At 44.7% G+C, this 69,996-nt stretch overlaps 4 protein-coding genes and 1 pseudogene across 12 annotated transcripts in view; 3 read left to right on the top strand and 2 right to left on the bottom strand.

Annotated features, from left to right (window-relative positions):
• Positions 1-3,648: 3,648 nt before the first annotated feature.
• Positions 3,649-19,114, bottom strand: LOC110501047 (annotated as a pseudogene).
• A 7,363-nt stretch (positions 19,115-26,477) lies between these two features.
• Positions 26,478-51,384, top strand: LOC110501048 (inositol 1,4,5-triphosphate receptor associated 2). 6 transcript variants are annotated; one of them, XM_036957540.1, is made up of 37 exons: positions 26,478-26,697; positions 27,275-27,973; positions 28,269-28,376; positions 28,868-29,048; positions 29,422-29,480; positions 31,504-31,579; positions 31,681-31,839; positions 32,016-32,133; positions 34,191-34,241; positions 34,874-34,951; positions 35,366-35,422; positions 35,765-35,824; positions 36,071-36,135; positions 36,368-36,461; positions 36,668-36,802; positions 37,122-37,223; positions 38,187-38,338; positions 39,130-39,241; positions 39,926-40,226; positions 40,963-41,015; positions 42,057-42,156; positions 42,349-42,523; positions 42,886-42,964; positions 45,720-45,766; positions 46,024-46,112; positions 46,198-46,358; positions 46,808-46,892; positions 47,128-47,176; positions 47,322-47,355; positions 47,443-47,583; positions 47,758-47,892; positions 48,074-48,230; positions 48,304-48,347; positions 48,441-48,577; positions 48,797-48,901; positions 49,279-49,398; positions 50,344-51,384. In XM_036957540.1, the coding sequence occupies exons 2-37, from the start codon at positions 27,322-27,324 to the stop codon at positions 50,606-50,608; spliced, it is 4,536 nt and encodes a 1,511-aa protein (XP_036813435.1). In that variant the 5' UTR covers positions 26,478-26,697; positions 27,275-27,321; the 3' UTR covers positions 50,609-51,384. The 6 variants fall into 6 exon arrangements, with proteins under 6 accessions (XP_036813435.1, XP_036813434.1, XP_036813437.1 ...); XM_036957539.1 differs by having other exon boundaries at positions 27,291-27,973; XM_036957541.1 differs by having other exon boundaries at positions 26,479-26,697; positions 27,291-27,973; positions 47,322-47,349.
• Positions 51,385-56,882: 5,498 nt separating this feature from the next.
• On the top strand, positions 56,883-58,308 carry LOC110500183 (electron transfer flavoprotein regulatory factor 1). 4 transcript variants are annotated; one of them, XM_021577388.2, is made up of 3 exons: positions 56,883-57,238; positions 57,595-57,669; positions 57,836-58,308. In XM_021577388.2, exons 2-3 carry the CDS (start codon positions 57,625-57,627, stop codon positions 58,079-58,081), a joined length of 291 nt encoding a protein of 96 aa, XP_021433063.1. In that variant the 5' UTR covers positions 56,883-57,238; positions 57,595-57,624; the 3' UTR covers positions 58,082-58,308. The 4 variants fall into 4 exon arrangements, with proteins under 4 accessions (XP_021433063.1, XP_021433064.1, XP_021433066.1 ...); XM_021577389.2 differs by having other exon boundaries at positions 56,932-57,437; XM_021577391.2 differs by having other exon boundaries at positions 56,932-57,437; positions 57,598-57,669.
• A 1,481-nt stretch (positions 58,309-59,789) lies between these two features.
• Positions 59,790-66,874, bottom strand: LOC110501049 (sodium-coupled monocarboxylate transporter 1-like). The gene is made up of 15 exons (XM_036957545.1): positions 66,256-66,874; positions 65,623-65,688; positions 65,451-65,502; positions 65,260-65,327; positions 64,931-65,085; positions 64,602-64,742; positions 62,848-62,977; positions 62,286-62,374; positions 61,892-62,001; positions 61,653-61,720; positions 61,472-61,558; positions 61,142-61,356; positions 60,856-60,959; positions 60,669-60,757; positions 59,790-60,574 (listed from the first exon to the last, which is right to left on the bottom strand). Exons 1-15 carry the CDS (start codon positions 66,604-66,606, stop codon positions 60,452-60,454), a joined length of 1,848 nt encoding a protein of 615 aa, XP_036813440.1. The 5' UTR covers positions 66,607-66,874; the 3' UTR covers positions 59,790-60,451.
• Positions 66,875-67,410: 536 nt separating this feature from the next.
• Positions 67,411-69,996, top strand: part of utp20 (UTP20 small subunit processome component) — a 24,095-nt gene continuing 21,509 nt past the window's right edge. Inside the window, exons 1-9 of the mRNA XM_036957546.1 lie at positions 67,411-67,610; positions 67,904-67,984; positions 68,093-68,159; positions 68,301-68,433; positions 68,685-68,873; positions 69,023-69,104; positions 69,186-69,323; positions 69,478-69,633; positions 69,806-69,961. Of these exons, the coding sequence (XP_036813441.1) occupies positions 67,560-67,610; positions 67,904-67,984; positions 68,093-68,159; positions 68,301-68,433; positions 68,685-68,873; positions 69,023-69,104; positions 69,186-69,323; positions 69,478-69,633; positions 69,806-69,961 (1,053 nt within the window). The 5' untranslated portion in view covers positions 67,411-67,559. The remainder of the gene's footprint in view (positions 67,611-67,903; positions 67,985-68,092; positions 68,160-68,300; positions 68,434-68,684; positions 68,874-69,022; positions 69,105-69,185; positions 69,324-69,477; positions 69,634-69,805; positions 69,962-69,996) is intronic.

Consider the following 69,996-nt stretch of genomic DNA (forward strand, 5'->3'; position numbering starts at 1 on the left):
AAAACACTACAGTAAATACTACAGTAATGTCTGCAAAAACACTACAGTAAATACTACAGTATACAACAGTCCACAAAAACACTACAGTAAATACTACAGTAATGTCTGCAAAAACACTACAGTAAATACTACAGTATACAACAGTCCACAAAAACACTACAGTAAATACTTCAGTCCACAAAAACACTACAGTAAATACTTCAGTCCACAAAAACACTACAGTAAATACTACAGTATACTACAATCCACAAAAACACTACAGTAAATACTACAGTAATGTCTGCAAAAACACTACAGTAAATACTACAGTATACAACAGTCCACAAAAACACTACAGTAAATACTACAGTAATGTCTGCAAAAACACTACAGTAAATACTACAGTATACAACAGTCCACAAAAACACTACAGTAAATACTACAGTATACAACAGTCCACAAAAACACTACAGTAAATACTTCAGTCCACAAAAACACTACAGTAAATACTACAGTATACAACAGTCCACAAAAACACTACAGTAAATACTACAGTATACAACAGTCCACAAAAACACTACAGTAAATACTTCAGTCCACAAAAACACTACAGTAAATACTTCAGTCCACAAAAACACTACAGTAAATACTACAGTATACTACAATCCACAAAAACACAAGACAGGCACATGTATAGCTTGACAAGGCTTGACAAGGAAAATTGGAGGACTTGGCTAAAGCACAGGCAGATCTGGAGACTGAGATACCACATTGAGGTGTAAGTGAGACAGACAGAGAGGGATGTCTTTATTCTTTTGAAACTTTTGTGAGTGTTATGTTTACTGTTCATTTTGTATTGTTTATTTCACTTCTGTTCTATTTCTCTTGCTTTGGCAATGTTAACATATGTTTCCCATGCCAATACAGCCCTTAAATTGAAAATTGAATGAATAGAGGGGGAGAGAGAGAGAGAGAGAGAGAGAGAGAGAGAAAGAGAGAGAGAGAAAGAGAGAGAGGGGGGGGGGGCAGGGTGGGTGGGTGGGTGTAAGCTCCCCGCTCCAAGGCACTCTGCAGGGAAGCAAAGAAAACAGAAGAAGAGTGACAATAAATAGGGGAAGGAGAGAAAATACAGAGATGATGGAGAGGACTAAGAGAGAGAAGAGAGAGAGAATAGAGGGAGATTAGATGTATGCTCTGAGTCAAGAGAAGAGGGAGAAGAGAGAATAGAGGGAGATGAGATGTATGCTCTGAGTCAAGAGAAGAGGGAGAAGAGAGAATAGAGGGAGATGAGATGTATGCTCTGAGTCAAGAGAAGAGGGAGAAGAGAGAATAGAGGGAGATGAGATGTATGCTCTGAGTCAAGAGAAGAGGGAGAAAAGAGAGAGAATAGAGGGAGATGAGATGTATGCTCTGAGTCAAGAGAAGAGGGAGAAGAGAGAGAGAATAGAGGGAGATGAGATGTATGCTCTGAGTCAAGAGAACAGGGAGAAGAGAGAGAGAATAGAGGGAGATGAGATGTATGCTCTGAGTCAAGAGAAGAGGGAGAAGAGAGAGAGAATAGAGGGAGATGAGATGTATGCTCTGAGTCAAGAGAAGAGGGAGAAGAGAGAGAGAATAGAGGGAGATGAGATGTATGCTCTGAGTCAAGAGAAGAGGGAGAAGAGAGAGAGAATAGAGGGAGATGAGATGTATGCTCTGAGTCAAGAGAAGAGGGAGAAGAGAGAGATAATAGAGGGAGATGAAATGTATGCTCTGAGTCAAGAGAAGAGGGAGAAGAGAGAGAGAATAGAGGGATATGAGATGTATGCTCTGAGTCAAGAGAAGAGGGAGAAGAGAGAGAGAATAGAGGGAGATGAGATGTATGCTCTGAGTCAAGAGAAGAGGGAGAAGAGAGAGAGAATAGAGGGAGATGAGATGTATGCTCTGAGTCAAGAGAAGAGGGAGAAGAGGGAGAAGGAGATAGGATGGAAAGGAGAAGTATGCTCTGAGTCAAGAGAAGATGGAGAAGAGGGAGAAGGAGATAGGATGGAAAGGTGAAGTATGCTCTGAGTCAAGAGAAGAGGGAGAAGAGGGAGAAGGAAATAGGATGGAAAGGAGAAGTATGCTCCTGCAAGCCACCACACGTTAGAGAATTTCTTTACAGTTTCCTGTCCTGCATGTGATCAACAACCAGTTAAAAAGGACTCCAGTGCAAGGGGTAAAGTACTGTATCTAAGGCCTTGGGAGCTGAGAGCTGTACCAGGGGGTTAGTTGGTAAGATGTGTGTGCTGGGCTCTATACCAGCCTGCCGCAGGGCACAGGGCTGGAACCAGCACCAAACAGCCCTATTTTCACTGGGAGGCAGCTCAGCCAGGAACCATGGGCCCTGCCCTGGGGAACCACACACACAAGGGTACACACTCACAAACACACACGCACTGTACTGAACATAATGCAGTAGACTCAGTAGACACAAATGTTTTGGTGCATATTTATTATTTGGATCAACAGAACAGGCAATATTGTCTCACTCGACGCATTGCATCGAGGACATAAATATATCTCTTCCATCAAAGTATATATAGAAACAGATCTTCCCTTTCTAGGTACAGAGATATCTGTCAATCATGGCAATACAGGTCTACAGTAAATGACAGACATTGGTCCAAGATAGTACATCACCACACAAATGACCAGTATTATGTTTGATTAGATATCACTATCAACAGATTGTAGATATAACATACATTTTGACATGAAACACCACACACTTGTTCGTGCACAGCAACTGGCGTGGAATGATATGACTACTTGCAATGCTACTTCGACTTGTGCTTTCTTCGATACCAGCGGTTGGTGTATCATTCTACCACTCTAGGTTCCAAGCTTCAGACGTCAGGGATCTCTCTCACTCTGATATATCAGGGCTTATTTCCAGTGTCATTCATCATTCTCTTGTAGCAGTACTAAAAGTGCTATCCTTGAGAAACTTGGGCCGCCATTTAAGCTCACTTTAAAACGGTTATATTTGTTCAAAATACAAATCTAAAATGCTCTATTCAAAATAGAAATACCATACTCAAAGAGAAGGTTTTCGCATGGCACGGGTTCAAACACACACTTGCATGTAACGGTACTGAAATACATAACCTCTGCCTATGTCACATGACCCCTTTAAAGGTCTATTGAGTCAAAGTGGTGTAACATTAATTGCTGGTCATTGCTAACGTTACTCCTCTAAATCTTCTGCTGGTAATATTTTAGAGTTCACACTTTAGCAGGGCTGCCACACCAGGGCAGACTATTGAGATGTGCAGGGCAGGGTGTGTGAACGTGGAGGTCGTGCACATTTTGAGCAGAGTTAGAGTGGAATAATATTGCTACTGACCCTATGGGATTTCAAACTGAACATCCAGTATACTGCAATCTGAGTAAGATTATTGCACATTTAAAAGAGTTTACCCACACACAAGATTTTACTGATATAGATGTTACCCTGACGGCTGGTTATTTGGTGTGTGTGTGTGTGTGTGTGTGTGTGTGTGTGTGTGTGTGTGTGTGTGTGTGTGTGTGTGTGTGTGTGTGTGTGTGTGCTTGCGTGCATGTGTGTGTGCATGTATGTTGGCGTATACTGTATGCATATACAGTTTGTGTGTGCTTGTCTCAGATACCCACACCGCTGTGTCTTGGTTACACGAGGACAGACCAGTCACTCTGGGTCGGGCCGTACTGTGACCAATGAGAGAAAAGATCATCAGAAGGTCAAAGGTTAAACTGGGGTCAAACAGGCATAAAACAACAGGCCAACAATTACAGTAGCAGTAACAAACTGTTTTAACTCCTTGCCTACAACACAGTGAATGGCGCATCCGAAAACACAAAACAGAAAAGAACAAATATCCCAAGAAATCTTGCGAACTCAGCCACACACAAAACAACGACCAAATCAAAACAGAATGTTCCTGAACTGCGACAACCGCGGAGACAAATCCAATTATTTACGTCTCATGTTGCAAATTAGTTGTAATGGACAGAGTCGTGAAAATAAATAAGCACCCGCGAAGAGAAACAAAATAAATGCAATTTCTAATTAACATGAAAGAGAAACGGAGGGCCGTGTTAGTAAACCCATCTTTCATCCCTCTTCTCATCCCTCGCTCCCCTCGTCTTAGACAACGCGTTTGTTTGTGCCCAATGTCTTCTTCTTGGGGAGGCGGACACCATTCTGTTTCTCATCCAAATTAAATGTCAACAGATTTAACATCAGACTGGAGTTTTTTCTGCATTATGTCGATGTTATTGTTCATTTAGGCTCCTCCGTCTCTCCCTCTCCCTCTCCCCTCCCCGCCTCTCTCTCTCTCTCTCTCTCTCTCTCTCTCTCTCTCTCTCTCTCTCTCTCTCTCTCTCTCTCTCTCTCTCTCTCTCTCTCTCTCTCTCTCTCTCTCTCTCTCTCTCTCTCTCTCTCTCTCTCTCTCTCTCTCTCTCTCTCTCTCTCTCTCGGTCAAGCAGCGTCATTTGCGGCATCTTGGCTTTGATCACAAAGGCTGAGACAATAATTAGGTTTGTGTAATTACAGCAGGCATCTTAATGAGAGCTTTCAGGACTGTGTGTCTGCTCTATCTCCCATCCCTGCCCAGCCATTACTACATGAACCTCCTCCTATCTCCTCTGTCTGGCTGTGTGTCGGCGCCACAATGAGCTACAGGGGGAGAGAAGCTATCGCTAGGGCCACACATACACTCAGATAAGGCAGGCACGCACACACACAGATCCACACACACACACAGCTACACACACAGCACTAGTGGTTTGGCAGAGGAGACACACACAAGCTCTCACACAAAGCCGTGGCGATGAGGAGATTTAGAGGGAAAACGATAATCACCTGACCTAGCCCTGACAGGGTGAAATGATATGAGGCAGAGAGGAACACAAACTCACAGACGTAACAGAGAGACGGCCAGACAGACAGAGAGAGATACTGAGAAAGATCTAGACTGAATGAATGACCCACTAAATTTAACACCCCCACTAGCAAAGGTATTCTGGTAGGCAGGCAGGGGGAGTGGGATGGTATCCATTTACAGCTCTTAGGCGATGGAGAGTAGAACATACAGATAGTATGTGGCAAGCTACAGGGCAGAATACACACTACACTTTACTAATACAAAATGGCCCTGATACACTAACACAGAGGAGACAGAATCGAGATGAATCTAGTATGTATCTCTATGGAATAGTCTGTGTGCTGAGGATGACATCAGTCTAGGTCAGACAGTTGGCAGGCCCTGACGTCCATCCAGCTGTTACCATTACTGTGGGAGAGGCCACATCTGCTGTGAGTGTCTGCATACATACGTACCTGTTTGGTTGATTGCGTGACAGAGGACATTGTGCTTGCCTAACAGTATAGCTTCCTTCACTGTCCCTGTCCACTTGCTGGGCTCAAACGAGTGATCCACTGCTTCGCAAACACACGTGACCGCCGACTCGACAACGTCTTCTTAGCCAGCTGCGCCTCCGAAAAGGATCCAAATTGATAGCGCGAGTGGAGGTTACAATACAATCGACCTCTGTCAAACGTGTCTCACCGGGCACACTCTGGTTGAATTAAATGACGTTGAACCAACGTGGAATAGACATTGAATTAATGTCTGTGACCACCTTACCTGTACATCATTGAGCTCCTTCATCAGTCTAGAGGCCAGCTGGGGGAAATCCTCCTGGCAGGGGATATGTAGGTTCTAGAGAGAGACACACACAATTTAAATATACTACTTTCTGGAGTAGCTGTTCAGCGGTTTATGACAAAGTGTTAAACGTGAAAGTGCTTGATTCTAATGTTTTGATCGCTTGCTTGATTGCATCATTCATCCATTCATTCAGTCATCCATCCATTCATCCATCCATTCATTCATCCATATGTTGTAAGGGTAGTGAGTTGTGGTTGTGTACCTCTCCCTGGTAGAGTATGCGTCCCACAGGACTGACCACACATGCAGTAACAGAGCCAAACATCTCCTTAACACGGCCCTCTTTCAGAGCACAGCACAGGTCTGCCATGGTCAGGTACCGCTCACACACCTTAAACTCCCCCTAGAAGAGGAGAGAGGGAGGTGGAGGAGGAGAGAGGGACAACCCCAGTTGTAACTAACCTGATTCAGCTCATCAACCAGCTATTCAAATAAGGTGCGCTAGATTAGGGTTGGAGTGAAAGCTTACAGGATGGTAGCTCTCCAAGAACAGGGCTGGAGAACAGGGCTCATCTTAGTTGCCAGATCTGCCTGTGCTTTAGCCAAGTCCTCCAAGATTCCTTGTCATGCTATACATGTATCTGATCTGGCAACCAGACTACTAGTTTAATGGCCAGTGATAGCCGCTGGTATAGTGCCTGTGCCCCTGTAGCAGATGGAAGCACCCCTGGTGGTATGTCCATGCGAGTGTCAAGTCCATCTTTCCCTTAATTAAACCCCGAGTGCCATGGCAAGTTCAACCCTCTATCTTTCTGTTGCCCCCTAGCTTGTGCCCTGTGTTGTTGTTGAACTATCTTATGTCTTACCCTTAGAGAACACATTGTCCTTGCCCCCCTCTTACCCTCTCTATATACAGTACCAGTCAAAAGTTTGGACACACCTACTCATTCCAGGTTTTTTTTTATTTTTACTGTTTTCTACATTGTAGAATAATAGTGAAGACATCAACACTATGAAATAACACATATGGAATCATGTAGTAACCAAAAAAGTGTTAAACAAATCAAAACATATTTTAGATTTGAGATTCTTCAAAGTAGCCACCTTCGCCTTGATGACAGCTTTGCACACTCTTGGCATTCTCTCAACCAGCTTCATGAGATAATCACCTGGAATGCATTTCAATTAACAGGTGTGCCTTGTTAAAAGTTAATTTGTGGAATTGTTTTCCTTCTTAATGCATTTGAGCCAATCAGTTGTGCTGTGACAAGGTAGGGGTGGTATACAGAAGATAGCCCTAATTTGCAAAAAAAATCAAAAAACCTGTTTTTGCTTTGTCATTATGGGGTACTGTGTGTAGATTAACGAGGGAAAAAACTATTTAATCCATTTTTGAATAAGGTTATAACATAACAAAATATGGTCAAGGGGTCTGAATACATGCCGAATGTACTGTATATAATTCTCTCTCTCATACCCATTTCCTGGTGAGTTCCAGGATGCTCTGCCGCGTGATCCCAGGTAGGATTATTCCATCCAGAGGGGGCGTTGCCAGCTCCTCCTCTGGAGAGAAAAACATTGGATGAACAAATGAATTTAACAGATCTTTTAGTGTCAATGGAATATCCAATCTGACCCAGTTTACAAAGATGAGGTGAAGAGGTGAAGAACAGCACTGGCTATGTAAGACTGCAGCTGCGGTGATATACACTCTAACCACTAGATGTCGCTGTTGTACAATCAGACACAAAGATCCGTTTCCTGTTCAGTAACATTATGTCCATATCAACAGATCTAGAAGAGGATGGTCGTGTTCCCCTGCTCAGACATTGCTGACGCATGCCAGATCTTTCAATGCCTGGATAGGTATTTTAAGTATCAGCTAACCACGTCATATGTTCTAGAAATTGTGTGGCATGCAACCATTGGTTGATGCATGGAATGTCTGAACATGGGAACGCAACCCATATTTCCTTTGGCCTTGTCCAATTGCAAAAGCCCGATTAAAGCAAAGGTATTATCTCTAATCTCATTGGCCATGACACTGAAAGGGATCATGATTACCTCCTTTCTCATTATTCCAGAAGAGGAACATGTTCATGGTTCCGACCTCTGTGATTTGATGGTCGTCTCCGTACAGCCAGAGGACCTGCTGGCACCCATAATCCACTGCTTCATGCTGGGCGTAGATAGATGCTCCATAGTTCCTGTAAACAAACCACCATGTTCATGTTCATTTTAATCCACAAACGAGAGTTGTCCGTTTACATTTAAATTCCATGTGTCGTAATCCAAAATGATTTGACACTGTTCCGTTCGTTAGAGTAACCAAGCGCGTGATCTTATTGTGTACTGTACATAAATCGTGCCACAATGAAATCCAAATCTCTTTAGAGTTGAATCTGGTGTAAAGCTGTATTAGTAGTGTTGGCAGGGTAGGGATATTAGGGTCAGGACAAATTAGTAGAACATGTTGCAAATCAAGCATTTTTACTGCATCTCAAAAGAATACTACCATGTCTGTTCTTCCTTTACTCAAAGGGTACAGTAACCAATTCCAATCCTAACTTGTGATATGTTGGATATTTTACAGTCTCCAGTCCCTCCTCTAACCCTCCCATCTTACAGTCTCCAGTCCCTCCTCTAACCCTCCCATCTTACAGTCTCCAGTCCCTCCTCTAACCCTCCCATCTTTCAGTCTCCAGTCCCTCCTCTAACCCTCCCATCTTACAGTCTCCAGTCCCTCCTCTAACCCTCCCATCTTACAGTCTCCCGTCCCTCCTCTAACCCTCCCATCTTACAGTCTCCAGTCCCTCCTCTACCCTCCCATCTTACAGTCTCCAGTCCCTCCTCTAACCCTCCCATCTTACAGTCTCCAGTCCCTCCTCTAACCCTCCCATCTTACAGTCTCCAGTCCCTCCTCTAACCCTCCCATCTTTCAGTCTCCAGTCCCTCCTCTAACCCTCCCATCTTTCAGTCTCCAGTCCCTCCTCTAACCCTCCCATCTTACAGTCTCCAGTCCCTCCTCTACCCTCCCATCTTACAGTCTCCAGTCCCTCCTCTACCCTCCCATCTTACAGTCTCCAGTCCCTCCTCTAACCCTCCCATCTTACAGTCTCCAGTCCCTCCTCTAACCCTCCCATCTTACAGTCTCCAGTCCCTCCTCTAACCCTCCCATCTTTCAGTCTCCAGTCCCTCCTCTAACCCTCCCATCTTTCAGTCTCCAGTCCCTCCTCTAACCCTCCCATCTTACAGTCTCCAGTCCCTCCTCTACCCTCCCATCTTACAGTCTCCAGTCCCTCCTCTAACCCTCCCATCTTACAGTCTCCCGTCCCTCCTCTAACCCTCCCATCTTACAGTCTCCAGTCCCTCCTCTACCCTCCCATCTTACAGTCTCCAGTCCCTCCTCTTACCCTCCCATCTTACAGTCTCCAGTCCCTCCTCTCCAGGCTCTGATGTATTTTGGAGTCGGCCCAGAGAGAGACAGGTTTAGCTCCTGTACTGAAGAAGGGACCAACAGGACTCAGGATCACATAAAGTAGAGCACGGGATGGCTTCTTCACTCCTAGAGACCGCTAGGAAGGGACACAAGCCACACACACACACACGTACACACATGTCAATAGTTGACATACTCTTGAACTATTCACAAATAAATTATTGCTACTTCACCAACAAGTACAGGGGAAGCTAAATAGAGGGAGAGCCCTGTTACAACATATGAGAGTGAATGAGACAGGCCCTCACAGAAGGAGACAGAGAGTGGTTGGTTGGTCATCTCCTCACCTCAGTACCCAGGGAGTTGGGTCGGATGTAGAGACTGGCAGAGTCTGACTGGGGTAGCCACTCCAGATACACCTGTACCAGCCTCCTGATACACTCTACCAACTCTGCCCTGTCAAACGCTTGGAGGAGAGAGGGGGGAGATGACCAATGAAAGATTGAGCCAGGAAAGGAGAAATGGGACAAAAATATGAACAAACATAACCTTCAGTGACTGCAGCAGACTCTCTTATCCAGAGTGACTTAAAGTTAGTGCATTCATCTTAAGATAGCTTAGTGAGACAGCCACATATCGCAGTTGTCGTAAGTACATTTTTCTCAATTAAAAAGTTATCTGCAAAGTCAGTGCTAGTAGGAAAACAATTATGTTGATGTTCTGGGGAACATTGTTCCAGTCTTGTACTGTACTGTACATGACACACTTTAGATACTAGACACTGTATCTACACCGAACACAAACATAAACGCAACATGCAAAAATGTCAAAGATTTTACTGAGTCACAGTTCATATAAGGAAATCAGTCATTTGAAAAACAAATCATTGGGCCCCATTCTGTGGATTTCACATGACCGGGAATACAGATATGCATCTGTTGGTCACAGATACCTTAAAGAAAAGGTAGGGGGCGTGGATCAGAAAACTTGTCAGTATCTGGTGTGACCACCATTTGCCTCATGCAGCGCATATCAGGCTGTTGATTGTGGCCTGTGGAATGTGGAATGTTGTCCCCCTCCTCTTCAATGGCTGTGTGAAGTTGCTGGATATTGGTGGACACTGGATCACATTGTCGTACACATCAATCCATAGCATCCCAAACATGCTCAATGGGTGACATGTCTGGTGAGTATGCGGGCCATGGAAGAACTGGAACATTTTCAGCTTCCAGGAATTGTGTACAGATCCTTGCGACATGGGGCTGTGTATTATCATGCTGAAACATGAGGTGTTTGCGGCAGATGAATGGCACGACAATGGGCCTCAGGTTCTCATCACGGTATCTCTGTGTATTCAAATTGCCATCGATAAAATGCCATTGTGTTCGTTGTCCATAGTTTACAGTATGCCTGCCCAAACCATAAACCCACCGCAACCATGGGGCCCTCTGTTCACAATGTTGACGTCAGCAAACCGCTCGCCCACATGACACCATACACGTGGTCTGCGGTTGTGAGTGAGGTTGGACGTACTGCCAAATTCTCTAAAACAACATTGGAGGCGGCTTATGGTAGAAAAAATTTACATTAAATGATCTGGCAACAGCTCCAATTACACACTCCGTCAAAATCTGATACATATGTGGTAATGTGAGTGGGCTTGTATTGTCCCCAGCACAAGGTGCACCTGCGTAATGATCATGTTGTTTAATCAGCTTCTTGATATGCTACACCTGTCAGATGGATGGATTACCTTGGCAAGGGAGAAATACTCACTAACAGGGATGTTTGTTCAGTACCACAGCCTGTATGTGTTCTTACCGGCAGGCAGGCCCTCTGCAGACTTCGCCATATGGTTCATGTTAAGCATGGGTCTGAAGAGACGGACTTTGTCATCAGCACCTCGGTATGCCTTCATACCCTCAAACAACTGACCAGAGATCAGAGGAGAGGAAAGAGACAGGGGTTAAGACTGGCAGACAGGAGAGAACCACTGACGTCTAGTCATTCTCTGAACAGAGTGAATATACAAAAATGTAAATGTAAACATAATGAATGAGGTCCAGAATGGGAAATTTGCTTCCTGAACCTATGTGTGTGTGTGTGTGTGTGTGTGTAGGTTTCAGTACAAATGAGTGTACATGTGTTGGCCATTTATGTCCAACCCACTGTCCTTCAACTATCCTAGCTGTGCCTATTCTTGTCCTAGCTACAATTAAAGTGTAGTACATTCATCTTAAGCTCTCAACACAAACTCTCAGCATCTCAGCAGCACAGTCTGTTTCCTGATTGAAAACACTGAAATTGGGTCTGTAAGATGTGACAACCATGGGGAAGGTCCTATACATACCTGTAGTGTAGATGCTGACCTGTACATTTTCACCAGTGTTGGAATTGCTCATTGGTAGACTGGTGCCAAGTATGTTACATTAGCTACACGTGCCTGTTTAAGCCTTGCATTTGGGAAGTTTTCAGACCTTTTCAGACCTTTTGACGGTTGTTTCTCACGTTTTGTTAATATTTCTGCCATCATTCATTTTCGAACACTAGAATTTAAAGAACCGGCACCTGATTTTGCACCTTTAACTTTGTCTCCTGCTGCTTTGTCATATCCTTGAATGAATTGATGTTATTAAACATATTTAATGTACTTATAGATTGCCTAAGTTATTTTAGTACAAAATAAATATTTTTTTTAAATTAAATGTATGTAATAAATCTACCAACATATTTCCACTGTTAGTCTTCATTACTATCAGCAAGAATGGACAGCATGAGCGTGAGATACATTAACTTTCTAACAAGGCCTAACAAGGTGGTGTTTCCTACCTGCACAGCGTAGAGCATGGCTGAGCGGGCCGGGTGGAGAGACAGGTTACCAAAGGGCTTGATGTGAGGTTTCTGCCAGCCTCCAGCGTTGGTCCACTCTATGGTCAACATGTGGTCAGAGAACACAGTTCCAAACACCAGATTGGTCAGGTCAGGTTTGGCCTTGTGGGTCTGGGACAGCTCAATGACCAGGTCAGCTGCCTGGGGGGGAGGATATAGAGGACATGGTTTAGATGTAAACTCATTCACACTGCTTTAGGTGTAATATACTGTATGTCATTGTCCACAAACACTGTTGTAAAATGTATAGGTATGTACCAAAACACTTCTGCAGCATTGAAGGTCCCGAAGAACACAGCCTCCATCATTCTTAAAGGGAAGAAGTTTGGAACCATTGATACTTTTCCTAGAGCTGGCCCCCTGGCCAAACTGAGCAATTTGGGGAGAAGGGCGTTGGTCAGGGAGGTGACCAAGAACCTGAATGTCACTCTGACAGCGCTCCAAAGTTCCTCTGTGGAGATGGGAGAACCTTCCAGAAGGACAACCATCTTTGCAGTCCTCCACCAATCAGGCCTTTATGGTAGCGTGGCCAGATGGAAGTCACTCCTCAGTAAAAGGCACATGACAGCCCGCTTGGAGTTTGCCAAAAGGCACCTAAAACAAGATTCTCTGGTCTGATGAACTCTTTTGCCTGAATGCCAAGTGTCATGTCTGGAGGAAACCAGGCACCATCCCTACGGTGAAGCATGGTGGTGACAGTATCATGCTGTGGGGATGTTTTTCAGCGGCAGGTACTGGAAGACAAGTCAGGATCGAGGGAAAGATGAATGGAGCAAAGTCCATAGAGATCCTTGATGAAAACCTGCCTCAGAGCACTCAGGATCTCAGACCGGTGTTGAAGGTTCACCTTCCAATAGGACAACGACCCTAAGCACACAGCCAAGACAACGCAGGAGTGGCTTCAGGACAAGTCTCTGAATGTCCTTGAGTGGCCTAGCCAGAGCCTGGACTTGAACCTGATCTAACATCTCTGGAGAGACCTGAAAATAGCTGTGCAGCGCCGCTCCACATCGAACCTGACAGAGCTTGAGAGGATCTGCAGAGAAGAATGGGAGTAACTCCCCAAATCAAATCAAATTTTGTTGGTCACATACACATTTTAAGCAGATGTTTTTGCAGGTGTAGCAAAATGCTTGTGTTCTTAGCTCCAACAGTGCAGTAGTATCTAACAATTGACAACAGTACACACACATCTCAAAGTAAAATAATGGAATTAAGAAACATATAAGTATTAGGATGAGCAATGTCTGAGTGGCATGGACTAAAATACAGTAGAGTACAGTACATACATATGAAATGAGTAAAACAATATGTAAACATGTTTAAAAGTGACCAGTGATTCCATGTCTATGTTCATAGGGAAGCAGCCTCTAGGTTGCAGGGTTGAGTAACCGGGTGGTAGCCGGCTAGTAATGGCTATTTAACAGTCCGATGGCCTTGAGATAGAAGCTGTTTTTCAGTCTCTCGGTCCCTGCTTTGATGCACCTGTACTGACCTCACCTTCTGGATGATAGCAGAGTGAACAGGCCGTGGCTCGGGTGGTTGATGTCCTTGATGATCTTTTTGTCCTTCCTGTGACATCGGGTGCTGTAGGTTTCCTGGAGGGCAGGTAGTGTGCCCCGGTGATGCGTTGGGCAGACTGCACCACCCTCTGGAGAGCCCTGCGGTTAAGGGCATTGTACAGTTGCCGTACCAGGCAGTGATACAGCCTGACAGGATGCTCTCAATTGTATATCTGTAAAAGTTTGTGAGGTTCTTAGGGGCCAAGATGAATTTAGCTGTTGAGCCTTCTTTACTACACTGTCTGTGTGGGTGGACCATTTCATTTTATCAGTGATGTGTACGCCGAGGAGCTTGAAGCTTTTCACCTTGTGAAAAGGTGTGTTCTCTCTCTGTTGATCAGTTCTTTCATTTTGTTAACGTTGAGGTTATTTTCCAAACTTGATGATTTAGTTGGAGGCGTGCGTGGCCATGCAGTAAAGGTTAAACATGGTGTACAGGAGGGGGCTGAGCACGCACCCTTGTGGGGCCCCTGTGTTGAGGATCAGTGTAATAGAGGTGTTGTTTCCTACCTTCACCACCTGGGGGGCGGCCCGTCAGGAAGTCCAGGACCCAGTTGCAAAGGGCGGGGTTTACACCCAGGGCCCCAAGCTTAATGAATAGCTTGGAGGGTACTATGGTGTTGAAGGCTGAGCTATAATCAATGAACAGCATTCTTACATAGGTATTCCTCTTCTCCAGATGAGATAGGGCAGTGTGCAGTGCAATGGCGATTACATCATATGTGGATCTATTAGGGTGGTATGTAAATATATAGTGGGTCTAGGAAGTCAGGTAAGGTGGAGGTGAAATTATCCTTAACTAAGCCTCTCAAAGCACTTCATGATGACAGAAGTGAGTGCTATGGGGCGATGTTCATTTAGTTCAGTTACCTTTGCTTTCTTGGACACAGGAGCAGTGGTGGACATCTTGAAGCAAGTGGGGACAGCAGACTGGGACAGGGATAAATGGAATATGTCCGTAAACACTCCAGCCAGCTGGTCTGCACATGCTCTGAGGACGTGGCTAGGATACTGTCTGGTCTGGCAGAATTGCGAGGGTAAATGTCTTACTCACGTCGGCCACTGAGAACGAGAACCCACAGTCCTTGGGAGCAGTTCACCTTCAGGATATGTGGTTTCGAGTTTGCAGAAAGTCCAGTGTAGTTCCTTGAGGGCCTTCGTGGTATCGGCTTGAGCGGGAATATACACGACTGACTATAACCGAAGAGAATTCTCTTGGGAGGTAATACGGACTGCATTTGATTTGTGAGGTATTCTAGATCAGGTGAACAAAAGGACTTGAGTTCCTGTACGTTATCACAATCACAGCATGAGTAGTTAATCATGAAACATACAACACCGCCTTTCTTTCTCCCAGAGAGTTCTGTATTCCTGTCTGCGCGATGTACTGAGCATCCAGCTGGCTGTATGGACGGGGACAGTATATCCGGACAGAGCCAGGTGTGCCAAGCTTGTAGCGTCATACCCAAGAAGACTCAAGGCTGTAATCGCTGCCAAAGGTGCTTCAACAAATTACTGAGTAAAGGGTCTGATTACTTATGTAAATGTGAGACACATTTCAGTTGAAGGCATTCAGTTGTACAACTGACTAGGTATGGGGGATACCTTGTCAGTTGTACAACTGAATGCCTTCAACTGATGCCTTTTCCCTTTCCCTATTTCAGTTTTGTATTTTTTTTATAAATTAGCAAAAATGTCTAAAAACCTGTTTTTATTTTGTCATTATGGGGTATTGTGTGTGAATTGATGAGGGGGAAAAACTATTTAATTGATTTTAGAATAGAGCTGTAACGTTACAAAATGTGGAAAAAGTCAAGGGGTCTGAATACTTTCCAAATGCACTGTGTCTCATCAGGTGCTTCAGAGTTCTGCAATTCTCCTGCTGGCCAGTAGAGGACACTCCAGGCTTTTAACTTCTAGGAACTTCTCAGTGCCTGTCTGGATTAGGCCTGTCTCAGATCTACCCTTCCTGGGCTGCATTTATTTACACAGGCAGCCCAATTCTGATTTTTTTCTCTCACTAATTGGTCTTATATATAGAATAGAGGACAAAAGATTAGAATTGGGCTGCCCGCGTAAATGCAGACCTGTTGCAGCATTGTGTAATCTCAGATTACAGAGGGGTAGTGCTGGCCAACAGTCTGAGAGAGCACTGTCAGATTACTCTCTCTCTTTCTCACAGTCACACGTCACTGACTACAGCTTTGGTTACCAATGTTTGGCCTAATATCGCCATTTACTTACCCAGCCATGAATCTGATACATTGATATTTTAAAACTTCAGTGTGATAAAATTGGATAAAATAAGGTACATTTTCTAGTGACTATATCTTCTCATTAGTTCAGAATTCACACATCTTTTAAGAAGTGCATTGCATGACAAATCACTTCTGACCTGCTGTGAAGAATCTGAGATAGGCACATTTACAGAGATCCTGATAACTCTGTTAACTAATGTAATAGCACAAGAGAGCACGACTGTTACGCTTGTCGATGGAAGGAACAGACCAAGGTGCAGCATGGTAGGCGTACATCTTACTTTATTCAATGAACACTGAAAAAACAACAAATACAAACTAAATGTAAAGTTTAGTAGGGCTAAACAGCACAGTACCAAAACAAGATCCCACAAACTACAGGTGGGAAAAAGCTGCCTAAGTATGATCCCCAAATAGAGACAACGATAGACAGCTGCCTCTGATTGGGAACCATACCCGGCCAATAAAGAAATAGAAAACATAGATTGCCCACCCTAGTTACACCCTGACCTAACCCCCCCCCCCCCCCCAAAGGTGCGGACTCCGGCCACAAACCTGAACCTATAGGGGAGGGTCTGGGTGGGCATCTACCCTTGGTGGCGGCTCCGGTGCGGGACGCAGACCCCGCTCCGCTCATGGCTCCGCCAACTTCAGTGGCGCCTCTGGTGTGGGGATCGTTGCCGGAAGCTCCGGGCCGTGAATCATCGGCGGAGGAATCGAACCGTGGATCATTGCCGGGGACTCCGGACCGTAGGTCGGCGCCGGGGACTCCGGACCGTAGATCATCGTTGGAGGCTCCGGACTGGGAACTGTCGCTGAAGGCTCCGGACTTGGAACCCTCGCTGGAGGCTCCGGACTGGGAACCCTCGCTGGAGGCTCCGGACTGGGAACTGTCGCTGAAGGCTCCGGACTTGGAACCGTCGCTGGAGGCTCCGGACTGGGAACCCTCGCTGGAGGCTCCGGACTGGGCACCCTCCCTGGAGGCTCTGGACTGGGCACCCTCCCTGGAGACTCCGGACTGGGCACCCTCGCTGGAGACTCCGTGCCATGGATCATCACTGGAAGCTCTGGGCCATGGATCATCACTGGAGGCTCTGGGCCATAGATCATCACTGGAGGCTCCGGGCCATGGATCATCACTGGAGGCTATGTGCGTGGAGCTGGCACAGGACGTACCAGGCTGGAGAAACGCACTGGAGGCGGGTGCATGGAGCTGGCACAGGATGTACTGGACCGTGGAGGAGCATTGGAGGTCTGGAGTGTAGAGCTGGCACAACACAACACGCTGTCCTGAACAAATTACCACCCTCGCATGGCAAGTGCAGGGAGCTAGCACAGGATGCACTGGGCTGTGAAGGAGCACTGGAGACACAGTACGTATGGCCGGCGGAGGATATCCTGGACCGAGGAGGAACACTGGAGACCAGGCGCGCTGAGCCGGCACCACCTGTCCTGGACAGATGTCCACTTTCGCACAACAAGTGCGGGGAGCTGGCTCAGAACGCACCGGGCTGTGGATGCACCACTGGAGACACAGTGCGTATCGGTGAGTACGGGGAGTTGACTCTGGTTCAAACCCTGGCTCCGCCAACCACCTCCGCCAAACCCTGGCTGCCTCTCGGGCTTCCGTCGTGGTCGCGAACCCCGGTGTCGTCGTTGTTCCTCCCTCGCTGCCTCCGTCTGCTCCCATGGAAGGCGATCCTTTCCGGCCAGGATCTGCTCCCACTTCCAGGATCCCTTACCGTCCAAGATATCCTCCCATGTCCAAGATGTCTGCTCCTCCTGGCCACGCTGCTTGGTCTGTTTGTGGTGGGATCTTCTGTTTTTGTGTAGCTGCCTGTGAGCAGCCCAGAATGTCACGTATGGTTTCCTTCTGTATTGTTTTTGGTGAGGTGCATATTTATTAAACATGTAGAACTCTAAGGACGCTGCGCCTTGGTCCATTCATTCAGACGAGCTTGACAACGACTTAGATGTGTAAGGTGAATGAGTTTCAAGTAATCCATGTTCAGCGTAACATCACACGCTCCATTGGTCAGGGATTACCAAACTATAAATACTCTACATCCAGCTCAGGTGGGTCACAAAACAGGAGTCAGATTCCTACACGTGTGTACAGTAACAACACAGGGGTCTATAGCGTACACAAGCTAGGCTCAGATACAGTACTACAGAGGTGCTTGTCGTTCAAGACTACAGACCTGATGCAATTATGAGGATGTAGCATCCATGAGGCCATTTTCTCAGACATTGATGAATTAATAACAGGCTTAATCCAGCTGTGAATGTCTTCATCTTAAAACGGTCCTGCACAGCCCATGACAACTCTCTCTCTTTCTCGTTCTCATTCTCGTTCTCGCTCTCACCCCTGTCTCTCCCCCTCTCTTTCTCCTAATCACCAAATCACCACCTGCGACTGCCGCCTGCCTGGCTGTCTCCTCCTTGTGCAACGTTAGAGAGCAGAGTAAATCAGAGCTAAAAGCCTGCGGCAGATCACAGGTCACAGCCTGATTGACAGGTGGTGCTTAGCTTTATCTGGGAAAGTGGATTCTCTACGGAGACGACACAGGACCTCCTAGATAGACCAGGGCCCTCATCCTTCTCTTTCTCTATACCTCTCTGAGGGCCACAAAGGGCCACAACATTGAGTATGTGGTTAGCACAGGGGTCTGGGGAGCACAAGCCAAACGAGGGGCCCCAGAAGGAGTTAACCCCCATGGATCTATAAGACGAACATCTCAGGATCTCAGGTGGATTTCTTTGACTCTGTTTTGCTGAGGCGGACGTATTGTTGTTTTTGTAGGGGGATGTGTTTTTGTTGTTGTTGATCTAACGGACTGAGAGGCATTAGGAGAGCCATGTTTGTGGGGGCAGGTGACCATGCTGTTGGTGTGACCTGGACCTTTTGATTGACAACCAGAGGAGGTTTTATGAATATCAGAATCATATCCAGGAAACATCAAGATGGTGCAGCTGGGCTCCTCGCTGAAGGCAAGTGATTCATCTGATTCCCCACACTGAAATGGGCAGTTGGAGGGAATGGCGTCTCCAGTTAGCCATACACTGACAAGCTTCAAATGTCTTGTGATTGCAGTTTTACATGCAATATAAATTCACTAATGTAGCAGTGTACTATGCAATATGTGCAATATCTGAACTGTTCCACATTAAAATACCATTGCTGTACCACATGCCTTTGCACACACTTGAAATGAACAAGGAATAATGCTCATAGAATGTTACCTTGAAGCTGTGGATGCTGTCTTCCATGCCACTACTGGTGGATACATCTTTACCGGAGCCCTGGGAGGACATTGTAAACAACTTTATATAGATGACAACTTTACATGGGATGTAATCAACTACATATAAGCCTAAGCTTATTAAAACATTCACACTCGGGTAGTGTATTCAGACAATGAGAGAGTAACAGGGTTAGTTATTTAAAAATTATAATTGGTAACATAATGGGATGGGGAGCAGGGAGAGATGGGGTTGTTGGAAAGAACATTGAGATTTGCTAACGTAAATTGAATGAGGATAGGAATAGGTATTGTCTGTGAGGGTGGAATTCCCTGCTCTGCTCAGCAACAGCACAGGAGCTCATTTTACCTGCAGCAAGACGGTAGTCTGTCGCTAGGTGAACTGAAGGCTTGCATTTATATTAGGCTACCAATTACTCCACAAGCAAAGGCCCAATCATATAATAATAACAGGCATAATAATCATAACAATAATGGTGGTCGATGAGATTATATAATACAAGCTATTTTAACATGTGATCATGCAGTAAATACTGTGAAATAACGTCATTGATTAACCTTTGTAGTTATTATGAGCCATTGGTAGGCAGCCAATAAATAGACAGGCTGGTTATAAGAGCGACATGCGAATAACAGAACATCCCGTCGGCGTGATGCAGTTATATAAAATGTGTCATCTTATGCTACAGCTGCCATCTCAAAACACATAAGGCTAAGCAATATAGATATGTTCAATCATTTTTATCATCTCAGTCTCTGGACTTTGACCCCATTGAAAACCTGTGGTTTGAATTGAATGGAGTGGTCCATAAGCGCAAACAAAGGATACTGGGAAATATCCTGTATGTAGGAACAGTCTAATATCCCTCCCAATGTGTTCTCCAATCTCATAAAATATTTTAGAAAAATCTAAACACATGTAAAGTGTTGGTCCCATGTTTCAAGAGCTTAAATAAAAAATCCCATACATTTTCCATACAGACAAAAAAACATTTTTCTCGCAAATTTAGTGTACAAATTTGTTTATATTTATGTTAGTGAGCATTTCTCCTTTGCCAAAGTAATCCATCCACCTGAAAGGCGTGGCATATCAAGACGCTGATTAAAGAGCCTGATCATTACACAAGTGCACCTTGCGCTGGGGACAATAAAACACCACTCTCAAATGTGCAGTTTGGTCACACAAGTTTTGAGGGTGCGTGCATTTGGCATGCTGACTGCAAGAATGTCCACCAGAGCTGTTGCCAGAGAATTGAATGTTAATTTCTCTACAATAAGCTGCTTCCCATTTGAATGCACAGAGATACCGTGATGAGATCCACCGCCATCACCTCATGTTTCAGCATGATAATGCATGGCCCCATGTTGCACGGATCTCTACACAATTCCTGGAAGCTGAAAATGTCCCAGTTCTTCCATGACCTGCATACTCACCAGACATGTCACCCATTGAGCATGTTTGGGATGCTCTGAAGCGACCTGTACGACAGCGTGTTCCAGTTCCCCCCAATATACAGCAAATCCGAACAGCCTTGAAGAGGAGTGGGACAACATTCCACAGGCCACAATCAACAGACTGATCAACTCTATGCCAAGGAGATGTGTCGCGCCACATGACGCTAATGGTGGTCACACCAGATACTGACTGGTTTTCTGATCCACACCCCTACCCTTTGCTTTAAAGGTATCTGTGACCAACAGATGCATATCTGTAAGGCCTACTGAATTTATTTAAATTGACTGATTTTTTTATATGAACTGTAACTCATTCATATCTTTGAAATTGTTGCATGTTGCGTTTATATTTGTGTTCAGTATATAATATGCATTGTAATATACAACAAACAGGTTTTCCTCCCTGGATTATCCCTGCTGTTTATGGCTTTTCACTTACTATTCTTCTCTCAGTTATATATTAAATGTACAGTTGAAGTCAGAAGTTTACATACACTTAGGTTGGAGTAATTAAAACTAGTTTTTCAACCACTCCACAAATTTCTTGTTGATAAACTGTAGTTTTGGCAAGTCGGTTAGGACATCTACTTTGTGCATGACACAAGTAATTTTGCCAACAATTGTTTAAAGAAAGATTATTTCTATAACGGTCTTCTTCCTCCTCTGATGAGGAGTAGTGGGAAGGATCGGAGGACCAATGCGCAGGGTGGTAAGTGTTCATGATACTTTTAATAGAACACAGAAAAATACAAAATAACAACGTGAAATAACAAAAAAACGAAACAGTTCCGTGTGGAACACAGAGACACAGAAAATAATTACCCACAAATCAAGGGTGAAAATAGGATGCCTAAGTATGGTTCTCAATCAGGGACAATGATTGACAGCTGCCTCTGATTGAGAACCATACCAGGTCAAACACAGAAATACCAACTCATAGAAAAACAAACATCGACAACCCACCCAACTCACGCCTTGACCATTCTAAAACAAAGACATAACAAAAGAACTAAGGTCAGAACGTGACAATTTCACTTATAACTCACTGTATCACAATTCCAGTGGGTCAGAATTTTATATAAACTAAGTTGGCTGTGCCTTTAAACAGCTTGGAAAATTCCAGAAAATTATGTCATGGCTTTAGAAGCTTCTGATAGGCTAATTGACTTAATTTGAGTCAATTGGAGGTGTACCTGTGGATGTATTTCAAGGCCTACCTTCAAACTCAGTGCCTCTTTGCTTGACATCATGGGAAAATCAAAAGAAATCAGCCAAGACCTCAGAAAATAAATTGTAGACCTCCACAAGCCTGGTTCATCCTTGGGCGCAATTTCCAAACGCCCGAAGGTATCACGTTCATCTGTACAAACCTCACACAAATTATCAATGAACCTACCAGGTACCTCCCCAAAGCCTTAAACACGGGCACCCTCATAGATATCATCCTAACCAACTTGCCCTCTAAATACACCTCTGCTGTTTTCAACCAAGATCTCAGCGATCACTGCCTCATTGCCTGCATCCGTAATGGGTCAGCGGTCAAACGACCTCCACTCATCACTGTAAAACGCTCCCTGAAACACTTCAGCGAGCAGGCCTTTCTAATCGACCTGGCCGGGGTATCCTGGAAGGATATTGATCTCATCCCGTCAGTAGAGGATGCCTGGATATTTTTTTTAAATGCCTTCCTAACCATCTTAAATAAACATGCCCCATTCAAGAAATGTAGAACCAGGAACAGATATAGCCCTTGGTTCTCCCCAGACCTGACTGCCCTTAACCAACACAAAAACATCCTATGGCGTTCTGCATTAGCATCGAACAGCCCCCGTGATATGCAGCTGTTCAGGGAAGCTAGAAACCATTATACACAGGCAGTTAGAAAAGCCAAGGCTAGCTTTTTCAAGCAGAAATTTGCTTCCTGCAACACTAACTCAAAAAAGTTCTGGGACACTGTAAAGTCCATGGAGAATAAGAATACCTCCTCCCAGTTGCCCACTGCACTGAAGATAGGAAACACTGTCACCACTGATAAATCCACCATAATTGAGAATTTCAATAAGCATTTTTCTACGGCTGGCCATGCTTTCCAGAAGAAATCAACTGTGGGAGCAAATATTAGGAAATGGAAGACATACAAGACCACTGATAATCTCCCTCGATCTGGGGCTCCACGCAAGATCTCACCCCGTGGGGTCAAAATGATCACAAGAACGGTGAGCAAAAATCCCAGAACCACACGGGGGGACCTAGTGAATGACCTGCAGAGAGCTGGGACCAAAGTAACAAAGCCTACCATCAGTAACACACTACGCCGCCAGGGACTCAAATCCTGCAGTGCCAGACATGTCCCCTACTTAAGCCAGTACATGTCCAGGCCCGTATGAAGTTTGCTAGAGAGCATTTGGATGATCCAGAAGAAGATTGGGAGAATGTCATATGGTCAGATGAAACCAAAATATAACTTTTTGGTAAAAACTCAACTCGTCGTGTTTGGAGGACAAACAATGCTGAGTTGCATCCAAAGAACACCATACCTACTGTGAAGCATTGGGGTGGAAACATCATGCTTTGGGGCTGTTTTTCTGCAAAGGGACCAGGACGACTGATCTGTGTAAAGGAAAGAATGAATGGGGCCATGAATCGTGAGATTTTGAGTGAAAACCTCCTTCCATCAGCAAGGGCATTGAAGATGAAACGTGGCTGGGTCTTTCAGCATGACAATGATCCCAAACACACCACCCGGGCAATGAAAGAGTGGCTTCGTAAGAAGCATTTCAAGGTCCTGGAGTGGCCTAGCCAGTCTCCAGATCTCAACCCCATAGAAAATCTTTGGAGGGAGTTGAAAGTCAGTGTTGCCCAGCAACAGCCCCAAAACATCACTGCTCTAGAGGAGATCTGCATGGAGGAATGGGCCAAAATACCAGCAACAGTGTGTGAAAACCTTGTGAAGACTTACAGAAAACGTTTGACCTCTGTCATTGCCAACAAAGGGTATATAACAAAGTATTGAGATAAACTTTTGTTATTGACCAAATACTTATTTTCCACCATAATTTGCAAATAAATTCATTAAAAATCCTACAATGTGATTTTCTGGATTTTTTTCTCATTTTGTCTGTCATAGTTGAAGTGTACCTATGATGATAATTACAGGCCTCTCATCTTTTTAAGTGGGAGAACTTGCACAATTGGTGGCTGACTAAATACTTTTTTGCCCCACTGTAGGAACATTATATGGATATATTGAAGCAACATCTCAAGACATCAGTCAGGAAGTTCAAGCTTGGTCGCAAATGGGTCTTCCAAATGGACAATGACCCCAAGCATACTTCCGAAGTTGTGGCAAAATGGCTTAAGGACAACAAAGTCAAGGTATTGGAGTGGCAATCACAAAGCCCTGACCTCAATCCTATAGAAAATTTGTGGGCAGAACTGAAAAAGTGTGTGCGAGCAAGGAAGCCTACAAACCTGACTCAGTTACACCAGCTCTGTCAGGAGGGGCCAACATTCACCCAACTTATTGTGGGAAGCTTGTGGAAACATTTGCCCCAAGTTAAACAATTTAAAGGCAATGCTACCAAATACTAATTGAGTGTATGTAAACTTCTGACCCACTGGGAATGTGATGAAAGAAATAAAAGCTGAAATAAATAATTCTCTCTACCATTATTCTGACATTTCACATTCTTAAAATAAAGTGGTGATCCTAACTGATCTAAGACAGGGAATTTTTACTAGGATTAATGTCAGGACTTGTGAAAAACTGAGATTAAATGTGTTTGGCTAACGTGTATGTAAACTTCCGACGTCAACTGTATATTGTCTTCCATGCATGTACTACCCTAAGTTTATCAAAGCCTACTACAATAAAGCATACCATCGTTGATGCTAAAAGATACAGAGATGTCTCAAAAGACACAAACAGGAAGAGAGAGAGAGAGAGAGAATGTGGACAGAACATTCAACACAAAATATGCTGTGAAAAGTGTTAAACAGGGTTTCATTCTTCAGCGTACATGATATACGTAATACAGTGTGTTTAACTATTATTATTGTACTTTAGTTGGTATGATACCATATTATGTTCTCTGTGTGTGTTCTTTACCGGCAGGCAGGCTCTCTCTGCAGACTTGGACATACTGTTCATGTTAATAATCTTCTTCAGGATTGGTGGGTCCCCTGCAGGACGGTTGAGCTAACGTAGGCTAATGCGATTAGCATGAGGTTGTAAGTAGCAAGACCATTTCCCAGGACATAGACATATCTGATATTGGCAGAAAGCTTAAATTCTTGTTAATCTAACTGCACTGTCCAATTTACAGTAGCTATACCATATAGCATAGTAGCTATACCATGCTAATACCATGCTATTGTTTGAGGAGAGTGCACATTTTTGAACATGAAAAGTTATTAATAAACAAGTTAGGCATATTTTGATAGTCTTGATACAACATTTTGAACAGAAATGCAATGGTTGCTTGAATCAGTCTAAAACTTTGCACATACACTACTGCCATTTAGTGGCCTAAATAAATTTCACCTGGGCTGGAACAATACAATATGGCCTTTCTCTTGCATTTCAAAGATGATGGTACAAAACATTTTTTTTTTTTTTTAAATGTTCTTTGTATTGTGTTATATTCATTTGACGTTTCTACAAACCTCAAAGTGTTTCCGTTTAAATGGTACCAAGAATATTCATATCCTTGCTTCAGGGCCTGAGCTACAGGCAGTTAGATTTGAGTATGTCATTTTAGGCGAAAATTGAAAAAAAGGGGCCAATCCTTAGCATGGGTCTGAAGAGACGCACTTTGTCAGAGAGAGTGAGAGATTTGAATTTGTATTGTACCAAACATATTCCAACCAGTTCACGGGCCTTTGGTGTAGATCGTCACTGGCCTCTATGCTCTCTCTGAGGAAATGACGTGACCTAACCTGTTCTTTACCCTTAGAACCCATTTCTCCATGCATAACCCTGGTAATGATTGATTGTACTATCGCACAGACATCAGAACCATGTTTGTTTTGATATAAACAGTAACACTTTGAAAGTTATCCGTTAGCTTACATTGAAGTGTGATGTTTACATTGGATCACAGCATGTCTACTGCAAAATAGTTACATGGATTTGGCATTAGTTGGCACGATATTCTATTCTTCAGAGTTATCTCAGCTCTATTCTATTCTAATCAAAAGACAGGGGGCAGTCTCTTTATTAGCTAAAGATACAAAGCAACGCAGGGCAGCAGTAGTGGAAAAAGTACCCAATTCTCATACATTGAGTAAAAGTAAAGATACCTTAATAGGAAATTACTCAAGTAAAAGTGAACGTCACCCAGTAAAATACTACTTGAGTAAAAGTCTAGAAGTATTTGGTTTTAAATATACTTAAGTATCAAAAGTATATGTAGTTGCTAAAACATACATAAGTATCAAAAGTAAAAGTAATGTTTTGATTTATTTTTTACAGATAGCCATGCTCACACCAACACACCATAACTTACAAACAAAGCATTTGTGTTTAGTGAGTTCACCAGATCAGAGGCAGTAGGGATGACCAGGGATGTTCTCTTGATAAGTGTGTGAATTGGATAACATTCCGTCCTGCTAAGCATTCAAAATGCAACGAGTACTTTTGGGTGTCAGGGAAAATGTATGGCGTAAAAAGTACATTATTATTTTTAGGAATATAGTGAAGTAAAAGTAAAAGTTACAAAATTTTCAATAGTACAATACAGATACCCCCAAAAACGACTTAAGTAGTGCTTTAAAGTATTTTTACTTAAGTACTTTACACCACAGCAGGGCACTGTAATCAACTTCATAGACAACCCCCGTGGCCGGTGGTACAGCGTATTTGTTGGTTTTTACCACTTTCTCCAATCACACATCTCCGATTGTGAATTTTTACACTGCAAAATAACTGACTTTCGACTGGTGAGTCTGTAGGTCTGTGATCAAATGGGGATGCAACAATATTATTGGCCACATAGGGTCAGTGTTGGCTTGGTTTTAGATGAGGGATCTACCTCGTCCCTTTCAAATTGCATTCACGTCGCTCAAGCGCTTTGATTGATTTCCCGAGTGTGGTTTGACTTTGAAGGCTTTATCAAGCGAATTGAGACTTCAACGAGGACTATTTACGTTTACAAAAGATAGGCTACACGGTAAAGAGAGGTTAGTAGCCTACATCAAAATCCAAGTATAAACTACGACAGTCTGTCGTTCATATTTATTGAAAAAAATGAAAAGAAAATTGGCGTCAATTATTCATGGTAGTCGTTGTCATGCTATTTTGCATAACACAAGGCAACAACATTTTTGTCTTGTCAACAAAATATATATTAGGGTAACAATCACTCTTGTTAGTTTCATGTTTTTAGAAACATTTGTTAGTTTACAGAATATTTGATTTAATAAGTGTCCTTTCAGTTAGTGGCTCAAGTAAGCTCGTTATTTTTTATCCAGGTAGACCGCTGGTGTGCTGTTCTCTGTTGCTCCCATTTAAAAACTATAACCCTATAGTATACACACAAGAAACACAAGAAAGATAGACTACAACAACCTCAATCAACAACTGTAGTCTATTTGGGATGTCTGAAATGTGATGAACTTGAAGTATGTGGTGTGATGGACTATCAGTATAATTCCTCTCCTTTCACTATGCCTGTCTCCTTTTTAATGATTTATTTTACCAGGCAGGTCAATTAAGCACAAATTAATATTTACAATGATGGTCGGTCTCCAATGACAGCCTCTCCCCTCTCTAGATCTTGTCCTGTTGTCAACCCCTGCTCCAGCATGGACCTTGGAGTGACCCATCGTCAACGCCACAACCCCGTTGACAGCATCTGTCGTAAACTGCAGACCATCCAGCGGCACGACCTTGAGGTTAACCCCTCCTCGCCCTTCCAGATCCCAAAATTCACTTCCAGCAGTTATGACAGCCCCCAGTCCGGCCTGCACCGCAACCTGGAAGTTATCATGAAGAAGCGCGAGAGGGAGGGGATGTTAACCCCCAAGGGTTCACCCCAGCTTCCCAGGAGCTCCCACTGTCCCAACTCCACCCCTGTCAACCCCACCATGAACCCCCCAACCCCAGTCAATTCTACTTTCACAATCACCAGTAATCCCGGGGAGTGGAGGGGGGTAGGGGTGGGGTTAGGAGGGCAAGGGAGAGGATGGCAGAGGATCTGCTCCACCCCAGCTGTCCAGACTGGAGACACGGTTTTTAGCTTCTCTCATGGTCCCCAGTTTACTCAGCCTGAGGAGGGGACAGGGTCTGACGGCAGTGAGAGGCACAGGACCCCATCTCTGTCCCAAACTCACACACCTGCACATAGCCTGCTGTCCTATAACCTCAACTTCTGCTCTTCGGACGCCACTGCCAACCTGCTGCAGAGTGAGCTGCCTTACCCAGCCCTGGTTGTCAAAAGACTGTCCATGGGAGATGGTAAGGGGAATACACACACTCACTGTGGGATTATGAACGCACTGCTCAGTTCTCAGTGGACAATGATATCAATGGTGGATTATTGATCACAGCATTCCTCAGGCCTCTCACACACTCCTTTCCATTTGCCATCTCTTCATATGTCACACACATTATGTACATTTTATTATCTTGCCTCAAGGAAAGTTATGCAGCTGACAGAGCAATCATGTTTCTTGGCCGCTAATGTCTGTTGATGGATTGGCGATTGGCCAGTGTAGTTACAGAACGTGTGTGTGTGTGTGTGTGTGTGTAGGAGCCATGTCCCCTGAGAACCGGAAGGAGATGATGGCTGAGGTCAGTCTGATCTGCGAAGAGGATTTACTAGACACCATTTTCCACGCTTGTGACACCCAGCGCAGAGGTACGCACTCACTCACATACAGTACTGAACTCTTAAAGTATCAAATATATATTGAACACAGAAGTACACTGGGATTATCAAATCTAGCACATTGTGAAGTACACACTCTTCTATCCAGACTCACAGTATCGAACACACACAGTAGGAGGCACAATCTCACACACACACTCACTGTGATAATGTTTTGTAAAAGAAAAAGGCAGTCAATAATTTGCTCCACTGGGGTGTAGCCAAGTCTGCTTTCTTTTCTTTGTTTCTGAAGCAGTCAATGACGTGGTACAAGTGCTCTAGATTCCCTGTGGGTGGTTCTCTTTACAGTCCTGTTTTGTTTACTGAAAGCTGTTACTGAAGAACCTCAGGCGGTGGAAGGAGATTGCTATGATGCCCGGGCCTTGGGAGGTCCCTTACCATGCTAGTCAACAGACTGACCACAGTAACCCAGTAAATGACTATGGTAAAGACAGTAACCTGACCCCCTCCTGCTCCTTCAGGTAAGGTGTACGTGTCTTGTATCGTGGACTACCTGCGCCACACCACCAGCCGTGGTTCTGAGGACAGTGGGCTGGAGGACCTGTGTAATATGCTGGACCCGGAGCACAAAGACGTCTCCATAGACCTGGACACCTACCACGCCATCATGAAGGAGTGGATAGATGACTGCAGAAAGAATGAGTACTGGAGCGGTTTTCTGTGTCCCCCAAATGGCACTCTTCCCTTTTTTTATAGTGCGCTACTTTTAACCAGGGCTCTGGTCAAACGTAGTGCACTACATAGCAGTGCCTGTCATCTTGTCCCACGTTTTCCTGTAGAGGGCGCTGTGTTCTAATTCATGTGTTCTGTTGCAAGGGCAAATGGATACCAATTTTTGCAGCTGAATATTCTTATCAGAGCTTGTCTATTAGATAAGCTTTTCTCACTTTTCGTGTGGTAACCGATACATTAACCTCTACATTCCTGGCTGTGTGTGTAAGTAAGCCTGGGATATTGTGACTGTGTAATGTCATGTTTCTGGGTGTCTGTCTCCTTGTCTTCACCACAACTACAGGGACGACACACCAGAGGACCTGACTCAAGAGTCCGTCAGACTCCGAGACAACCTGTCAGGTGAGTTGACACAGACATATAGTCTGTCAGACTCCGTGTCAACCTGTCGGGTGAGTTGACACAGACGTATAGTCTGTCAGACTCCGAGACAACCTGACAGGTGAGTGTTGACAGAGACATATACAGTTGAAGTCGGAAGTTTACATACACTTAGGTTGGAGTCATTTTTCAACCACGCCACAAATTTCTTGTTAACAAACTTTAGTTTTGGCAAGTCGGTTAGGACATCTACTTTGTGCATGACACAAGTCATTTTTCCAATAATTATTTACAGACATATTATTTCACTTATAATTAAGTGTATCATAATTCCAGTGGGTCAGAAGTTTACATACGCTAAGTTGACTGTGCCTTTAAACAGCTTGGATGGAAAATTCCAGAAAATGTCATGGCTTTAGAAGCTTCTGATAGGCTTATTGACTTAATTTGAGTCATTTGGAGATGTATTTCAAGGCCTACCTTCAAACTCAGTGACTCTTTGCTTAACATCATGGGAAATCAAAAAAAATCAGCCAAGACCTCAGCAAAAATATTGTAGACCTCCACAAGTCTGGTTCATCCTTGGGAGCAATTTCCAAATGCAAGAAGGTACCACGTTCATCTGTACAAACAATAGTACGCAAGTATTAACACCATGGGACCACGCAGCCGTCATACCGCTCAGGAAGGAGACACGTTCTGTCTCCTAGAGATGAACGTACTTTGATACCAAAAGTGCAAATCAATCCCAGAACAACAGCAAATGACCATGTGAAGATGCTGGAGGAAACAGGTACAAAAGTATCTATATCCACAGTAAAACGAGTCCTATATCGACGTAACCTGAAAGGCTGCTCAGCAAGGAAGAAGCCACTGCTCTGCAAGCTGAAGAACACCCTCCCAACCGTGAAGCACAGTGGTGGCAGCATCATGTTGTGTGGGTGCCTTGCTGCAGGAGGGACTGGTGCACTTCCCAAAATAGATGGCGTCATGAGGATGGACAATTAAGTGGATATATTGAAGCAACATCTCAAGACATCAGTCAGGAAGTTAAAGCTTGGTCGCAAATGGGTCTTCCAAATGGACAATGACCATACTTCCAAAGTTGTGGCAAAATGGCTTAAGGACACCAAAGTCAAGGTATTTGAGTGGCCATCACAAAGCCCTGACCTCAATCCTATAGAAAATTTGGGCAGAACTGAAAAAGCATGTACGAGCAAGGAGGCTTACAAACCTGACTCAGTTACACCAGCTCTGTCAGGAGGAATCGGCCAAAATTCAACAAATTATTGTGGGAAGCTTGTGGAAGGCTACCTGAAATGTTTGACCCAAGTTAGACAATTTAAAGGCAATGCTACCAAATACTAATTGAGTGTATGTAAACTTCTGACCCACTGGGAATGTGATGAAAGAAATACAGTGGGGCAAAAAAGTATTTAGTCAGCCACAAATTGTGCAAGTTCTCCCACTTAAAAAGATGAGAGGCCTGTAATTTTCATCATAGGTACACTTCAACTATGACTGACAAAATGAGGAAAAAAATCCAGAAAATCACATTGTAGGATTTTTAATGAATTTATTTGCAAATTATGGTGGAAAATAAGTATTTCATTCTCTCTATAAGTGGTGATCCTAACTGACCAAAAATGGAATTTGTACTAGGATTAAATGTCAGGAATTGTGAAAAACGGAGTTTAAATGTATTTGGCCAAGTTGTATGTAAACTTCCGACTTCAACTGTAGTCTGTCAGACTCCGAGACAACCTGTCAGGTGAGTTGACACAGACATTAGAGGACTAATCAGAGAAACGGATGAATGTTCTGAGGCTCAAAGTTTTTCCAGTTGTGGATTTTCTCTTGTACGATGTCTCCAAGTAGCCATGTTGCCCTCTCTCCATCTCTCTCTCTGTTCTCCATCTAAGAGAACGTCTACTTCTGTCTCATTATTTTATCAAATCAATGTGTTTTCTCCCTCGTTCTCTAAACATAGATCATTTCTCTCCTTCTCTCACTCATCTCTCTCTCTCTGTCTTCTCTCCGTTAGCTAAGAGGTCTGTCCTGCTGAACATGACCTCAGGCAGTCTTGAGGCATTCGGAGGGGAGGTGTCACGAGCAGATCTGTAAGTAACGTTCGGGTGTGCGTGCGTGACATTGTCCAATTTCTACATTTGACTAACCGTGTTTTACCCTGTAGTCTGTTGTTGTGTGTATTCCTCCCCAGTGAGACGTCAGACCTGGTGTTCTGTGTGTCCGACCTGCAGTTCAGTAACCAGAAGCTTCAGCAGGAGGTGAGGAAGCTGAAGCAGAGCGTGGAGACCATGGAGGACCATAACCAGAAACTAGCAGAGGAGAACGAGGAGCTCAAGTCACAGGCCAGACTGTAAGGATTGTACACACACACACACCAACAGATGCAGACACACACACACGCTGTCACACATGCACTTACTTTTTAAAATGCCTATCTTCCTATTCAATTCTCCTTAATTTAGCCTCCTATTAGGCCTCACACACACACACATCCCTAATTATAATGTCCCTCTCTCCCCCCTGTAGAGGCCAGCAGCTGGCCCAGAAGGAGAAGATGTTGAAGGATGAGGTGGAGGAGATGAAGATGAGTCTGAGCTGTACAGAGGAGGGCAGAGCCAGGGCCTCGGCTCAGTGCAAACATATGGTATATATATATACACACACCATCTCCACTGTTATGCTATTCAACCATCGACACTGAACAAAACGCAACATGCAACAATTTCAAAGATTTTACCGAGTTACAGTTTATATAAGGAAATCAGTCGATTTTAAATAAATTCATTAGGCCCTAATCTATGGATTTCATATGACTGGGAATACAGATATGCATCAGTTGGTCACAGATACCATAAAGAAAAGGTAGGGGGCGTGGATCAGAAAACCAGTCGGTAGCTAGTGTGCCACCATTAATGCGGCGAGACACATCTCTTTCGCATAGAGTTGATCAGGCTGTTGATTGTGGAATGCTGTCCCACTCTTCAATGGCTGTGCGAAGTTGCTGGATATTGGCGGGAACTGGAGCACGCTGTTGTATACGTCGATCCAGAGGATCCCGAACTTGCTCAATGGGTGACATGTCTGAGTATGCAGGCCATGGAAGAACTGGGACATTTTCAGCTTCCTGGAATTGTGTACATGTCCTTGCGACATGGGGCCGTGCATTATGTTGAAACATGAGGTGATGGCGGCTGATGAGTGACATGACAATGAGCATCAGGATCTCGTCACTGTGTCACTGTGTCACTCTCTGTACATTCAAATTGCCATCGATAAAATACAATTGTGTTCGTAGTCCATAGCTTACAGTATGCCTGCCCATAGCATAATCCCATCTCCTCCTTTGGGCCCTCTGTTCACAATGTTGACGTCAGCAAACACCTCGCCCACACAACGCCATACTGTCTGCCATCTGCCCGGTACAGTTGAAACAGGGATTCATCCGTGAAGAGCACATTTCTTCAGCTTTCCAGTGGTCATCAAAAAGGTGAGAATTTGCCCACTGAAGTTGGTTACGGCACCGAACTGCAGTCGGGTCAACACCCTGGTGAGGACTACGAGCACTCCGATGAGCTTCCCTGAAAAGGTTTGTGCAGACGTTCTTCGGTTGTGCAAACCCACAGTTTCATTAGCTGTATGTGTGTTTGGTCTCGGATGATCCCGCAGGTGAAAAATACCAGATGTGGAGGTCCTGAGCTGGCATTGTTACACGTGGTCTGTGGTTGTGAGGCCGGTTGGACGTACTGTCAAATTCTCTAAAACGACGGAAGCGGCTTATGGAAGAGGAATTAAATTTCAATTCTCTGGCAAAAGCTCTGGTGGACATTCCTGCAGTCAGCATGCCAGTTGCATGCACTCTCAACTTGACACATCTGTGGCATTGTGTTGTGACAAAACGGCACATTTTAGTGGCCTTTTATTGTCCCCAGCACAAGGTGCACCTATGTAATATCATGCTGTTTAATCAGCTTCTTGATATGCCACACCTGTCAGGTGGACGGATTATCTTGGTAATGGAGAAATGCTCACTAACAGGGATGTAAACAATTTTGTGCACAACATTTGAGAGAAATACATGGGAATTTTCGCTCATAAAACATGCGACCAACACTTTACATGTTGCGTTTATATTTTTGTTCAGTGTATATTGAAAACAGGTGCCTAATGCCCCCATTCACAAGGCACGAGTGGTCACTGAATGGTTTGATGAGCATGAAAACGATTTTAACCATATGTCACGGCAGGTAGCCTAGTGGTTAGAGCGTTGGGCCAGTAACCGAAAGGTTGCTGGATCAAATCCCTGAGCTGACAAGGTCTGTCGTTCTGCCCCTGAACAAGGCAGTTAATTCGCTGTTCCCCGGTAGGCCGTCATTGTAAATAAGAATTTGTTCTTAACTGACTTGCCTAATTAAATAAAGGTTACATTTTTAAAAATCTGTTACCAGATCTCAACCCAATTTGAACACTTAAGGGAGATTCTGGAGCACAGCATTTTCCACCACAAGCAACAAAACACCAAATGATGGAATTTCTCGTAGAAGAAGGGTGTCACATCCCTCCAATAGTGTGCCAGACACTTGTAGAATCTATGCCAAGGTGCACTGAAGCTGGCTAGTTATGGTGTTTAATTTGGCAGTTACCTGTATGCAACTAACTATACAATGTCCAGAGCCATATACTAACCCAACATCTTCCCAACAGGAGAGAGAGAACCAGAGTCTGATTGCAAAGATAAGCTGTCTTCAGGATGAGGTACTGTACTGGATACTTTTCTCTCTGCACACAGAACCCCTTTCGGCAAGATCGACATTGATCCTGGGTCATTTCATTACTTTATCATGTATTTAGAGGCATCTAGAAGGTGCCTCAAGCGCTTCCATGTGGTTGTCATTCCTTTAATGAGAGATGGATTTGGTGGCAAGTCATCAGGAGTGTGCTTTCCGACCAATCGGTGTCATTGATCAGTGAAGTGCCTACTAGGGCGACACAACAACAAAGCAGCAGGACTACCTGCTTCCCCTGGGAACTTCCCCTCTGCTGTTTTTCCAGGATCAAGGACAGTGTTTCCCAACCCTGGTCCTCGAGTACCTCCAACGGTACACAGTTTCGTTGTAGCCCTTGACAAACACACCCCATTCAACTAATTGTGGGCGATGATTAGTTGACAAGTTGACTCCGATGTGTCACAATATAAATGTGTACTGTTGGGAGTACTGGAGGACCAGGGTTGGGAAACACAGATTTAGGAAATGCCATTCCATAGCTATGTAGTCTTATGTACCTTGTCCGCTGTTAGGTGACATGGTAGTGTAAAATAAGCCATCTCTTTTGGGTAGAATTACTCATCTCTCCCTCCTCCTACCCCCCTCCACCTTTTGTACTAGAACATCAAGGTCACCATGGAGATGGATGACCTCCAGAAGAGGATGATTGAACTGTGTGACCTAAACGCTGAGCTGCAGGTGGGTCCACATAACTGTTGTGTGTCTGCAGTGAATAAAAGTGAACAAGCTATTGTACCGTCGAGGGAGTAAAGCCGTTCAAGGTAGGCAACTGGAAAGCGGTTTCCTGGAAACAGATTAAGCCTAGTTCTCGACAACAACAACAAAAATCACTTTCAATTAAGGTTCTCCGTTTAGAATGCTTCTTAGCAATCTGTTTCTGGTCAACTGCACCTAGAAGTAAAGTAAAGGCTGTGTTAATGTTTGTTTTGCCTTTCATGGTCTTCTGAAAAGGCCTGGAGTGCAGTGCTATGGACCTACGTAACTGGCCTTTTAGGATCAAAGTGATCCCAACGCCTGCTTCTGATTGGTCTGTCTGTGTCCTGGATGAGTGCCAGCGGTGTCATGGTGGAGTGTCTGTTCTCTCATCCACAGGTCCAAAACCATTCCTTCGATGCGGTCGTGAGTGAAAAGGAAGCCCTCATACTCCAGGTCAGTATCATCTGAATAAAAAAAACAAATATTTTCTTTCTAGTACTTTTGTTCAGTATCTGTTCAGTAATGAATAAAGCTGTATCGTTATTGTAGCCGTGCTGTCCCCTACATTCGCCATGGTAACACAGCTGTACAAAGCTAGTCGCATTGTAGATTGGGTCCTGAGATCAGTAATAACCCAGGCTTCAGGGCATGGAAGCCTTCTGATCTTAACATTTTTTGATCTGTTCATTCATATGACCGTACATTCAGAACGTTTCCGAGACATTGTCCTGGGGGAAATATGATATTGTTGATGAAAATCAAGAATATTGCTGTCGTGTTGTCGCCCCTCTACAGAAGTGCAGACAGATTGAGGAGCTGAAGGGTGCCGTGGTGGAGTACTCGTCGGTCACAGAGGTGAGGAGGCTGTCTGGAAATCATTACCCTATCCCAAATCTCCCCTTAGCCGCTACTCCCATGCACCAGATCATAAAGGAGTGGATGGGTACAAGCGACAACACTGTAACCCACTGCTCTGAACTGCCGACCAGAGAGCTCTGCAAAAGTATTTGTCAGGCCTCCCGAGCAGTGAATATGTATTAGCTGCAGCAGTAGTGGTGTTATCTAACCGTGTTTGATGTCTGTTGTTGTTGTCTCTGACAGCTGTTGAGAGCAGACAAGACCAAGCTGGAGAGACAGATGCACATGATGCAGCCAGACTTGGCAGTGTAAGTACACTGTACTAGAGATGGTGCCTTGGACTATTCTAATAGCAGGATTGGGGAACATTCTCTCTGTTGTTGTCCTTTTGTCTTTATATTTTGTTCTGTTTGGTTTGCTCTCTCTCTCTCTCTCTGCCGTGAAGCAGTCTTTTCTCTGTGGAGTGGAATGACGTTCTTTTTTTTCTCCTTTCTCATTCTGTCTCTTTGCATTGTTGCTCCCTCGCTCTCCCTCTTGCAGTGCAGGTCTCTCCCTGTCGGTGGCGTACAGGTTGAACCAGAGCACTTCAGGATCCCTGCAGACAGAACTGGCCCTTGCTCAAACACCTCCGGAGGTCAGTTAAATATATCCCCTCATGTTTGCGGCCTGTGAGTTGAACACCCGCTCTCTCTGTTTGAGTACGTTCACACCTTCGAGGACCAACCCCACTGTATTCACCCAAAACATCAGCTCCAGGGACCCTATTAGGCTGTAGTATACTGACACCATCAGCCTATCCCCTTCAGGGTTAATGACCAAGTCGTGTTGTTTTATTTCCAGGGTGCGGAGTGTGTGTCGCCGCTGAGCTTTGCATCTGCGCTAGATGAGACTCTGGACAGGGAGGTGTTACTGCTCCTGCAGGGCCCCACACCTGACCAGATGTCCCTGGAGTTCAAGAGCCTCGTCAATAAACTGGTACTCTATACAGTAGATACAGCAGACATTGTCCCAATTGTACACTATAGATACAGCAGTCCTGATAATTCATTAGATATCTTCAGCTCTTACTGTCCTAATTATGCACTCAATACACTATGCAGGGACTGGTATCTAACCAGCACACATTTTAAAAGCAGTGTGCATGGAGAAAATGACTTTTTGTGCGTCTATGATGTCATTGTTCTTTGACTATGCAGTGTAGATACATTACTAATTTTCTTCCATAGCAAACTGAATTTGATTAATACTTAAAAGTAGTTATGCCTGAAACACATGTTTTTCTGTTTGTTTTCAGAAGAGAGATTTTAAGGACGAGGGCCTCTCCGTCTTGTCAACACTCAGAGGACTCATACACCACTATGGAGGACCAGGGGCTAGTAACGACCCCAGACTGCAGGTGAGGGGCATCCACACCCACCCACACACTATCTTGATCTCTTTCTCTCTCTTGCGTTCGCACACACACACTAGAGAGCCATTAGAGTGGGTGTATCAACCAGCTATCTAGCCCGGTGGTAGAGGAGGATGTTACTGAGTCACTCCGTACCAGAGAACTCTCCATATTCTCCTGTCTGTGTAGGTGTTTGTCTGTGCGTAGGCATGCTGGGGGTCAAATATGTGTGCCAAAGCGGAGGTTGGTGTTTCTCTAGGTTCAGAGATGCAAGAGAAGAAAGCAAATCCATTTTGGTTTTCCATCATATTGCTTTTCACTTATCCTGTTCTTTCAGATCAGTGCAGAATGCAGATACAGGAAATGAGACAAGGAAAAGAGCAATTAGGCTATTGAGATGCACCCTACTGAGTTCAATGTAGGGAGGAGTTTGAGCTGAATAGGACTCTCTCTGCTCGTAGTTTTTATAGGATTACATAATATGGCCATTCTCTCTCGCTCTCTCCTCTCCAGAGATCTCTAATCTACAATGTTATATAACTATCTCTAGCCCATCAATGCTTATTAATGCTGTGCGGCTTAGTGTGCTGTAGCGTAAATGCAGTCTCTCTCAACACACACACGCGCACGCTCTCCCCCCCTCTTCCTGCTCTCTCGTTCTGTCTTTGTCACCTCCCTCTGCCCCCCTCTGTCTCTCTTTTTCATTCCCCCTCTCTCCCTCCCTGTCACTCTCTTCACTCCCTTTCCTCTCTCCCACCTCCTTTCTCTCTGCAATCTGCATTCGTCAGACACGTCCACAGTAAACATTCTTCTTGGGTAAAGAGTGAGTGCAGTAGTGTCACTGACTGTGACTAAGAGATGGACACACTTTACTGTATGTCTAGTACTGCTGGATAGACTATCGGTCTGACTGCCGGAGACCCAGCAGCTCCAGAAAGAGGCCGACTCCCTGCCCTTTATCCCCCCCAGGCGGTGCAGTCTGAGCTGGATCAGAGGAGGTCAGAGTGGGGCCTCAGCCTGGAGCAGTTGGACCAGTACACCGACTCCCTGGAGAAAGAACTGATCAAGATGGCCAGCAACATAAGGAGGTCCCGCACTGAGATACTACACCTGTCAGTCAGGTGAGTGGGGGTTGAGTGTGTGTGTGTGTGCCTGTTGGAAGTGAGGGTCAAGAGGAACTGGTGCTGCTCTTCTCTCACTGGTCAAGTAGGTTTTGCGGGTCTTGTATAAGAGAGGGTTTCCAGTGTGGAGGGAGGGGCTGTCATTGTCTAAGATACTACCCTGTGGCAGGAGGGATCTAGGGAGGAATCTGGTCATATTTGTCTCTGTGCTCTGGGTCTGTCTGGGTGACCTCTAACCTGTCTAAGTAGTGGTTGGGTCCTGGCCCAGTATGGCTCTCTGTCTGTAGCTGCCTCACTGCCACGTGGGCCCGTTCCACACAGCCGCCCTGCTCTGGAGGATAAAAGGGGGAGGGGGGGCCGTTATCAGGCCAGGCTGTGGGAACGTTGTCTGGGCTAGCCAGCTGTGCACAGGCCCTCTAAACTACTCTGGACTACTCTTGGACTGGGTGTTAGGAGCTGTCCGATACTGGGAGTTAGGGGCTCTCCAGAGCTCCTGCCATCCTCGTACAGGCTGGGCAACAGCAGCATGGGACACTGCATGGGCCTGCGGATTGGGTACAGTATGTTATGTTATGGACCCTTCACTACGCTGTCAATGGGCTGGGTGAGAGTGATGAATCTGTTCATTTGCTTTGTAGTCACTGGATGCATGATTGCCGTGGTTTCAGAAGTATTTGTGGCTAGTGACCATTTTATCGTTGACTTTAGGGTAGACTGATGGGGGGGGGGGGTGTTGCTTCGCGTGTCTCTGTGTAAATGTGTGTGTAATTTACGTGGGTCCGTCCATGCAGGGTTCAGGAGCAGGAGAATCAGAAGCAGCAGCTGCGTGAAGAGCTGGACCAGCTAAATACCCCGGGGGACAGCAGGGAGGCCAGCTGCCAGACCCCTGACGAAGACCCACAGGTAGGAGGGAGAGGGAGGGATGCAGAGATGGAGGGAGGGACGAGGTAGACATGACAGCAGTGAGGCTAGCTGTGAAACCCCTGACGATCCACAGGTAGGACTAATTGAGAGATGGGGCGACATGGGGGAAGAGGTGGTGTCCCCTGTGCGCCACAGATAACATGTATCTTTTGAATTTCTAGAATATATTGTTGTAGGAAGATAGGAAAAAGTGAGCTTTTCACTCAAGATGTCGGGTATAGTGGATATTGGGCTACTGTTGGGACACAGGCATTGAGAGCCATGGAACATAGCAGAGAATAGAACTCTGATTCAGATGGTGAATAGCTGTGTAACTTTGGAGTACGTTTTCCATACAGATGGAGAGGCTGTTTAATAGAGACGCTGAAGGATGGAGTGGGAGGCTGTGTGGACACTTTGCACACTTTCTGATCAGGAAAAAATATTCTGTGTTCATCTCTCTCCTATTCTGTGATGTTATTTTGTGAGTGCCTTTATTGTCTATCGCCCATAGGCACAGGTCTAAGATCAGTTTACCATCACGTGCTCTTTGGTGTCTAGGCAGAGTTACTGGAAAACCTCTGACAACTTCTGATGTGAAAAATGCTTTAGAAATAGATTGGATTGATTGACCTTACATCAATTACCTGAACAGGTTTTCATTCAGCTTATTTACTTTCTCAGGCTGGGGAGGACCTGGACTGGGACGAGGAGTTTGTCCTCCAAGACTTCCTGAAGAACGAGGGGGTGGAGACATACAGGGACTTCAAGAGTCAGGAGACGGGCCCGACGGACGGGAGGACGGACGAGGACAGACTGACGGAGAGAGGGGATCAGCCTGGAGAGGGGGAGGAGGAGGAGGTGGGGGAGAGGTGGACCGTGGTGGGGGGGGAGGGACAGGAGGGGGGACTGAGAGGGATCTCCCTTCTCTCTCCTCTCTCGGAAAAAAGTGAACCCGACCAGGCGGAGGGAGAGGATCTGAGAGGTGAGTAGGATTCCACAGATTAGTAATGATCATGATATCGTATTATAACTCCATATTGGGCTGTATTTTAGTGAGTTTACAGGAGTTCCTGTAAGGTCTTTCTCTATGGTTCTGGACTACTGAGCCGGGTGAAACACTGGGTAAACCAGGGGTTAGTGAGTCCGTCAAAAGCCTGTGTGGATTACCCCTGTAATCCCTGGAGTCACAGAGCACTCAGCCACCCTTGAAGAATCAGGCCCAGACACCCACCCAGCCCTCTGAGATTTGTGGCAAGGACAGCCATAGATGGCCAGGGTCTCCTGATAGGGACCTGTGTGTGTGTGTCCTGGTTAAAAGCCCCTAGACGGCCCAGCCTGGTGTGTGTGTGTAGCTGTTCGCTGGCAAGTCTTCTAGGCCCCAGCCTTCTATGGCCGGGTGTTAAAGTCATCCAAACCTAGTGGAAGTGTTCATTAATCCCCAGTGGTCTCCCTGCATCACTGGCTGCCAGAACCCAAAGAATGTGGTTATTACTGCCTCTAAACCCACTCTAACACAGACAGGGAGTTTAATGGTCTAATATTATGGTCCAATATGGTAGTGGGTGGGGCTTAGTTTAACCTTGCCAGTGACTCCAGCTGAATATCACAGAGATGATTGATCAACTTTAACTAATTAGCTTTTCTTCTTCCTTCCTGTCTCTCCCCCCCCCCCCTCCCTCCCTCTCTCTACCCCCCCCCCCCCTGCCTTTTTCTCTCAGAAACCACAGCGTCAACAGACAGTGACCAGTGGGTGAACAGTCTATCCCCACAGGTAGATGCCAGTCTTTAAAACATATTACTGTGGATGTACTCTTACTGTGTCAGTGTGCTTTAAAGTGATTCTCTGAATTAGTTTGGTGGTTATCCACTCCAGACTTAAAAGACTATATAACCATATCAAAAAAGGCACGTTTTTGAGGGGTTGCCCTCGTCATGCGTTTTGTGAACGGAACACAGCTGTTAAGGTTTGACTGGTGGTTGTTTTTCATTATAAAAATAATGGGTGTTCATTTGAGTAGAACCCCACCTTGGAACATTGCTTTGAATGGGGATGTAGATCTACGTAGTCGTCGGAGTGCATGTGACCGTATGTGATGACGATGACAGTTTTAAGAGGCCACTTCTTCCTTTGGTGCTGGTGGGCAGGAAAAGGGGGAAACGGTCATAAGCCCCAGTCAAGTGCTTTGAACATGCATCCTTCCCTCACCTCTTCCTTGAATGAATCACCTATCTATCCTGGTCACTTAGGTTTTGTGTATCCTTTTTCCAGTCCTCTCATGTCTGATCAGTGACCACTCCAAGGAAGGAACACAGGAAGGAAGCATTTTAAGAGTATTGGAACAGGAGCAGAAGTGTTAACCACACCTCTGTGAGTAGACAACAGGACATGGACCAATCTAGGCTGGAACACACTCTTTCCTTCCATCTTCCTCTCTCATACTTTTTTTTACTTTCCTCCCACTTGACAAAGCTCATACAACCTTGCTTTTATTTGACGACCAAATGGACTTATTTGCGAATGTCACTAGTTCTAGATAGACACGACAGAATGGCTCGTCTTCTGAAGTCAAGCTTTCTTACTTAATCGGATCGATAGGGAATGGACGGGGACTCACACGGACACAGAGGTGATATAAGAGGTTGTTTTTTTATGCTTTGTTGTTGGGTAAAAAAGCATTGTTGCTTGCCAGTCTATCGCTACATCCTTTCACATGAACTGAATGGACAGGTGGCTGTTATGTATTGATGCTTGTCTGTTTATCATATTCATACTCTTTTTTTTATTTTATTATCTGTATGTGTTGTGCCTCAGGGTGCCAAACTACCAGAATGCTTTGGGCCTGAGGACACCCACCAGCAGGCTGTTGACACCGAGGAGCATCCACTCCCTCCCTCCCACTCTTCTCTATTGGGTAAGACCAACTCTGTCTCCATCACGCCCTCTCTTCCTCCCCTCTGATCAGTCTTTCTCTCTCTGCTCCATGCAATCCCTGACTCACTCTAGCCTGCAACTACAGCAAATTAGTATTTCTCTTCAGGCATTCAGTTGGATGGCCCTCTCCAATGCCATTTCACTTATGACTCCTACTCACCCTTTTGTCCAGATACAATGAGCCCTGACACCATAGTGCCTCTTCTTCAAGACACACCTCAGCCTGGCTCACCAGAACATGACAGGACTGTCACTGCTGGGAACAGTCCACCCCCCAGACTGGCTGAGATGGTATCTCCCAGCTGCACTTACCCTGTGATGGATGAGACCATTTTACTGACTGGAAGGTGAGAACAGAGCTCTCAGTGGCTTTTACAGTACAGTTGTAGTTTCGGTGTGTGTGAGTTCACTGTAGCACGCTTCTCTTCCTCTGGACACATTTGCCAGTCAAATTAGTGTTTTCCAAGCTGTGAGGAGGGAAATGTTGGCTGTGTAATTGGGCCCCTTTAGCTATACTTTGCATACCCACGATGCACCTGTAATCGGGGCTGGGGCAGTGACCGCTCTCATAGGTTGGTTCAGTCACAGTCAGTGAACCCAGCTGCTTCCTACTATCTGAGAGAGAGAGAGAAACACCCACCAAAACATTTATAATTTCTCTGGTTGGGCTCCAAGCGACACTGATTTTTCACCTTTCTCTCTGGGTCAGCCCCCAGCAGACAGATGGCAGTGAAAGAGAAAAAGGAGGAGAGGACAACATCACCTCAACCAATATGAGTGACGCGCAGGTCAGTACAATACACAGAAAGTATTTTACGGATGGGGAAACTAACTTCCTTCATTGACAGTCACAGCCACTGTGACACCATCTCTCTCCTCTTGACTTCCCCTTTTCTATCGCTTGCTCTTTCCCTCTCTCTGTCTTTTACTCTCTCTGTTCATTATCTTCCTGGTTGGGCTGAGTGGTGCTGTGTTGTGGATGGGATGGAGGGTTATGGACAGGGGCTGGTCGGCTGAGGGCTGTGCCCAGAGAGGAAGGGGTTAGGGTGGAGGAGGACCATGGTCCCTAACTCCTGTGTGAGTATTCTGCCCCAATTGCTTCACTGCACCACTGCACTGTACACTTTGCCAAAAGAGGCAAGTATGGCTTATTTGGTTCCTAGCTCCAGATTGTGCACATGTTATGTCTGTGTAATAATGTAGTCTTTATCTTTACGTGTATACCATTGTGTAGTCTACTGTAAACCTTTCTCTATATTTTCTGAGACGGTTTGTGTTTGGTTATTTCAGTCTTGTTACAGGGGTTAGCTGTGATTCAATCCGCAGAGACAGACATGCTATTTCTGTTATTCCAGTCTCCTGCTCTGTGTAGGCACAGCGGAGTGGCACTCCTGTGAGAAATGTTTCCAGGGGGAGCCAACAAATTTCTTCCAATCGAGTTGAGAGTGCAAGTTTTTTCTGTCTGTGGTGCGGTTAGCGCTGGATCTGTCTGTCAGTTTGGTAGACTGGAGAGTAGTGAGAGAGCAGGTAGCCTAGCGGTTAGAGCATTGGGCCAGGAACCGAATGGTTGCTAGTTTGAATCCCTGAGCCAGGTGAAAAATCTGTCTCTGCCATTAAGCAAGGCAGTGAACCCTAATTGCTGAAGGGTAGCCATTGATGCCTGACCTTGACCCAACTCTCTGAGTGTGTCTTGGGGAGAAATAAGCACCCACCAAATTATTTAATTATTATTATTCTTATGTATCTCTTTGTAGGCTAGTAATCAACAGTTTGACTTATGTGAGTTTTTAAAACCCAGTTAACAACAGTAACCAGGATCCCAGGACTGTCTCACTCTTCACATTTCCAGAAATCAAAATATGACAAGAACCAGGAAATGACAATATTTTCCCCCAATGGCGCACTAACGCAATTCCACAAAATATACATGTGCAGCATCAGATTGGCAAAAAATAAAATAGCACATTATCCAAGCAGGTTGTTGCGTGGAAGCCAAACATGTTTACTAAACACAAAGTCGCCATCAATTCAAGTCACGCACATAATTGACACTGCCGGACTGCACACAGTGAACGGAATGCCGTTTAGAGTTATCATCAGAGGTTTCATTATTAAAGCACGTCTCATACGTGTCAAAATACCGTTTGAACATTTCCCCGGCTTCTCTGCCCTGTCTCCCATTGCTGCCCATATGAGAGCTTCGGTAGAGAACGTGTGATCAGCAAATGGTATGAGAGTAGATATGGGATTTTTTTATTTTAACAATTGGTTCCCGTTAACTTAAGATACCTTACAATTTCCTCTCTTAATTTCTCTGTTATTCGTGAGCTGACCTGCTATCTGTGTAATCATCAACTCGATTTAGCCAAATAGGAGATATTATGTCATTCGTTGGAGGTTATCTAGCAAGCTTAGCAACTTTGGTCATTTCACTTTTGTTTGACTGCCGTTACAAAGTCTGTATGATTCGCAAACTGAAGAGTGCGCTCTGTGTTGACAGCCTAGGCCTCGCCTACTACTGAAATATGCTGAATTAATTGAGGAACATAACGCTCAGGATGTATGAGCGGCCTGTTTCGCAATTCACAACAATGTAATTGGCGAACAAAGTTACTCTATCATTGCTAAATATCAATTTCACTTGGTGTGAAATCTTTACATAGTCTAGTGGCGCAATGACTATCCCTGGCAACTGACTTTTGTGGTATTTCCTGGGACTGTCGTGGTTGAACACACTTAAAAGCTTTATAATCCCTGTATGAACACTTCATGACACATAGTAACATCAGCTTTGGCAGTTATTCAGTGGCAGGAAACGAAGACTGGTGTTATTGCCCAAATCTGCTTGACTTCAACACCGTGTTTGCTTAAGCAATGTCGGGGACTGGTTGTTGCATGAATCACTTGGTCTTTGGTTGTCCCGTGTCCTCCCTTCTGAATAACCATTTTGTATATAAACATGGGTTGTGTAGAGTTTAACAGCTGGGATCCAGATCCCTTTTTATCTGTTTTGCAGTGAGATTTGAGGTTGGTTTTATAGTGTCATTCTCCTCTTGATTGTTATGCAGTTTCATTTACCTTTTTTAACCAATCAGCATTCAGGATTAGACCCACCAGTTGTATAATAGCCCTGCGCTCAAGTCTCCAGCTTTATATAGTCAGTGACTTCCACTCTTACGTAGCTGAAGTGTGTGTGCTGTATTCCACCGCCCCCACTACTTACTGCCCTGCCAGTGTAAATGCGTTGTCCACACTTACTCTGTCCAACACTCGTACTCGCAGCCCCCGACACACACACACACACACTCCGCTGCAGGGCTCTCCACCAACCAGCACATTATGTAAGAAATTAGCATTCTCCATTCCATCCTTGTATATCCACTGTACCAAGCAGAGATAACATTCTGATGCCATGGGACAGGTACGGTATGCAATTGTGCGCGTGTTTCTCTTTTTAATCGTTAACTCCCTCTGACAACTGGTGCTGAAAGTATGTTACAAGGCCACCTGCATTTATCTCTCACCTCTCTCGCTCTTTCTCAGAAGCTAACCCAGGACGAGCTGGCTGAGAGAGTGTTAGCAGAGGACAGGTGAGTGTTTGTGTGTGTGTGTATACATGGTTATGTCCTAGTTACATGATGGAAGTGGTGTACTTTCCTCCGACATATGCTGTCTGTGTGCTGAGATGTATTTTCTGTTAGGTTAATGTTGGCTTTGTTTGGAATTATTTAGAACATTACTCTTGCTTTTAGTTTCAATAGAGGCACACGGTAGTGATAAGGGCAAGTTGTGCAATTGTTTTGGCATGGTGGAATTGCTGCAGCGCTCGTGTGTGTGTGTGTTCCAGCACCAGCCTGTTACCAGTACTAGAGGAGGAGGAGGAGGGCATACAGGAGTCAGTGGTGCAGGTGCCGACAGTGGAGGTGGACTTGGCAGGTAGGAGGAAATAGAAGAGCTCTATGGCCTCCTGCCAACATTGTGTGTGAGGGAGAGTGTAACACTCCTTTCACTGTCTCTACAGGGACAGTCAATCTGGCAGAGGACGTAGGCTCTCAGACCATGGATGGACTGAATGTTGCACCCACTGACCCATCACAGGGTCCAAGGGATGCTACGACGCCTGACCCCTCAGGAGCCAAAATTGACTCCCTGGTTCTCAGGAGCAAGTTCAAGAAGGAACTGGTGAGCTGTCTATTTAATGATATATGGCGCCCTGTCTCAAATAGCACCCTAATCCCTAGTGCACTACAAGGGGTTCTAATCCAAATTAGTGCACAAATCATTTGAGATGAGAGCTCTGTGATAGTGAGAACTTTGCATAAATAGTATCATGACCTTGTGACTTATTGAGAAAATGTTGTCTTTCCTGCCTTGTGTGGGAGTGAACATTCTTTCACTTTAGTCAACTCTGTGCTTATCTACACAGGGAAGCACTTCACAGCGCTCTGGCAGAATGGATGATAGTCCTACAGTGTACCTAGCTAGATCTGTATAATGTGACAATTGGTTCCTGGATACAGTCTGTTAGATCGTTAGAATCGTGTGTGTCTGAGGCGGAGGATAAGAGCGAGAACTGGGAAGAGAGTGTGTGTGTGTGTGCAGAGTCTGTAACGTTCACCACAATCATCCAGGAGCTGTCTCACAGTATGGATGTCATCGAGGAAGGGAAGGTACAAGAGGACCTGAGTGAAACCAGTGTTACCACAGAGAAGGACAGTGAGTTAACCCCAGATACCTCAGCTGATAACGTTCCTAATATTTTTATGATTGTATAAGTCCAATTACTGACTTAAGTAAAAATTCAATTGTCACATTGTGTGGTCGACTTATAGTTTTTCTAATCTCTTTCTATTGTAAAACAGAGATCAATAGCAAGACCAAATGTTTGGATGTTTTAAACCATGAACCTCTTTCTCTTGCTCTCTCTACGTTTCTCTGTGTCCCATACCAGTCGAAACCTCTGTTGTTTCTGAGGACTCAACCGTAGGTGACAGAAGCAGGTAGGCTACTCAACAATACAGTACAATACCTAATATTTTAGAGATGCATTGCAAGATAATGATATAAATTCTCTCAGGTACTGACACTCATAGCTTTGTTTTCTAGTGACCGATAATGTGATACTCTCTGTTTTCCTCATTGCAGCCTGTCCCCTAACGACAAGGAGATTGAGGTAGTGGTAAGCTTTCCAACATTTTCTTTCTCTTGACTATCTCTCTGTATGTACCATCGTAGAGCTAAGGCTGTGTTGTTGTCTACCTGTCAGACGGAGTTCCAGCGCCTGTCCCTGGGCTTTAAGTGTGACCTGTTCACCCTGGAGAAGAGGCTGAGGCTGGAGGAGAGGTCACGGGACCTGGCCGAGGAGAACGTCCGGAGGGAGGTGTCCAGTTGCCAGGGACTACTACAGGTAAGGAGTTTAAGAGAGAGGTGATTATGTGTGAGAGGGAGGGACTGGGGAGAAGGGAGAGGTTGAAGAGGGAGACAAAGGAGTGAGGTGTCCAAATGTAGCTGTCGGGACCTGCTACAGGTGAGAGGGGTATGCAATTTCCTTTTTCACCTTCCTCGTGTCTGCTCTTCCCAGGCCCTGGCCCCTCTGTGTGAGGATGATAACCAGTCTATGGAGATCATCCAGAGACTTCAGAAGAACCTGGACGTCCTCATCCAGTCCATGACCAGAGTGTCCAGTCGTTCAGAGATGCTGGGCGCCATACACCAGGTACAGTACAATTTAATTGCGTGATTTGTCCTCCTCTCTTTTGAGGAGTCATCTAGGTAGACGGTGTAGGTCGGCGTCTGTGTGATGTCTCTCTCTCCCCCTCCAGGAGTCTCGTATAGGTACTGGTAAAGCGATGGGGGGGGTGTATGTGTGTAACCTCTCGCTCTCTCTCCCCCTCCAGGAGTCTCGTACAGGCAAGGCAGTAGAGATAATGGTCCAGCATGTAGAGAACCTGAGGAGGATGTACACTAAGGAACACGCTGAGCTCACTGAGCTGAGGGAGAACATGCTGCAGAACGAGAGGTCCTTCGGCTCCCACTCTGGAGGAACACACTCCGGTGAGGGACATGCACGCACACACACACACCTCTATCTTATGTTTGTTTCTAATACTGAAAATGTTTCCTTCAGATGATTTCAGAGGCAAGAAACAATCTGGATCAACGTACTATAAGGTAGGTCAGTTTAGGCTCAGTGTATATGATGTGCTGCTGTTTTATAGTCACTGTCTGTACACTGTCTTGTTTCTCTATTCCTCCTTTCCTCAGGCATCAGCCCGACGGGTCAGCATAGCAGCTATCCCCCGATCCGGTGGGGGAGGGGGACCCATGCATTTTGACACGCCCAATAAAGCACAGGACACCACAGAGACGGAGGCGGAGAGACTCACCCGCAGATCTCCCTGGTAGGTAGACTACAGCACTCCGTGGGTGAAATAGGGAGTGGTTGAAGAATATTTCAACACAGTCTTGACCCTGTTTTGCAAAGCAAACACCATTCGGATTTCTGAGGGAGAAATTTCCATCTAGGGGCCTTAAAACATGACTTGCGGGCTGTGTAGTCTGTGTCCGGTGTTGTGTGGAATGTGACGTGTGGATTGTGTATGTATGTGGCGCGGTTACAGGAATGTGACGGGGAAGAGCACGGGGCGTCCTCCTCTAAAGCGCTTTGTTAGCTCCGGGGCTTGGGTTGAGACTGACGAGCCCTCCCTCGTGATGCTGATGAAGGGGTAAGTGCTGATATCGGCTGTGTGTGTCAGAAGCACACGCGCGTGTCGCACTTGACCTCAACCTGAAAACAAACATTCTGCTTGCTGTGCCCTTTTAATTTGCCCAACCGTGTACTGTATGCATGTAACAAGTCTGTGGTTAAACGTAGTCAGCAGGAGAACAATTTGCGTACATAACAAGCGCATGTGGAACATTGATTGCAGAGTATCTGTGTGCTTTTGTGTGCATGCCCTGAGCATGTATGTAACAATGTGGGTCCTTAGGGTGTGTTGTGTTAAACAAGTGTGTGTGTGTGAGACATGCATTACAGAGTGTCTATGTGTGTATGTATTTTTGTGTGTGTGTGTGAACTGTGCATGCCCACACCGTCCCACAGGCCTGCCTACGACACAGACTCCCCTTCAGATGAGGAGAGGAGGGAAGTGCCAGTTCAGAGGAAGTCCAGTCTCACTGAGCTGGGCAACAAAATCACCGCCCTGATTATGCCCAAAAAGACGTTAGTAGTGAACCAACCGCTAGTGTTTTGCTTCCATCTACAGCCAGGCAGCACTGCTTTTTACTGCTGCGTAGCTGGTTAGGCTTCATAGCTTCTCTGCTGCTCCTGAGGCTTATATGCTTTTCACACCATTGTGCCCACTTGAACCATACTGTACTGTGCTGGCTCAGATAGTTTTTTTTTTCGCCAACTACCGTGGATGCCTAACGAGGCCAGAGCAGTACAGCTCGACTTAGCTCAGTAGTGTGAAAAGGGTTCTATAGCCTGTAGCCTGGATTCCTGTCTGTTTTCTGCTTCAGCCAACTGCTTGACAAATGTAAAGCAGTTGGTTAAATCATAAGCCCATCTGGCTTCCAGGCTGTGCTGCTTTAGGTCCAGGGAGCAGACATCTGGTCCAGATTGACTGAGCAGAAAGACGGGTGTGAACAATATACCTGGTCTTGAGCGAACGCTTTATGAATCTGGTCCTTGGTCTCTGAGCCCGGGCAGTCTCTGGATGTGTGGTTGTGGTGAGGGTCTCGGTTCAGTGTTTCTGCTTCAAACGAACTCTCCTTCAGCTCTAATCTCTTCCATCCATTCCCATCAGGAGAACTGGTGTTCCTTTGTGTGTGTGTGTGCGTGCCCTGGGGTGTGTATGTGAGACATGCATCGCTCAACATGCTGCAGTGCTTTAGTGCTGTTTTTCTATTGTCTGTGTACCAGGTGTGTGCTACACAGAGCGCTTTAAAAGTGGTGGTCAGTCCACGCTGCTAACGCCATCCTAGGCACCCGTCTGTTTCTGCATCGCTACATCATTGCTTTGGGAATACGGACAGACGACCAGCTGGCTAAAGCAGACTGACTGTCTCATCCAGACATCAACTTCGCTTCACCTAACCCAGGCTAAATCTTATTTTGGCATCCATTCTAAATCTTCTCTTTCCCTCTCTCCCACTCTCTCTCCAGTCCCATCCTGACAGAGCAGGCCGCAGCAGCCCCGGGTTCAGGCTACTCCTCCCAGCCTGCGTCTGCAGCCAGTGGGTCCCGGGGACTGTGGCTGTGGCTGGCCCTAGTAGTGGTCCTAGCAGGCCTCCTGGCCCTCCTAGCCAGCCTGGTGCTGCAGCCAGCCGTGGACGCAGCGCCTGTGGGGACAGGGGACTCCTGGGTGACCATCCAGCAGCTCCTGTGGCCCTACACAGGGCTGAGGCACAACGGACAGCCACCGGTTTAGAGGGGCTGTGGCCTCAACAGACAGAGATGGACGGGCAGGCACCTGGCTATGGTCAACCCCTGGAAGGTCTTCTGCAACTTGAACCATCATGTGTATTAGACTAGTTAGTGTGTGAAGAAAGAGCACTTGAAGACAGAATCAGTCTGTGTTGGTACTGAAGTTTCTGAACACTGACCACCACAGCTAAGGGAGATTTCCTATTTGTGCCCGGAGACATTCTGCCACACCGTTACGGAAGGGAGATTGTAATGTTATTGGTCGTTGTATATGTGGGCACAATGTTGTCCAATCAAGTCAAGGAGGACACCAGCGTTGGGCTCTCCAATCATGTAATGGACTTCAACGCATGCTATCCAATCACGTCACACCTTTTTGAGCGTTTGTTGGTCCATCAACATGCTTGCTTATGGACAGTAGATTTATCAGTTTTTGCTTTTTTTTTAACATATTTCATAGTAAACTTCTGAATCTATGGCATTTGCGGTTGCCTGAAGAGGCCACCAAGTTGTTGTAGGTGAAATAGTTGTTTTTTTATTACATTTATGAACCTTGGTAATACACTGCCATTTTTTTATGTTTAATTTATTGTTTGACAGCATTAGACTGTGTGGGGATAGGAATATCTATTATATTGCATCTGTTTTTGTTATGACCAGCGTTTTGTTAAACTCACACATGGTTTTTACTCTACTTCTTTAAGTGCTCACTTATGAAATTCATCCACTTTTGTTTGTTCCAAAGAGGGGGACTTTACACAATAAAGGAACAGAAATAAACTTTGTGGTTTTACTTGAGGGTCCATCTGTTGTAAGGGTTAAAGTTCACAGTGAGCAGTCTGAGCAGTAGGTTGAAGTCTAACCTCTGACACAAGATCAGATATACATATTCTCCCTAATGGTTAAAGTTATGATTGGGAATAGTCAAATCTGATCCTAGATCTGTGGTTGTTGGCTACTCCTACATAGAGCTTGGGGGTCTAGTATCTACTGTAGTCAGGAGTATTTGAGAGGCCATGCGGCACACGGCAGTCTGTGCACGGCATCGGCGAACAGGTGGTGAGAGCGTCGCACCTGCTCCTGTCCGGCGCGGGACATGTCGTCTCAGAGCATGTGGAGTGGAACTCACTGCCGGGGTCCAGCTCTGGAGAGAACGCCTCACTGTGTTCCTTGCGAATCAGCCTCTGGCACCTCCGGGCCCCCAGCAGGTACACACACCACGAGTCCTCTTGGACCGGGTCTAGGTGCTCACACACCTGGGAGAGAGGTTAATCCTACTGTACACATACTACGACACTGGGATGGCTGCTAGGTGCTCACGTACTTTGGAGAGAAGGTGCCAATAGTACAGTAAATGTCCATTCCATATGCAGGACAAAGTACTATGCAGGTGCAGGGTAATGTCAGTACCAGAGGTGAATCTCAATCAAATCCAGTTGTCCAGTCAACCAGATCAATGTTTCCCCACTGCAGCTCTTTGTTCCTGATTCTGAAGCTACTTCTGTTACTATCTGGGAAGGTCCTCTATCCAAGGACTCTTCCTCATTCTGTGTGTGTGTGTTTAAACAGTATGCATCTCTAGGTGTGTGTGTACCTGCAACACCAGATGCTCCTGGCCACACTGTGTGTTCCACTGGCTCCAGGAGAAGGTGAAGGCAGAGGAGCGCAGCGCCATCTGTTCATACACCGCGTGTTCTATCAGAGGGTCCTGGAGAAAAGGCTAAAAGGCTAATGTTATGAGACAAGCTTTTCAACTTGACACCATTTAAGCCTAACAGGACTTTCTGTTCCAAGAGTTGATTTGTCGAACTTACAAGGGAGAAGGTTACTGCATCAGACGTTTCACACCCCAATCTAGCAATCCACTGTAGGTTTCCCATGAGTTGCTAATAGGTTTTTGTTACAAGCAACATGAATTGTGTGCCCACATTGCTTTGTGTAACATCCATCTAATCCACAGTATGCGGGCTGATGGCACTCACCTTTTGCGTTTACGGTGACATATTTCGGAGTATTGGTTGACGAAGATGTTGACCCCGGCGCTGACCATAGCTTTCTGTAGTCCAGAGGGACTCATCCACTGGCCCAGGATGTGGTTCAGTCCGCTCTCCTGGTCTGACTGGAGCATACACTTGCTGCCCTGTCAGAGAGATGAGCAAGGAGTCAGGATGCATTGTCATGGATTTGGGCAATGCCTAGATACAATAATAGCCTCGTTTCCTTCATTACCACTGAAAACATTGGCTAGATTTCCACAATACTGTTTCCCCAGATATGAATCACTGAGGAATGTTCACGAATAAAGGAAGCCATTTTAGACTGAGACGCACCCAGAGTCTATGGAAGAGATGGAGCATGACAGATTGCCCTGCTCACCATCACGGCAAGAACTCAAGAGTCCTGGCCCAGTGGTCTGAGCTCCCACCTGTGGAACCCCTTGCTGTCTCTGCCTGGCCGGTTCCCCTCTTTCCACTGGGATTCTCTGCCTCTAACCCTATTACAGGGGCTGAGTCACTGGCTTACTGGGGCTCTCTCATGCCGTCCCTGGAGGGGGTGCGTCACCTGAGTGGGTTGATTCACTGATGTGGTCATCCTGTCTGGGTTGCCCCCCCCCCCTTGGGTTGTGCCGTGGCGGAGGTCTTTGTGGGCTATACTCAGCCTTGTCTCAGGATGGTAAGTTGGTGGTTGAAGATATCCCTCTAGTGGTGTGGGGGCTGTGCTTTGGCAAAGTGGGTGGGGTTATATCCTTCCTGTTTGGCCCTGTCCGGGGGTGTCCTCGGATGGGGCCACAGTGTCTCCTGACCCCTCCTGTCTCAGCCTCCAGTATTTATGCTGCAGTAGTTTGTGTCGGGGGGGCTAGGGTCAGTTTGTTATATCTGGAGTACTTCTCCTGTCCTATTCGGTGTCCTGTGTGAATCTAAGTGTGCGTTCTCTAATTCTCTCCTTCTCTCTTTCTTTCTCTCTCTCGGAGGACCTGAGCCCTAGGACCATGCCCCAGGACTACCTGACATGATGACTCCTTGCTGTCCCCAGTCCACCTGACCGTGCTGCTGCTCCAGTTTCAACTGTTCTGCCTTATTATTATTCGACCATGCTGGTCAGTTATGAACATTTGAACATCTTGGCCATGTTCTGTTATAATCTCCACCCGGCACAGCCAGAAGAGGACTGGCCACCCCACATAGCCTGGTTCCTCTCTAGGTTTCTTCCTAGGTTTTGGCCTTTCTAGGGAGTTTTTCCTAGCCACCGTGCTTCTACACCTGCATTGCTTGCTGTTTGGGGTTTTAGGCTGGGTTTCTGTACAGCACTTTGAGATATCAGCTGATGTACGAAGGGCTATATAAATAAATTTGATTTGATTTGGAACGGCATGTTGGCATACGAGTCCTGTAGCAGTGTGAAGGCGTAGAACGAGTCCATCTTGAACGAGATCTTCCGCTCTGCCTCGTCGTACGTCTCACTGATGCAGTCTCTCTTCCAGTGCTGACCTAAAGCACAGCTCCGCAAGGAGTCTACAGAAATAAAGGAACTTAAAAATCAAGAAATTCAACAAAGACAAAAAAGACGAGGCCGAGGACAAAGTCTACTTCTGGAGAACCCTTGACAAAAGAGGTCCTGCTCCTCCTCTCCATGACAGACGCAGGAGGGATGCCACTTCTATCCACCCCTGTCTGACCAACGCTCTACAACCAGCGCTTCATCCACTTCCAGTGCCAGTTTGTTATCCAACGAGAGACTGGGCTGACGGAAGGGCGGGGTAAGAAGAAACGACTACCAGAGGCAGAGAGAACCCACGGGTCTGAGTGTCTTTAATTTATCAAACAAGATATTGAGCCCTGCCCATGTCTCCTTGCTTAATAAAGGGATATATTTTATGCCTGCAACGATTTTGATGTTTGTTTTTTTAGAAACATCCATTTAAGAGAATCGTGATATTTCTACTGAACAAGTAGGTTGCTCACCTGCACATACTCCGACTCCTTTCAGAAGCACAATTTATTTTGTACCTCCAGCCAATCGCAATCACTCTATTGAGACATATTGCAGACTTGTTGAAAAAGATGTTGCTCATCTCCTTAAGAACGAACTTGAGTACATATCTTTTGATAATGTACATAAGGATGAAAAAACAGCTTTGCTTGATTTACAATCCGATACCTCAGACCTTACCCCCCCTGCTGATAAGGGTGGGTCAGTTGTACTCATGGATAGGACAGTTTATGTAAATGATTGTCATAGACTACTGTTTGACAACACATTTTAAAATTGCCACTTTCTGTACTTTGCCTAAATTATACAAGAATGTCACAAAACCTCCAGGGCGCCCTATTGTAGTGGGCATTGATGTAGTAACGGCCCCTCTATCTACTTTTGTTTACTTTTTTATTAGACCACTCGCAGAACAGCTCCCTTCCTTTGTAAAGGACACCAGCAGTATGATCTCTATTATTGGATATCTTGATCCTCTCCCTGAGAATACTTTGTTAGTTACTTTTGATGTTGAGTCATTATACATAAATATTCCACACGAGGGCAGTATTGAAGCTATGGAACATTTTTCTTGTTACGTGACCCTAATGAACTACCTTCCAGTGCATGCATTATAACATTGGCTGAAATATTACTCACACACAACTACTTAATGTTTCTAAATTATTTCTTTATTCAGACGAAGGGTACTGCTATGGGATCCCCCATGGCTCCTAACTATGCTAATTTTATGTGGGTTACATGGAGTCTATTTTCAATTCTCTCAAATGTTTTCTTGCCTAACATCATTATTTGGAAATGGTATATTGGCTGAGACCCAAAGAAAATTCATGGAGAGGGGGTACAAAAATGGTCAGATTAATACTGCCATTAAGAAAATTCAAAAAGAAGCATACTTGCGTTCTAACTACCCGCTATTCAAAGCTCTCTAAACAAATTTAGGGAATCGTTAAACATTGGCACATTCTAAATCCGATGATAGTATCGGTAATGTGTTTTCGGACCTTCCCTTGGTCGTATTCTCACGGGGCAGAAATCTCAGATCAATTGGTGAACTCCGATTTTTATTTTATGAACAACAAATCAATACAGGAAGTACATGTGGGAACACAAGTGTATATATAAATAATATACAAAGGACAATTGGGCTAGGGGGTATAGGGGGCGGGGCTAGGGGGGATAGGGGGCGGGGCTAGGGGGTATAGGGGCTGGGCTGGGAGCGGGGCTAGGGGGTACAACATCACATTACACAAGGACCTTAAGGGACATACACTTATTATTCCAACAGCTTTTTTGTTAGAGTATTTAATTGTCTTAAAATACAGTTGAATTTATTTTTGTAAGTTAAGAAAATGTGGTGTTTTGTTTGTAAATTTACATTTGTGAATATGAAATATGGCCTAAAGAATAATGAAATGAATTACAAAAATGGTTTCAGCTTATTTGTATCGTAGGTAAAGAATCCAAGCAGTACATCTCTTCACAATAGTGTAAACCTTCATAAATGTGTTCAATTATAAATCTACTGATGTCTTGCCACAGTTATCTTGCATGAATACAATGCCGAAAAGTATGCAACACTGTTTCTGGGTGGTCATTACAAAAGGGGTCATTTGAGTTGTTTTCCTTAAACTTCTTCACATAGTGGTTGGCAGGATAATATTTATGAATAATTTTAAAGATAACTTCCTTAATTTTGTTAACAAGTAGGTATGTGTGTGGCAACATCCAAACTTTTTTCCCAACCGATATTATCAATAAATCCGTTCCAATAAGGCATGACATAAAGCAAGGTTCGTATCGCTCTGCTGTTGAATGGTACAATGTACACACATACGATTTCAGTTTAAGTGTATGATATGGGGTTTGAAGACATGTTCATTTCGACATTATAAAGAAAAACATATAAACAATGGCAACACTGCCATATTAATATCAGAGTTGTTGTTTGAAAACCAGATTGGTGTCTGACTTCAGCTGTCACAGATGCACCTCCCCCGACATCACTCATCGACTTTCCTTTACAGTCGGTTGCTTTAGCCTTACCACTCAAACGCGCCCAATGAGTAGTTTATTTATTATTATTTTTTCAATGAGTAGAACTACTGATGCAAGGTTCTTTGTAGATCAGTCATGCTGCGTTAATGAGCTAGTTGGAAGTAGGAAACTCTCAAATGTCCGACTTGCTAACTAGTTGTAGTAATACACGTGCCGCATTCAACGAATCATCAAGTCAGAGTTTCCTAGTTTCGACAAGTATGTGAACGGGTATCAGACGGCAGTTGCCTGCACTGTCGGTTGCCTGCAACATCGAACAAGCCCAACGTCAAATATTCGGAACATGTCACTCCTATGCGACGCTAGTCCCTCAACCAGCTGTAGCGGGTCATGGCTAGAAGGGATCCAATTTATTTATTTTTTTTAAATTTCATTTTAGTTAATCCTAACCCGTTTTCTAACCGTATCCTGATATACTGCGCAAATTATTCTAAACTGCTATGAAAAGTCTAATCTGATGTTAATTTGACAAAAGCTGGATCTCTTCTAGCCTTGACACTGGAATCGACGCACTGTTTGACGTAATGCTCCCATGTAGACAGTTTTCAGCAAGCTAGACAGCGTTCAGCACTGCCAGGATTTATCGGTAAGGGAGCCTAGATACAATGTAATGAAAGCTAAATTATATCGTGTGAATAAATCACAAAGCTAATTAATGTTTTTGTAACCGAGGGTTTTAGCCAATTACGTTACTATTAGGTAGCTAATCATTCGCGTTACTAGAGCTTTGCTACCTAGCCGCAGACGTTGTACTGTTACCTAAAGTACCTGCTATGTGAACCAAGGTAAAATAAGCTAAAATGCACTTTGCACGACACATAGCTAACTAAAGATTGTAAGCTCGCGGTATATGTGATGTGACAATCAGACATAAGCATATTTCTTTCTGAGCTGTTTTACATCATTAGCTGTTGTATCTTCTGTTATTTTCTTCCATCCCAGTAGTGAAGGCTGATAGTCTCAGGCAGTGACATGGCCAACCCTTTGAGGAGAGAGGTTAGACAGCTGTACAAGAATGTAAGTTCAACACCGACTGACTGCTGTCAATGCACCCACGCTTTGTTGTTACCCACACTTACTTTCAATATGAGATTTGCCACTCATGCAATCTTTTGCTGTCTGCCCCAAACAATCCCCAAAGCACTGGGATTATCACTGGTAACCTTCCTCCTTCCACTGACAGCTACTGTATCTGGGACGGGAATACCCCCAAGGAGCAGACTACTTCAGGGAGCGTCTGAACTGTGCCTTTATGAAGAACAAAGATGTCACAGACCCCAAGGAGATCAGAAAGCTTGTCGACTGTGGAGAAGTTGTGATTAAGGAACTGGGGACCCTGTACTATCTGAGGGAATATAGAACCATGAAAAAGCGTTTCTACGAAGAAGAATTGTTAGGCCTGCTGAATATAGGCAGGCCGATAGACTGATAGCCTAGATGTTTGGCAGCTGAATCTTCAGTATGCGGGTTGCTCCATGAATTGGGAACATTTTGGGTTGTTTAACTTGGTCCCCAACAAATAATGATTTCACCTCATTTTAACATGCTGTCATAAAGAGCACATGTTCAACTTTGTAAAAACATGTTTTTCCATGTCAAGGGCTGAAATAAAACAAATGACTAGTAAGTGCTATTAAAGTAACAGGGTTGACGTAACAGGTTTGAAGTTTTAATCTTAAATCTTCCATAAATCCCTTTTCGACTTTTGGAATTTGAACTTGTGAGCAACAGGAAGGGGGATTCGAAGGCAAGCTTCACAAACATTTTTAATGTTTTTAAAAAGATTTCTAACCTAAATATGGGTTGACATGCTATGCTCAATGTGCTTTGATTGAATGACATGAGAAGTCCTTAGAGTACCCTCTTCCCTTTGTCTTCTCTCACCTATTCTTTCTGAAGTTGCTCCTTTTCAGCCTAAGCCTTAATGAGCTTGCCTCCTTTCTTTTTGGCAGACTTGAACCAATTCAACTTGATGAATATAAATGTGATCATAGACACATTTCCAAGCTACTGTATGCTTGCAATTTGTGGGCATTGGAAAAGTGAGTAAAAGTAAAGAACATATCTAAAGACTAAACTCTGGTTGCTTGGGAGAAATTGAAACATGTTATATTCAATTTAGCTAGCTAGGCTAATATCTACTAGATCAAATATCTCTCATGAATCTAATGTAGAGAGAGATATGCTATTAAAAACAAAGTTAACTTTGCATCCTTGGGTAGCTTACAAGGAAAGAACATAGAGAATAGAAAGTTAGGAGATATAGTATTTAGTTGTAGCAAGATAAGGCTGAAAGAACCAAAACACAGACTTGCAGCATGCTTTCAGGAAAAGGAAGCTGATTTGAAGTCACTTGCTCACCTTGAGTCCTAGCTAGCTAGCTAACTGGTAATCTAACTTACTCTGGCTAGTAACAACTGGCTACTTATGCAACTAGCTACTTAGCTTGTAAGTAGCTAGTAACCAGAATATTAATTTTCTAACTGGTTAGCTTGCTATATAGGTAATGAAATAACTATTGTTATTGTTTTTGGGGGTCCAGCGTCGTCCAGGTTTGGCCGGTGTAGGCAGTCATTGTAAATAAGAATTTGTACTTAACTGACTTGCCTAGTTAAATAAATAAAATACAATAAAAAAAACAAGGCCAAATCTACATTGGAGTTGCTTACCAAGAAGACAGTGAATGTTCCTGAGTGTCTTTGTTACAGTTTTGTGTTAAATCTGCTTGAAAATATGTGGCAAGACTTGAAAATGGTTGTCTAGCAATGATCAAGAACCAATTTGACAGAGCTTGAAGAATTGTAAAATATTGGCAAATATTGTACAATCCAGATGTGCAAATCTCTTAGAGACTTATTACCCTGAAAGACACACAGCTGTAATCACTACCAAAGGTGATTCTAAAATGTATTGACTCGGAGGTGTGAAAACGTATGTAAATGAGATATTTCTGTATTTCATTTTCAATCAATTTGCTAACTCTTCTAAAAACAAGTTTTCACTTTGTCATATTATTGTGTGTAGATGGGTGTCACGAGATTTTTCAATCCCAATGATTATAACTAACAATCAATAGCTCTGACCAATCCCCGAGATCTGTAAGACCATGGGTTTAATAATAATTAGTCAAAGACTCAGTTTATGCAAAAAGATAGTACAGTTTATTCACGAGAACGCTCTAAAGTCCATTATACAAACACAGTCTTTATAACACACACACAAACAAGTTCAAATCTTAAACTACGCCTTGCTCAGACCGTCGGTGTTTTTCCACTACACAGATACATTGTTTCTTTAATCTGCAACGTGTTTCATCATTTTCTGCAAGCCTAACAGTTTCTCCCCTCCACGGGTGGAGACAGAATGTCCTGTAAGGAACACAGTGGTACAGCTTGTCTGTCGATAGCTCCTCTTATCATTTGTTTCACACTTGCACCCTGCTTACATACTAAAAAGGAACAAAAGGTCATTGGTCTAATTCTGACTAAAACTACACACAGATTATAGTTTTATGATTCTAATAAATCTCATACAATTATATGGTTTCAGGGTGGAATATTCTAATCATTACCTTTAAGCATATAATGGGTGAGAATTTTTTTTTACAATTCAGGCTGTAACACAACAAAAAGAGGAAAAATACTTTCTGAAGGCACTGTATATAGAAATATGAGGATATAGATGAGATATTGATACAATCTGTCAGGACATTCATGAGTCACGTGAAAAACAGCAGCACTGGGGAGGGAGAAGTATGAGAAGAAAGAGCAACTGTTAAAGTCATGGTTTCATCAGTATGTCATGTAGGAAGACTGCTCTTTGTGAAATCCAACTCGTGGACATTGCAGAAGCCGGGGTTATTGTTTCCCAATTGGTTCTCTCTGTTTTTTGTGAGGTCCAGCTTTCCTGCTCGTCTCATGGCCTAGGTATGGATGACAGCTAAATGAATACAGGAAAGTGGTTGAAAGAGAGAGAACGTCTTGGAGGTTATTTATTGAAACACTCAAATCACTTACCCTTTCTTTAAAGAGCTTGTAAAAGCAAAATAACATTGTATCTTCTTTCATCAAAGTCACAGTTGGTTCCAAATTCAACTTCATACCCCCTGGAAAGAGACACATTTTAGTGTTTAAAAAAAAACATGTTAATTAGACACAACATGTAATATGGTAAGAAGCAACACTACCATTTGGGGAAGAGTACCTGAAAGTAGACTGACCACCAGTCCAACAGCCAGTGTTGTAAGTGTCCCAATAGGACTGAAGTAGAGATAGGACAGGGAGTACCAGTTATCAGCCAGGAAGGGTCTGCAGAGGAGACAAACATAGTGGCATCCAACAGTTATAACGTTGCATATATTGTTTAACGCTCATGCAGTTTGCTATTCTAACATGACAAAATGATTCCCGTTCGACAGTACATTTCTAACTGAATATTTGTTTTAACTGTGCCCATGTCAATATACTTGTTAGTGAAGCCCACCAAGTACCTCTCTGCTGTATTTTGCTGTAGTACTGTGGTGTATAGGCTTGGTTCTGTTGGGGATGCGGTCCAGTTGAATGCATCAGCTGCGATTGTGAAGTTACAGCCATGTGTGGTCAGACCCAGAGGCCTGCTCTGCTCTGGTAGAGGAGGGTAAAACTGGGCCCCTATCCCCACCCACAGAGACATAACCAGCCCAGAGAGAAGACCAGCCAAGCCCCCCTGCAGCACAGAACACACAGAAATAACACATCAACACTTCAACATAAACATTCAGAGAGGTTAGCTAACGGTTAGATGCTCATAATCCCGCTTTTGTTAAAGAGACTGTACTGACTGTGGCATTGGCGTATGGACAGAGGATCCCCAGCGAGAAGAGACCCAGTAAAGGCCCTCCGATGATCCCAAAGATATTGATAGCTGCCTACAGGAGGAGACAGAGACATATTTTAGAGTTGCGAACCTCAAGACAACATATTTTATGTAGAACGACATACTCCTTTTGTTGTATCGCATACCTGCAGCAGACTTCCCATGAGTGAGGCTATGCCAGCCATTCCAATACAGAGAGACCCATACAGAAAGCCTAGAATGGAGCATAGGGATAGCAGTTAAAATCGTGATAAGTCATGGTTTATTCATTTCTAACATCAGCAAGAATATATCAATAAGAAGATGAAATATCTCATCAAACATGAATATAGCTCTCTGAGTTCTGTGGTAAATGCAAAGACACCTATTGATATTATTCACTCACTGAGGCCTTTAGAGGTCCAGGACAGGTGTTTCTCTGTCATGTGAGTGTACGGCTTGATCAGGTCTTCAATAGTCACGGCAGCCAGAGCATTGACACTGGACGATACCGTACTGTGGACGAGAGAGAGCAAATATAATGCCATTATTTACCTAGAAATATAACAGTGTGTGTGAGTGCTATGGAAATAGTCATCTTTGTGTCCCACCGTAGGCTGCGAGAGTAAGTATTTAGTCATCGTCGTGATATTATGAACCATGAGATATTGCATACAGTACAAAATAGTAACAAAAGGTTCCTTAATCTAGTATGCATATAACATAATGTAACATACTAACATAATCAAACGTAAGATCAAGTTTGACATACAGTATAAGTACTAGATGGGAATAGTAACCTTAGGGTCCCACTGTAGGCTGCAGCCACAAACAATCCTGGCAGTCCAGGGTAGTCTCTCAGGATGTCCATCACCATATATGGCATCAGCTGTACAGAGAAAGAGGGCGTGGTCAGTGGTCAGTGTCTATCTGAGTGGTACCACTGGGTTTGGGTTATTTGAGATATTTTCCTGGGAACAATCTGGATGTGTGGCCGATGCGGGAGAAAAAAAAACAGTTTTCCTACAATTTTTTTTAAAAGTGGTTACACTTAGTGGCGGGGAATGATATCAGTTTAAACAAATATTTTAGAAACTATATCCGTAAAGTGACAGTCTGGCAGAATAGTAATGTTGACTGTGCCTCTTGTTCTGGAGGCAGCTTTGCAGAGGGTTCGCTAACAACCACAGCCACAAAATCTGTCAGAAAATCTCAACCCTAACATTCACCTTAACATACCTAACCCTAACCTGGACCATCTATCAGAAATCGCTCAGTTCTGCCTCCAGGACAAGACTCATCCCAATAAACGTCAACCTGCGGTCCTTATTAAAGTGTTATTTCCTGGTTTGTGTTCTCAACCTGATCTGCCGCAGACACCGTGCCTGCTGTCCAGGGGTCACAGTGCTTGTAGACGGAGTACAAACACAGCCCCGCAAACACAGAACACAGCATGATGATCCACAATCCTAATAGGTTAATGTAGAGAGACCTGGGAAGAGAATACAGAGAGAGAGAGAGAGAAGAGTGACAGAAAGAGGGGATAGAGAGAGAAAGGAGAGAGCGGAAGAGAGAGAGAGAACGGGGAGGGGGAGAGCCAGAGTTTGTGTTATCAGAAGGACGAGTAGGTTACACTTACCCATCGTTTATCAGTGCAATGTTGGCGGCCAACTATCTGAAAAAGGGTTTATCTAATGTTCCTTTGTTAGATTTGTCGCTCATCTTGCTCTGGCTACTATTAGTTGTTGATCTTGTTGTTGTTGATGTGCATAACTGAGGGATAGAGAGCCTACCTTTTCAGGGTTGTTTGATCAATAAGACTGTTGGGTCCCAAATGTAATAAGGACTCCCGTGGTGTTTACATATTTTCAGAAATCCTTTCAGGTGTATTTTGTGGCTTTTGGCCAATGCGGTCTAGCTAACAATCTAAAGTTGTGCTGTTGCAACTTCCCGTAAACACCAGTGGTGTAAAGTACTTAAGTGGAAATACTTTAAATTACTACTTAAAAGTCGTTTTTTTTGGGTATCAGTACTTTACTATTTATATTTTTGGACTACTTTTACTTTTACTTCAATTTTATACCATACATTTTTCCTGACACGCAAAAGTACTCGTTACATTTGGAATGCTTAGCAGGACAGAAAAATGGTCCAATTCACATCCCTGGTCATCCCTACTGCCTCTGATCTGGCGGACTCACTGAACACAAATTATTTTGGGGGGAAATGATGTGTGTTGGAGTGTGCTATCCCTAAATTTAAAAAAATAAAAATAGATTGCACCATCTGGTTTACTAAGTATATTTAAAACCAAATACTTTTAGAATTTTACTCAAATGGCCTGTTTGGATAAAGCCCTACTGCTCTGCTTTGCTATAGCGCACCGGTCTGTCTAGAGTCTTGGACAAGACAGATGTTTTTATTCGATTCGGTCTAAATGCTCACCCACTTTATATTATTATTTTTTAAACTCCCAAATTGGTAGTTACAGTCTTGTCCCATCGCTGCAACTCCCTTACGGACTCGGGAGAGGCGAAGGTCGACAGCCATGCGTCCTCCGAAAACACGGCTTATTGACACACTGCTCGCTTATCCGGAAGTCAGCCGCAATGTGTCAGCGGAAACACCGTCCAGCTGGTCACCTAAGTCAGCTTGTAGGCACCCGGCCACCCGGTTGCTAGAGTGCGATGGGAATCCCAAGGAAATCCCGGCTGGCCAAACCCTCCCCTTACATGGATGACGCTGGGCAAATTGTGATAAGTCTCACAGCCTGGGACACAGCCTGGGATCGAACCCGGGTCTGTAGTGACGCCTCAAGCACTGCGATGCAGTGCCTTAGACCGCTGCGCCACTCGGGAGGCCCCACTATATTTCTATAGAATTTTAACAAATGCCTTAGTATACATGATTCCCAAACATTCTAAGAATTTATGAACGGTGCTCGCTTGCCAGATAATATTTTTAAAGTGTCATGTTCTTCTTGAGAGTGTAGATTAACACATTTTAATAAGATTTCATGTTGCTAAAGTGCTGTCAGTTCCACTATGAACACTGGGGGCAAACAGGAAAAAGATCTTCATGCTCTACTCTATCCTTCCAGGAAGATGATGACTTACATTTTGGCGTGAGTCATGGATTTGCAAGAGATGTATCTCTGCACCTGGGCTTGGTTGATCCCATAGATACTGGTCCAGACAAACGTGCCTCCAAATGTAATTGTCCAGAAGGTGTACCTCCTCAGTGGACTAGCATCAAAGCTATAAAGGAGAGACAGAGACAGAGACAGAGACAGAGACAGAGACAGAGAGAGAGAGAGAGAGAGAGAGAGAGATTCAGTATGCCCTTTGCAATGTCTTGTATTTTGTGCCAATATACTGCACAAAGTCCAGGTGCAGACTCTTCTCCTGCTCTTTTATATCTATAATCTACATGACAATCTACTCACTCCCAGAAGTTGAGTCGTCCTCCAAGCTCTGCGTGGTTGAGGATGTTGGAGACTCCTCCCTGCAGGACCACGGCTCTGATGATGACAGACAGGAAGCCTGCCACCATGATGCCCACCTGGAACACGTCCGTCCACACCACCGCCTTCAGACCGCCCTGTCACAATACACACCACAGCTGTGTTACATACATGGTTTAAAGGTCACCGCAAAGGTCACCACAGTGCCACACAAATCATGTCTCAATCTAACCTCCATCTGTATTTCCCTTACATCAGGGGATAAATGGGGTTTATAGCATTAGTTATTGACATCACTGCCTGTCCAGTACCATAGCGCAGTAAAAGGTGCAAACCACTCCCGTTGAAATGACAGCACCCCAGAGATCCATCCCAGTCACTGGAGAGAGGAGGAAAGAGAGAGAGAGAGGGACGTAATTTAGCAGAGGAGTGGTTTCAAGTGCACTCAATGCCGATGGGGCATGAAATGAAATTCTTTCAAGACTTTTAGAGACTACTGCACCTTGGTTTAATGCCAGAGCTGGAGCATAAATTACTATTCCCGTGTAGAGCATCTGGGAGACAGAGAGACATACCACGTGGCTCTTATACTCTATCTGTAGCACAAAGTTTGTTCTCATGTTCATGTAATTCATGATATGAGGGGTGAGAGAGTGTTGTGATAAGGAACTCACAGTCTGAACAATGAACATCACTGTCCCTAACAGACGGGTGGCTCTGTTGAACCGTATCTCCAGATACTGCAGAATGATGACCATGAGGAGAAAAAAGAAATAGGACACCTTTCTGTTACATTTCCCATGGACAGGACAGTGACATGAATTCATGTGTGAAGCCCAAAAGACAAAGCAAAGAGTACAGTCAGTAAGAGGATGAGATGACAAGACTGTGCCAGGATTGTTTCGGTCAGCTAATGAAGATTAAACACTGACTCATAGTTTAGCTGTTTGAATCATAATCATAATCTAATCATCAGCCTCTCAACCAGACTAAGGAATGGACATGTGCAGCGATATTAAGTAACAGAACCGTGACTACTATGATTACTATACCTGAAACAGCAATCTGTTTGTTTTATAGAAAGATTACACAATTAGGTCAGTATTTTATTTCTTGAATAGATTGCATTTGTATTTTGGTCACTTTGAACAATACTTTGTGACCCCCAATATATTTATTTCAGGGATTTAGAATTGCTTAGAATTTGCATTGAAATTAATCTGGATAATCTCTACCAAACATGTTATACTATTTCTGTTGAATAGAATAGAACACAAATCAACTCAACAGGGTGGATCGGTTCTAACCTCATAGGTACTTGTGATGCCCAGCCTGTAGAAGACAGGGAGGAAGACCTCTGAGCTGACCACCACCACCAGCACATAGGAGAGGCTGAAGAGACCGTAGCTTGCCCCGTATCGGTACACCTCGGCTGGGGTGGCCAGCACTGTGATAGCCGACATGAAGCTGGCAGTCAGGGACAGAGCCACAGGTACGGCTGTCATACTCTGGCCCCCCATCAGAAACTCTCTGGAGCTGCTCTGGCCCCTTCCGACAATGGCATAGTACACCCCAATGGCTGCAGACACCAGCAGCATCAGAGCAAAGACAGCATAGTCCGCAGCGACAAAGGATCCAATCACTGGAGAGAATGCCATTGTAGCCTTCTGATTGTGAGGTATAGGCGACTGTACTCACTGGAAGATTGTCTACTCCACAAATTGTAGTCCCTTGTGGTTGCAATGAACAGCAGATAATTCGTATTTCTCTATGAAATCTATGATAGCTCACAGTAGGCTGCTGTGTTTTCAGATAAAGTGGTGTCCTTATCACAGACAGGATATGAGCTGAAACAGGATAGCAGTGAGCTATGAAGTCTTCACTGTGCCTGTGTGTTTCTCAAAGACATTACTAGCAGGTAGCAGTGAGCACACCTCTCCACAAAATCAAGAGCTGGGATTGTTCTGTTGGCTGAACCAATAAGTATCCCTGTCATCAGCCCTACCCCCTGGATGGCTGGTACAGACTGACACACACACACAAGCATTCACACACTTCTGAAAAAACCCCAGAGAAAATATACTAACATATCTTTATACTAACATGTCCAGTCCAGTATAATGTGTTTAGTTTCCAGTATGTCATGTCCACTAGTTAGTACATGTATGGACCACAGGAGGTTGGTGGCACCATAATTGGGGAGGACGGGCTTGTGTTAATAGCTGGAGCAGCATAGTTGGAATGGTAGCAATGCATCCATGTGTTTGATGCCATTCCATTTGCTCTGTTCCGCCTATCATTATGAGCCGTCCTCCCCTCAGCAGCCACCTCTGGTATGGACACTGTATGGACACTGACTGAGCTGTCATTGAGAAACAAAAGTATCCAGGAAGTAATCCTTGCAAAACTGCAAAACTACGCCCCCTTCTGTGTCTTCTCACCACGTGGAAAAGCAAAACGTTCCCATGATGCTTCATCCAATATGGCTGCGCCCCGGCATCAGGCATGTGTGTAAACACAGTTAGTCTATACATTGTTGTTTTTATACAAATTTGAAACGTGGATTACATATATTTTTTTAACATTCATCAGAAAAATAGACACGTCAAAAATGAAGATCAAATCCAAGTCGTCGTATCATAAATCTGAGAACACATTCAGGGTGAGTGTTGTTGGGAATCTGTGTAGCACAGTTGTTAGCATAGCTAGCGACGACTGCTTAGCGATTGCATTGGAAATAACAAAATATTTGTTAATATGCATAGCCATCTCTCATGCCTGGTTTTCTGAACAGTTTCAAATTAAACATTTTTTCCCATTGCTACGATTAATGAACCAACAAGCGTCGCTGCTTGAATATGTTAAATATCATATGTAGCCTAGCTAGCGAGGCATTTCATTACTGTAACGTTAGTACACCACAGAAAGTAGCTAACTCGATTGTTTGCTTTACAGTTTCTCACGTTTGCTGAAAGGCTTGCCAATGTCAATATCGATGTCATCCATCGCATTGACAGAGCTGGGAGTTATGAGGAGGTATGCGTTCTCTGTTAGACTGCAGCTCCACTATTACATTTGTTAAAAATTACGTTTTTGTCGTTGTTAATATCATTCCATGGCATATAACCCTGTTTTCCGTTGTAGGAGGTAGACACTTACTTTTCAGAAGGACTGACAAAATGGAGGGACCTGAATTTGACAGAGCATTTCAGTAAGTACATAACTCGTCACACCAAGGAGCTTCACTACTACCATCACATCTGGCCCAATACATGTTTTTGTCAAGCTTCCAAACATGTTCCCATGAGCAGAACCCAGTAACTAATCTGAAACCCATTCACCTGTTCCTCAGCCACCTTCCTGAGGGAGGTGTCCAACAAGAGCCAGTCCTTCAACCTTCTGGTGTTCCATCAGAGGTCTATAGTGGAGAGCCTGAAGACTCACCTTAGTACCAAGAACAGCCTTGCCTGCCAGCCGCTACTGGAGTATGTACCTGAGATTACTGTGTGTGTGTGTGTGTGTGTGTGTACCTGAGATTACAGTGTGAGGCTGAGGAGGAAGGTACAAACTATAGATAGGAATATGTTCTGTAGAAGGTTCCTAAATGTGCCAATAAATAATGCACACAAGCTTCATATCATGTGGAAACAAATGTAATGTTTGTTCTTCATTGGCCAGCTTGTTGCTTGCAGTGTGTGTGCTGCAAATCACAACTTTTTCCTCCGTTATGCATCAGCCTGGTGGTCCAGCTGGCTAGGGACCTCCAGATGGATTTCTACCCCCACTTCCCTGACTTCTTTGTGATCATCACCTCTCTCCTGGAGACCCAAGACACCGAGATACTGGAGTGGGCCTTCACCTGCCTCTCCTACCTCTACAAGTACCTCTGGAGACTCATGGTCAAGGACATGACCAAGATGTACAGGTGAGACTGGGCCTTAGGCCTACCTGGCTGCAGTAGGAGTAGGCAGAAGGTGCTAGAAGCTCCAGCGTTATTGTTGTTATCGTCTCCTATCTATGTCATATTGGCATATATTACATCGGTGTTTACTTATCTCTCCGTCTCCCCTACAGCTTGTACAGTACACTGTTGGCACACAAGAAGGAACACATACGAAAGTTTGCGGCAGAGAGTTTTTCTTTTCTGATGAGAAAGGTGTGTTGTGGTCTTACCTAGTTGGCATCCAGTGGTGATGAAATCAGATCTGATTGAATAAATTGTATTGATGCCCGCCAGGTGCCAGATCTTGACGCCCTTCTCAACCACATGTTCCTGGACCTGGAGGAGCACCCTGGGAAGGCAGAGGGGGTGGGACAGCTGCTGTTTGAGATGTGTAAAGGAGTCCGCAACATGTTCCACTCCTGCGCTGGCACGGTGAGTTCATTAGGTTATACAGTAGGAAATAGGAGATTAGACTCTTTGCGAAAAAGGTTAACAATGTGGAGTCTTATGCGTGTATATTCAGTTGAAAGATCTTTCATTCACAACCCTTTTCTGTTGTATCCTTCTTCCCTCTCCTCTCCTCCAGGCCCTCCCAATTGCTCTGAGGAAGCTTGGACCAAGTGCTGACCATGAAGTATCTCTACCCTGGGATGCTGTCAGAGAGGCATTGGATCAAATGGCCCAGGCAGCAGCCAATCACGTAGAGAAAGAGCACTTTCTGGTTATGTGGGAGTCTCTACAGGTTAAGGAGCATTTTTACCTCACAACTGGTTCTGCATAGTGCCAATGTAAACTCTTTGTAGGCCTGTGTGACAGATGGGTTGTTGTAGTCTGTCTGTCGGACTGTTTGAGTGATACTGTTCATTATCCTGGTCCAGGGCTGTTTAACTGTGACTGTTTTTGTCTTTCTCTAGACGTGTGTGAGTGAGGCCCTACGGAACCTGAATAAGACTGATGTTGATGAGGAGGGTCAGGCCTCCGACCACTTGGAGCGTCTGCTCTTCATCCTCCATACCCTGGTGGGACACCGCAACGGAGCCAAGATCACCAAGCCAGACGCTGTCTGTCAGGTAGGGCCGGGGGTCACCATTTATCTGTGCGACAT

This window comes from Oncorhynchus mykiss, chromosome 21 (assembly GCF_013265735.2).
Source record: "Oncorhynchus mykiss isolate Arlee chromosome 21, USDA_OmykA_1.1, whole genome shotgun sequence".
In the NCBI taxonomy this organism is placed as follows: domain Eukaryota; kingdom Metazoa; phylum Chordata; class Actinopteri; order Salmoniformes; family Salmonidae; genus Oncorhynchus; species Oncorhynchus mykiss.

Excerpts from the sequence above, each read along its gene's own strand:
- LOC110501048 (XM_036957540.1), top strand. The coding sequence starts at position 27,322 with ATGGACCTTGGAGTGACCCATCGTCAACGCCACAACCCCGTTGACAGC. Across the intron at positions 36,462-36,667 it reads TTGCTCAAACACCTCCGGAG|GGTGCGGAGTGTGTGTCGCC; the intron begins GTCAGTTAAATA and ends TTTTATTTCCAG. Across the intron at positions 40,227-40,962 it reads GGAGGGAGAGGATCTGAGAG|AAACCACAGCGTCAACAGAC; the intron begins GTGAGTAGGATT and ends TTTTTCTCTCAG.
- LOC110500183 (XM_021577388.2), top strand. The coding sequence starts at position 57,625 with ATGGCCAACCCTTTGAGGAGAGAGGTTAGACAGCTGTACAAGAAT. Across the intron at positions 57,670-57,835 it reads TTAGACAGCTGTACAAGAAT|CTACTGTATCTGGGACGGGA; the intron begins GTAAGTTCAACA and ends TTCCACTGACAG.
- LOC110501049 (XM_036957545.1), bottom strand. The coding sequence starts at position 66,606 with ATGGCATTCTCTCCAGTGATTGGATCCTTTGTCGCTGCGGACTATGCT. Across the intron at positions 62,375-62,847 it reads CGGTGTCTGCGGCAGATCAG|CTGATGCCATATATGGTGAT; the intron begins GTTGAGAACACA and ends TTCTCTGTACAG. Across the intron at positions 60,758-60,855 it reads GGTGGTCAGTCTACTTTCAG|GGGGTATGAAGTTGAATTTG; the intron begins GTACTCTTCCCC and ends GTCTCTTTCCAG.